Source organism: Arachis hypogaea, chromosome 14, assembly GCF_003086295.3.
Source record: "Arachis hypogaea cultivar Tifrunner chromosome 14, arahy.Tifrunner.gnm2.J5K5, whole genome shotgun sequence".
NCBI classification, from domain to species: Eukaryota; Viridiplantae; Streptophyta; class Magnoliopsida; order Fabales; family Fabaceae; genus Arachis; species Arachis hypogaea.
In genome coordinates this window covers 34,489,103-34,561,191 of record NC_092049.1, presented here as the reverse complement: position 1 = coordinate 34,561,191, position 72,089 = coordinate 34,489,103, and the positions used below count along the sequence as shown (strand labels likewise).

The 72,089-nt window shown below is 38.3% G+C and overlaps 2 protein-coding genes and 2 non-coding genes across 4 annotated transcripts; 2 read left to right on the top strand and 2 right to left on the bottom strand.

Moving 5' to 3' along the window:
* Positions 1–21,968: 21,968 nt before the first annotated feature.
* On the bottom strand, positions 21,969–22,076 carry LOC112745521 (small nucleolar RNA R71). The gene has a single exon (XR_003173445.1). It is a non-coding gene; the product is annotated as a small nucleolar RNA R71 (small nucleolar RNA).
* Positions 22,077–37,894: 15,818 nt separating this feature from the next.
* On the bottom strand, positions 37,895–38,461 carry LOC140178568 (uncharacterized). The gene has a single exon (XM_072215758.1). It carries the CDS (start codon positions 38,459–38,461, stop codon positions 37,895–37,897), a length of 567 nt encoding a protein of 188 aa, XP_072071859.1.
* A 5,206-nt stretch (positions 38,462–43,667) lies between these two features.
* Positions 43,668–44,923, top strand: LOC112742504 (uncharacterized). Its single transcript, XM_025791745.1, has 3 exons — positions 43,668–43,974; positions 44,026–44,607; positions 44,907–44,923. The coding sequence occupies exons 1-3, from the start codon at positions 43,668–43,670 to the stop codon at positions 44,921–44,923; spliced, it is 906 nt and encodes a 301-aa protein (XP_025647530.1).
* A 13,027-nt stretch (positions 44,924–57,950) lies between these two features.
* Positions 57,951–58,054, top strand: LOC112745231 (small nucleolar RNA R71). Its single transcript, XR_003173169.1, has one exon. It is a non-coding gene; the product is annotated as a small nucleolar RNA R71 (small nucleolar RNA).
* The last annotated feature ends 14,035 nt before the right edge of the window (positions 58,055–72,089 follow it).

Here is a 72,089-nt window from a genome sequence, read left to right as displayed (position 1 = left end):
GTCGGGGGCCTCTCGTGCACCCACACACCCCAGGGAATAGTAACTTCCTTGTCATCGTCATCTGGAGGTGGTGGTGTCACGTCATTGTCCTCCCACGGGACATCAGCTAGCTCATCTAAGCTAGTAACCAGTGTCGGGAACGGTAACAAGCCGCGAATATGAGCTCTCCACATGCTATGCCTAATCAGTCGGGGAAAATATACTTCCTTCCCCTCCATGACACACCCAATCAAGACTAGCATATCCATCGGAATCTCTGAAAAGTGAGTGGTAGGGAAGACATAGTGGGCAAATATTTGTTGCCAAGTCCTAGCCTCCCTAGTCAGATGTGCAAATAGCATGCCCTTGGGCTTTGTGTTGCTCGAATCCAGTACCCAAGAAGCATCTGGTGTAGCAATCACGCGCCGAAGTGCCTCATAGTTGAAAGTCATCGAGAGGATAGCTACCTCTGCCTGCTGGTAGGCACACGTCTCAGGAGTACCAACTCTGCAGAGCAGTGCATCCCTCAAGGCATCCTCAGTGATCATAATCTCTCTACCCCTCAAGAATACTGAATCCAAGCCCGGTCGAAAGAAATTGCAGTAAAATTCCTTGACCCACGAGATGTTAATCCGTCCCAAGTCTCTATCGACGAAATCCAAGCCCAGCTCAGAAATACGGGCGTTTATGGCACGCCTCACATCATTGGGAAGATTCAGCTTCTTCTCAATATTCAGATTCTTCTTTGTATAACGGGAAAGGCGTAGCTCGCAGTAGAGATTTGGAAATTTGGTTGGATCAGTGGACGGGAGTAACTGATTTTCTTTCTCCTCCTCATTCAGTGGATTCCTCGCATAGTTAGCAGATGGTGGGGGTGTAGAGGTTTTGGAGCGCTTCCTTTTCTTGGAAGCAGTGGCTATGGCTTTTCCTTTATCCGACATCCTGAAAAATATGATAGAATATATAAAACATTTAGCATGTAACAAAGAAGGCATGTTCAGGATACAATTATCAAAGAGCAATCATGATGTTGCACTGAATATGTAAAAGTGAACAAGTGAACATAAGTGAATGGACCAAGACTGTAATCTTCATTAAAGGCAACATCTCATATTCAAAAGGCAATAATATCATCATATTTTTGAAAGAATTGTTAAAGAGGGTTAAAGGTGAGTGGAAGTAAAACGGTTAAAGAAATTAGTAAGTTAGAAAAGTGGATTAGTGATATGATGATATATAGGCTCAATTGAACCGGAAGTTGCGGTTCATGTTCACAATGGTTGTGCAAATCCGGGAAGTCAAAAAGGAAACGGAAATTTACCCAAAACTGAAATAAAGATCAAAATGAAACTAATTTCCTTGAAAATCGGGCAGCATTCCGGCTTAAAATTGGACGTTCCCGGATAGCAAAATAACACAATTAGCACAAAAAATAACATCAATCACGCACAACAGCAAACAGATATTATTTGGCAACACATATTGCATGGAATATCAACCCAAAACCAACATACCGTACCCAAGGAAGCAAGCAGCAGATATGTACATACGGAGCAATTATCAGGCCTAGAATCCTCTATCCAGCCCTAGCTACCTAACAGCAATTATATCTATCTAACCTAACATACAAAATTTGAATTTAGCTAACTAACATGCAATTCCAGTAACTAACATAAATGAACAAATAAAAAGGAAAATAGAAAAAGAAATAACAGAAATGGAGCAGGAACCTGGGAGCCGGGAAAAACTGAGAATGGAAAGGGGGACTACGATAGGGCAGGGGCAGCAGAGACAGAAACTGGCACCGCCGTGAACGGTGGCGGTGAAGACGGCTGGCGCGGTGGTTGGAGAAACTGAGGGGAGGAGGGACGATGATGGTGAAAGAGGAGAATGATAGGAGAATGTGCAGGAAGAACAGAGAGGGGGCGAGCAGCCGGCAGTGATGATGGGGTGGCAGCGGAGGGGTTGGTCACGGTGAGATGGGTGAGAGGAGTGAGAGGGAGAGAGAGAGGACGGGTGGTGGTGAGAGGGGAAGGGAATTGATGGCCAAGGACGGTGACGGAGGTAGGTCGTGCGGCGGCGGTCGCGGTGAGTGGCGCTCGCCGGAGGTTGCTGGGGGTTGAGTGGTGGGGGAAGAGAAATGGAACGTTAGGGGGGGAAGAAGTGTGGTGCGCGAATGCGCTAGGGTTCGCGTCTCTGGGGTAAGTGAAAATTTGAATCCGCGCGTGCGCGCGCCGTGCGCGTTCGCGTGAGTGGAAGGAATGAAGGAATGGCGCGGGCGCGCAAGGTGCGCAGCAGCGCGGATGTGCTGGGCTGGAGGCTTAAAAGAGGCCCAGAGTTGGCACAACTCTCGGGTCCTTTGGCCCTGGGTGATGCTAATACGCATCGACGCGCACGCGCACTGGGCGCGTTCGCGTGAGTTGCTTGATCTTATTTGATGGGTGCGGAGGCGTGAAGTACGCCAACGCGTGAACAGCGAGGGGTGCGGACGCGTACAGCGTGCGTTCGCGCGAGTTGAGTTGAGCTGAGGGCTTAAAGTTGGCCTAACTCAGGCCTAACTCTCTGGAGACTGGCCTGGGAGTCGCGCACCAGACCTGCGCGCACGCGGCATGTACGTGTCCACGCGCATTGGGGGAAAGGGAGATTCATGCGTGAGCGTGCAGTGCGCGCTAACGTGGGGTGGCATATTAGGCAGGGGCGCGTGCGCGTACGGTGCGCGCACGCGTACATGAGATTGCGCCTGAGGCTTAGAATGGGCTTGAGGCACGCCCGACTCTCGGGTTCGTGGCCTAGATTGGTGGCAACACGCAAGGACGCGCGTGCGGTAAATGCGCGTCCGCGTACATTGACGAATTGTGAAATGGCGCGTCGGCGCGATGCATGCACTCGCGCAGATCGGGTTGGGCCTGGGGCCTAAAGCTAGCCCAGAAATGGCTTAACTCTCTGGGGTTTGGCTCAATCATTTGCAGCAGCAAATCGGCACGGACGTGGCAGGTGCGCGTCCGCGTGGGTCAGGTTGGGGTCAAGGCACAATGTTTGCCCAAGAGAGGCTCAACTCTCGGGAGTGTGGCTCGTGGTGCATGCGCACCGGGACGCGTACGCGTACGTTGTGCGCGCGCGTCCACGCCCTCTTTTTTGTTTTTTTTTTGTTTTTTTTTCTTTTTCGTTTCAGAAAAAAATTGCTGGGTGCTCCCCTTAGTGTTCACAACTCTTATTCACTCAACCATCATACAATTCCCAAAAATGCAATTTTTGATATTATTCATCTACTACTAAACACAACATGCACGTGACGAAGCTAACAATTAAGTTGTACAAACAAATTTGTATGAAGCATCTACCTACAATGGTAACTCAAATCACTTATTAAGTAAATTTAAAAGAGTGGAAAGAGTTTACCATGGTGGGGTGTCTCCCACCTAGCACTTTTAGTTTAAGTCCTTAAGTTGGACATTTTGAGAAGCCTATTGTCATGGTGGCTTGTGTTTGTACTCGTCCTTGAATCTCCAAGGATCTTTGCTTCTCAATTGGTTGACAGAATTTCCAACCATGTTCATCAAGCTTGGGCACAGTTCTACCCAAGATATGAGTCCCCATAGTTGGTTTTCACATAGCGAACCGGGATCCCATATCTTGTCTTCACACCCATCCGTTAGTTGAGTTTCATGGTTTTGTCGGATGAGCGGTTGACATAAAGGTGATTGACTCATAGAATTCTCTTTACTCCACCAATGCTTCCTCCTAGATCCGTATAAAGTAATCCTTGTCCCAGCATCATCCCTATACCTTGAGGCCTTGGCCTTGATAGGCTTAACACCCATTTTCCAACCACTACACAACTCGTTTTTACTTTTAATTCCACAAAGAGTTCTAAGTTGACCATCATTTTCAAGCAAACCATATTCAAGTGAGAGATTAAAGCTCAGGGATAGAGATTTTACCCACTTAAATGTTGTATTGGATGGTAATTTGGGGAGAGAGGCTTCCCCACACTTAGACCATCCAAGGTCCACTTTCTTGTGCTCCTCTTTAGTTGTTTCCACCTCTTCAAAATTCTCTTCACTTTCAACCTCATCCTCTTTGTTACGTGGCTTGGTGTTATCTTCAAGAACTTCTTCTTGTTTAATGAGAGGCGATTCAATTTTGGATAGAAATTCATTGATGAACAAGGTCATCTCTTGATCAACCTCTTCATATTCTTCAATTTCAATATACACCATGCCCTTCTCATCTTCCTTGGGAGGTCGTGCACACTCTTCTATAATTTCAACTCCATGTCCAACGGGTGAAGATTCCATTGTAGAGAGCAATTCATCTATGATTGAATCCATTTCTTGATAAACCTCTTCCAAGTCTCCAACGATGATATGTCTTGGAGATTGCGCACCCTCCTCAACATCAATATCAAGCTTCTTGGAAGAGTTCTCCATGATGCTACATTCCCATGGACTTTCAACATCTCCGAGATCTTCAACCACTTCTCCCCTTTCTTCAATGATCATAGGTTTCTCCAATTGTTCCAACACAAAATTTGACTCCTCCTTTTCCACCGAATTTTCCAATTTCTCCTTCATGCTTTGCTCTTCTTTTGACTTTTCACATGTGGTCACGGAAGTACCTTGAATATTCAAGCATTGGTGGGCTAAAGTGTGCACCACCTTAGTCAAGTTGGTCACGAACTCAAGTGTATCCCGTTTCATGGCCTCTTGTCCTTGAAGTAACAAAGTGAGAGAATCGTCTATTGGGGCTTGTGGTGGGTAGGAAGGTTTGTTGTTTTGGAGAGAGAGTTCATAATAGGAAGGTGGTTCTTTTTGGTAAGGTTGTGGAGATTGTGTGTATTGAGGTGGTTCTTGGGAGTGATCTTGATAGGGTGGTGGTTCTAAGGGCTCTTGCTCATAATGGTCATAAGAATATGGTAGGGGTGGTTGGTTATATGAGGGGTAGGGATCATAGAAGGTGCTTGGTATGGGAAGGCTTGTGAGAATGGTTGAGGTTCATGTCGAGGGTGAGAGTCGTAGGCATATGGTGGCGGTGCTTGGAAGTCACAAGGTGATTCACCATAGCCATTGGATTGGTATGCATCATAGAATGGCTCTTCTTCATAGTGCATTGGTGGAGGTTGTTGCCATGAGGATTGATCATATGCATATGGCTCCTCCCACCTTTGGTCATCCCATTCTTGATACACATCTTCATTATAGTCCTCATTTCCTACAACATGTTGATAGCCAAACTCATAGCCAAGGTGAGAATTCATGATAGCAAGAAGAAAATGAAAACAAAATCAAATAAGAAGCAAGAAAATTAAATCCTAAAACTAACAAGAGCTAACAAAAGCAAACATATTCACACTATTCACATATATACAATAACCAATAACATAACACCATTGCAATTCCCCGGCAACGGCGCCATTTTGATGAATGAATTTTTGATGGTATAGAATTTCACAAATGAATTCTCGTTGTAAAGTATAGTTTCTAAACCAAGCAATAATCCTTTCATAGAAAAAGTTGTTTGTCACTAGTACAAACCCCTAAAATTTATAAACCGAAGTATTGGACCTCGGGTCGTTCTCCCTAGGAATTACAACAAAGTGTCTTGTTATTAGTTACGAGTTATTTTGGGGTTTTGGATAAGAAGCATAAAAAGTAAATGGCAATGAAAATAAACTAACAACTATAAAAAGGCTCTTGGTAAGGTGTGAGAACTAGAAGTCCTATCCTAGTTATCCTTCTCAATTGTGATGAGAATTGTTCATTGCTACCACTTAGTTAACCCTTACTAATTAAAGGAAAGTCAAGTGGATGAATTGACTTGAGCCTCAAGTCCTAATCAACTCCTAAAGGAATGGCTAGCTTTAGTGCACTCCAAACCAATTAGCAATCTCTCCAATTATCAATCAACAAAGGAATTAGATAACTCAAGTGTCACCAATTACTCTACCTAGGCCAAGAGGAACAAAATCTACACTAAAACTAAAAGAGACATTTCAACAAACACATAGAGTGCAATAGAAGTAAACATTATTAATTGCAAGAATTAAAGGAATCTACAACTACAAAGGCAAGAGATCAACAATAGAAAAGCAAAGAAGAACAATTGTTATGAATTACCTCTTATTGAATTGAAAGAAAATAGAAGGAACAATAGTAGATCTACAACAAAATATAAGAACAACATAAAGGAAATTACAACTAAAGAATGGAAGAAGAATGAATGTAACAACAAAGAATTGAGATGTAGAAGTAGAAGAACATGAATCTAAATCTAGGTCTAAGAACTAAACCTAATCCTAATTCTAATTCTAGAGAGAAGTGAGAGCTTCTCTCTCTAAAACTCTAAACTAAAAGTGATTAGTGGTTGGGAATTTTTGATTAGTAAAAATGATGCCTTCCCCTTAATCCTTCATCCTTTTATTCCTTTCCCTTAGCAATTTGGCGCCAAAAATGGGTTCAGAAACCCTCTCAAATCGCCAGGCACGTGTTGCATTAGTGAGGTCATGTGCCCTCATCGACGCGTGCGCGCACGGTACGCGTGCGCGTCCCTGGCTAATTCTGCGATGTGCGCGCGAGCGCCTTGTGCGCGTGCGCGTGCATGGCTGACTTTGCTTCTTTGACTTTTTATGCTTCTCTCCACTTGTATGCTTCCTTCCTTGCTTCCTTTGATCCATGCCTAGCCTACTTCAATCCTGGAATTACTAGCAAACACATCAAGGCATCTTATGGAATCAAAGAAGAACTAGAATTCATTAAAATAAGGCTTAAAAAGCATGTTTTTACACTTAAGCACAAATATGGGAGAGATAACAAAATCATGCTAATTCCTAGGCTAATTGTGACAAAAGGTTATCAAGATGCTCTAAATTCAATACAAAACAAACCGTCAAATTGGGGTTTGTCACACTCACAACGATCTTCCATAAGTTGTAGTCAATGGATTGGATGAAGATCCTTATCCTTTCTTTCCAGTAGGAATAGTTCTTTCCGTTAAAGAAAGGTGGTCGGTTGTTTGACTGGCCTTCAGTGAGGATGTAGGCAACTGTGGTTGTGCCCAGATTGTTCGCCATTGGATCTTTGCTCCAAGCGGTTAAGCTTGATTCTTGAGACCTTAGCTCCTGATACCAATTGAAGGTTGTGGTAGGCTTAGAGAAGGGGGGTTGAATCTATGCCTTCCTTTTAAGTTGCTGTTATTACCCTTTTAAAACAAATTTGCAATTCTGATTCTGTTTGAACTCAGCAGCGGAAATTTATGAGACAATTTATTTTTGTCTCATGAATATCAGAAAACAGAACACAGCAGAGAAGAGAAAAGCTAACACCAGCAAGTATCCTGGTTCAGTTGCCTTGTGCTATGCAACCTACATCTAGTCTCCTCCACAACTATGGAAGAATTTCACTATAGTTAACAGTATTACATACACCAATAACACAGGATTGACCCAATCCTTTCACACTCAAGTTCTAACCTAACTTGACATTGGCTATGCTAATACCTAACTATACCTCTTAGTGCTGACCCAACTAAGAAAGGGATACCTTACAGGTACAAGATACAAGACACAAACATACCTAAAGAAATCTGAAAATAACTCTAGGCTTTTCTCTCAAGTGTATCACTCAGCCTTTTTCCACTCATGGCTTTTACTTGAGCTTTCTCACAATGCCTTTTCTCACAAGAAATTACAGAAAGATAAACATAGAAAAGTACATTACAATCTGTAAAACATGAAGGAGATTGACTTCATCAGCAGCCTCTTTGCTATGTGCAAAACCAGATTCGCAAACCTCAGATACAGTTCTTCAGTATTGGCTGAATGCTTCTTTGAAAGAAAGCATTATCCAAGTAGAGGAACTTCTTAACAGAACACTGTTCTCACACTCTGGTTTTTTCTCCTTACTTTCTGAATGAACAACAAGCTTCATTTATCTCTTTACATGTTGCTTGGTTCTTCTTCCAAGGTCAACACCTTGAGCCTTGAGCTTCACCAACCCACTGTCTCATTTTTTCCCATTAATCCTCATAATGGAAACTTTGCTTCTAACCTTCCTTGGTTGAACGAAAGCCGCTTTAACAGCAGAAAAGATTTCTTCAATCGTAAACCCAGATCTGAACCCATGAGATACTTCTTGCTCCCCAAGAAACAATCTTGACCATTGATGTACAGTAGTGGTGAACAGAGATTACTTTCTTCATTTATCCCAAATTGGTTCCCAAGCTGTCTCCTTTTTGCTTGACCGAAGACATTTGACATCATATACAGATGTTTCCAATGGTAAAACCCTATCTCAGCCATTGAAAACCAACTTGGTCCCCAAGATACACTTGTGACCGTGGATACACAGCAGATTAGAGCAAAAATCAACTTTCCCTTGTAACCCATTTTTGGAATGGCAGAGTGTTGGGAAGAAGAGAAGAAAATGAGATGCATGTAGAAGGAAATGAAAATCACCTTTAACTTCTGACCTCTTCTTGATATAGATTGATGATGGGTGATTAGACTTCTATCATTTACTTAATCTTCTCTTTCTTGCTTCTTTAGTGAATAGCTTAGGGAAGAAGCTCTCTCTTTCTTTTTCTGAGTTCTGACCAAGAGGGGATAGGATAACGTTGCTTTTGGGTGAGAGCAAGGTGGAAGAGTTTGAATGAGAGAGGCAACGAACTGGGCTTGGATCGGATCTTTTTCGTTGAGTCCGTTGCCTTGTATTCTTTGTTTCTTTTGGGCTTCGTTTGCATTTTAGCCCACCAGCCTTATTTATATGTTTCTCTCATTCACTTGGGCTGCTGCTGCATTATATTTATTTTTGGCCTGCAACATATCATCATAAATAATCAGCAGCATATAATTATAAACAATTAATATTTAATTATTTATTTTGCCCAATAAAATAATGTTTGTCATCACTAATTAATTTAGTTAATTTTCTTAACTCAACACAAAGTATCTCCGAAGCCTCAACCGTTCTATCACCATTGATTTCTCATCTATCCAGTAATGTTCTATTTATCTGTTTTATATGCTTTTCGTGAAAAATTATAATTTCTATCTGCCTAATTAAGATCTGCAAGGTATCCACTGCTTACTCAAACCAACAATCTCTGTGGGATTGACCTTCACTCACTTGAGGTATTACTTGGATGACCCGATATACTTGCCGGTCTATCTGTGCGAATTCTGCGGAGCTAGTTTTGTGCACCAAGTTTTGGCACTGTTGCCTGGGATTGTTCGGATTCGACAAACTACCGGATTAGGTACTTTTTAATTTTGTTTGAGTCTTTTATTTTCTTTTTCGAAAAAATAAAAAATTTTTCAAAAATCTTTGTTTTTCCTTTTGATCTTTATCTTTTTGTTTGAGTCTTTGTTCTTGTTCTTGTTAAAGTTTTGAACTTTCTTGCTTTCTTCTCAAAAAATTTTCAAAAAAATGGTGTCTTTTGTTTGAGTCTGGTGCCAATTCTTTAGTTTGGTGTCCTTTGTGTGTTTTTTGTTTCCTTTGAATTTTCGAATTTGTTCTTTGTGTTCTTTCTTGGTGTTCAAGTTCTTATTTTGATCTTAAAATTTTTAAGTTTGGTGTCTTTTGGTGTTTTTCTTTTTGAATTTTCGAAAACTTAGTATTTTAGATCTAAAAATTTTAAGTTTGGTGTCTTTCAGTTGTTTTTCTCTTTCTTCATTAATTAAAAAAATCAAAAAATATCTTTTCTATCTTTATTCAAAATATTTTCAAAAATTTCAAATTATTATCTTATCTTATCTTAGTTTCAAGATTCAAATTTCAAAATCTTTTGTTTTCAAATCCTCTATCTTATCTCTTTATCTTTCTTTTTCAAAAAAAATCTTATCTTATCTTATTTCATATTCAAATTTTAAAACTCAATTTCAAATTTTATCTTTCCAAATCTTTTTCAAATCTTTATCATATCCTATCTTTTTCAACTTATTTTCAAATCTTTATCTTATCTTGTTTCAATTTCAAAATTCAAAAATAAAGATGTAAATCTGAGATCTTATTTCGGTTCGATACGTCCACCTGCGAGACTCACCTTTGGCTTCCGTCTCGGTAGGTGTATTCTTATACATTTTCCCAAAAGAACATTCATTCATTTCTTTCTTCCCCGTCGACCACATCAAATCTTTTTCAAATCTTTTCAATTTCTATCTTATCTTTTCTAATTTTAAATTTCAAAATTAAATCTTTTTCAAATCTCTTAACTTATTTTCAAATCTTTCTTAATTAGTTACTTGTTTTCTCTTTCTTGTTTTTCAAAACTTCATAACTGATTCTTCTCTCTTCTATTTTTGAAAACTTCTTGTTTCTTTCTCTCTCTTCTTTTTCGAAATTCATCATTCAATTTTCAAATCTTTTTAGTTAATTAGTTTTTATTTTCGAATTCATTTAATAAATAAAATAAAAACAAAAATATTTTAATTATAGTTTTTCTTTTCACTTCTTAATTTTTGAAATCTTTACCCCTTTTTATTCGAATTCTTCTCCTCTTCTCTCTATCTTCATTCTTCTTTCTTCTTCACATCTCACAGGGGGTCTTCTATTCTTGGACATAGAGCTCTCATTCTTCTTCTTTCTTGTTTTCTTTTTTTGTTTATGAGCAGGAACAGAGATAAAGAACCTCTCTTTGATCCTGATCCTGAACCTGAGAGGACCCTAAGAAAACGTTTACAGCAAGTTAAAGCATAACATTCCGGAGAAAACCTCACAGAGCTATTCAAACAAGAAGCTGAAAACACAGATATGGCAGCTGAGCCAAATAATGGAGGAGATGCAAGGAAGGTTCTTAGTGATTTCATTGCACCAACTTCTGACCTCTATGACAGAAGTATCTCTATACCTGCAATTAGAGCAAATAATTTTGAGATTAAGCCTCAGTTAGTCTCTCTAATGCAACAGAATTGCAAGTTTCATGGACTTCCACTGGAAGATCCACATCAGTTCTTATCTGAATTCTTGCAAATCTGTGATACTATTAAGACCAATAGAGTTGATCATGAGGTCTACAGACTTATGCTTTTTCCTTTTTCTGTTAGAGATAGGGCTAGGATGTGGTTAGATTCCCAACCTAAGAAAATCCTAGACTCTTGGGAAAAGTTGGTCAATGATTTTTTGGCCAAGTTCTTTCCACCTCAAAAGATGAGCAAGCTCAGGGTGGAAGTTCAAACCTTCAGACAAAAAGAGGGTGAATCCCTCTATGAGGCTTGGAAAAGATACAAGCAACTAATCAGGAGGTGTCCTCTTGACATGCTCTCAAAATGGTCTATCCTAGAAATTTTCTATGATGGCCTATCTGAGATATCCAAGATGTCCTTGGATCATTCTACTGGTGGATCACTCCACTTGAAGAAAATGCTTGAAGAGGCACAGAAACTCGTTGAAATGGTTGCAAATAACCAATTCATGTACACTTCTGAGAGGAACCCTATGAACAATGGGGTAGCTCAGAAGAATGGAGTCCTGGAAGTTGACACTCTGAATGCCATATTGGCTCAGAACAAGATATTGACTCAACAAGTCAATATGATCTCTCAGCACTTGATTGGAGTGCAAGCTGCAACTAGCAGCACGCATGACACCTCCCATGATGGAGATGCCTATGATCCAGATCAACCCATGATGGAAGAGGTGAATTACATGGGAGGACCCTATGGAAATACCTACAACTCCTCATGGAGGAATCATCCTAACCTCTCATGGAAGGATTAATAGAAGCCTCAGCAAGGCTTCAACAATAATCAAGGTGGAAGAACCCAGAATAGGTTCAACAACAGACCACCATTCCCATCTTCTCAGCAGAAGATGGAGACTCCTAAGCAGAGCCTTTCTGACTTAACAACCATAGTCTCTGAGCTCTCTAAGATTACTCACAGTTTCATAACAGAAACTAGGTCCTCCATCAGAAATCTGAAGGTACAAGTTGGTCAACTAAGCAAGAGAATCCCTGAGACCCCTCATAACACTCTTCCTAGTAACACTGAAGTAAACCCAAGAGAAGAGTGCAAGTCCATCACTGTAGAGACTGAGGCCAAATCTAAAGAGGATGCAATGGAGTTGAACGCCAGTAAGGAAGACCTTACTGGGCGTTCAACACCCACAAAAGCACCATTATTGGCGTTGAATGCCAATAAGGAAGACCTTACTGGGCGTTCAACGCCCAACAAGCCACCATCACTGGCGTTGAACGCCGGTAAGGAGCACCTTAATGGGCGTTCAACGCCCAAGGCAGCACAAGTGAAGCTATTCAAGCTGGGCGTTCAACCCCCAAAGAAACACAAGTCCTGGCATTGAATGCCACAATAGGGATAGTTGGCAACCCTATGCTCACTGAGAACTTCTCTATTGAAGAACTGATAGAACCCAAGGTTCATGTGGAGCCCATTGAAGTTCCCTTGAATGCTTGGTTGAAGATCATAGAATCTGCAGAGTACTCTTCCTCTAAAGAGGAAGAGGAAACCAGGGAAGAGCAAGTTGCTCAGTACCTAGGAATTCTGATGAAGCTAAATACCAAGTTGTTTGGCACAGAGCCATTGGAAGAAGAACCTCCAATGCTCACCACGGAACTCAATGCCTTGGTTCAGCAGAAACTATCTCAGAAGCTGCCGGATCCAAGACGCTTCCTGATTCCCTGCACCATAGGCACCATGACCTTTGATAACACTCTGTGTGACCTAGGGTCAAGCATAAACCTTATGCCACTCTTTGTAATGGAGAAGTTAGGAATCTTTGAGGTACAAGCTATAAGAATCTCACTAGAGATGGCAGACAGGTCAATGAAAAAGGCTTATGGTCGTGTAAAGGATGTCTTATTAAAGGTTGAGAACCTTTACATCCCTGCAGATTTCATAATCTTGGATAAGGAGAGGAAGAGGATGAATCCATCATCCTTGGAAGACCTTTCTTAGCCACTGCCAATGCCATCATTGATGCAGCAAAGGGATAGCTAATTCTACAGTTATGGAAGGACCACATTTTATTCAAGATGCCTAACCCTAACTCTCTCTGACAACAGAGAAACAGTTGTGCAATACTTAGTGTTTCGACCCTCTCTCTCAGTGTAAGGTTATGCAGAGTCCCTAGACACCAACTCTAAGTTTGGTGTTGGACAGCCATTATCAAGCACTGAGAACAAAGGTACTAAGAAGAAAGTACCTAAAGGCTGGAGGGATAAGAAAATCCCACTAAAGGCCTCTCACCTGACATGAGAGTTATCTTCACTGATAACCCAGTCATTCCACACACTGTGAACAAGATCCTGTCTCTAGAGCATGTGGAGCTCATCCATGAGAGCATAGGCAAGAAGTTCACTGTAAGGGACGAAATTCTGAGCCCCTATGCATCTCCGCAAGGAGCTAACAGTCAAGCTAGTGACGTTAAAGAAGCACTTGTTGGGAGGCAACCCATCAATAATTAATATCTTCTTATTTTTCTTTAAGTTTATTTAAGATATTTTAGTTTAATTTTCATATTCATTTAAGTTTGTAATCATGTGCAGTAGTTAGAGCAGAAACAAAAACAGTCAGAGCTAAAAACATAACACCATGGATGCAGAGACCTCGCTAGCGTTGAACGGCAGACAGGGAGCCTGAAGCTGGCGTTGAACGTCAGTCAGGAGGCAGAACCTGGTGTTCAATGCCCCAACAGAGGCATAGACCTGGCGTTGAATGCCAGGAAGGAGGTCCCTTAAGGGTGTTCAACGCCCAATGAGAGGCACATAGCTGGCGTTGAACGCCAGCCAGGAGCAAGAGCTGGGCGTTCAACGCCCACAAGGGGGCAGGGAACTTGAATTCCCTAGCCTCTCAGGATCAGTGGGTCTCACAAAATCTCCATCTACCCCACCTTCTTCTCTCTCTTACTTTCACTCTTTCCTACATACTCTTCCCTATAAACCCTAACCCAATCACATCCATATCACTTTCCAATACCATCATAACTCCCACCAACTCCCACCCACTTCAAATTCAAAATTTCCCACCCAATTCCCACCCATTCATTCGAACCCAACCTTTTCCACTCCTATAAATACCCCTTCTTCCTACCCTTCATTCACACTCTATTCTTACACTAAAGCCCTACCTGGCCGAATCCACTATCCCTCTCCTTCTCCTCCAGTCTCTTCTTATTCTACTATTTTCTTCTCTTTTCTTTCTATTTTGCTCGAGGACGAGCAAAGCATTTAAGTTTGGTGTTGGAAAGACCTTGCTTTTTACTTTCCATTTCCATTTATGGCACCTAAAGTTGGAGAATTCTCTAGAAAGAGGAAAGGGAAAGCAGTTGCTTCCACCTCTGAATCTTGGGAGATGGAGAGATTCATCACCAAAGCTCATCAATACCACTTCTATGAAGTAGGGGCAAAAAAAAAAGAGTGATTCCTGAAGTCCCCTTTTGGTTAAAAAAGAATGAGTTCTCGAAGATCCGAAGAGAAATCCAGAGGAGAAGTTGGGAAGTCCTAACCAATCCTATCCCAGAAGTTGGGATCTTGATGGTATAAGAGTTCTATGCCAATGAATAGGTCACGAAAAATCATGACACTAGTGTAAAACCAAGTCCCAAAAATTGGCATACCATGGTCCGAGGGCATCTCTTGGATTTCAGCCCAGAAAGTGTAAGGTTGTCGCTCCATTTTCCACTGATGCAAGGAGACCCACATCCTTACACTAGGAGAGTTAATTTTGTCTAGAGGTTGGACCAAGTCCTTTCAGACACTTGTGTGGAAGGAGCTCAATGGAAGAGGGATGCTCAAGGCAAGCCTATCTAACTGAGAAAGGCTTGACCTCAAGCCCGTAGCTAGAGGATGGTTGAAATTTATCCAACGCTCTATCATTCCTACTAGAAATCGGTCAAAAGTGACCATTGACAGAGCCATCATGATTCATTGCATCATGATTGGAAGTGAGGTGGAGGTACATGAGGTAATACCTCAAGAGTTGTACAAGAAAGTTGAAAAGCCTTTCCCCTTAGCAAGGTTGGCATTCTCCCACCTTATCTGTCATCTATGCAATTCAGCTGGAATTGTCATAGAAAGAGACATTCCTATTAAGGAGGACAAGCCCATCACCAAGAAGGGGATGGAGCAAATTAGAGAGTCAGCACATGGACCACAGCAAGAGCATGTGGAGCTACCTCAACAAGAAATCCCTGAGATGCCTCAAGAGATGCATTTTCCTCCTCAAGACTATTGGAACCAATTACACACTTCTTTAGGAGAATTAAGCTCCAGCATGAATCAACTAAGGATAGGACATCAAGAGCACTCCACCATCCTCCATGACATAAGAGAAGATCAAAGAGCCGTGAGGGAAGAACAACATAGGAAGGGGCGTGACATAGAGAAAATCAAGCACTCCATTGGATCCTCCAGAAGGAGTGGTAGCTGCCATCACTAAGGTGGATTCATTCCCTTTACTCCCCTGTTGTTCATGTTATTTTTCTATTTTCCATGTATTATGTTTCATTGTCTGTTTCTAAGTGCATGATCATCTGTCTTTATGTCTTAAAGCTATGAAATATTCCATGCATCTATCACCTTGCTTAAAAGAAAAATTTTATTTGAAAAAGAAAAGTAAAATGCATGAATTTCAAATTATATATTAAGAATAGTTCAATTATTTGATGTGGTGGCATTGCTTTTGTTTTCTGAATGTATGAATGAACAGTGCATATTTGATGTTGAAGTTAAGAATGTCGGTTCTTGAAAGAATAAAGATAAAAGTGAAGTATTATTGGTGATCTGAAAAAAATCCAAAAATTGATTCTTGAAGCAAGAAAAAGTAGCAAAAAAGCAATAAAAGAAATATATATATATATTATATATATGCAAGAAAAAAAAGAGAGATATAAAAAGCAAAAAAAAGCCAATAGCACTTTAAACAAAAAGGCAAGAGCAGAAAAAGTCAATAACTATTTAAACCAAAAGGCAAGAGCAAGGATCCAAGACTCTGAGCATCAATGGTTAGGAGGGCCTAAAAGAAATATCTTAGCCTAAACAGTTCAATTGAGCTACTTCCCTAACTATATGCTTGTGGTGTGAAGGTGTTAAGTGAAAAGATTGAGACTGAGCAGTTAAAGTCGTAGTCCAAAGCAAAGAGTGTGCTTAAGAACTCTGGACACCACTGGCTGGAAATTCTAGCAAAGCTAAATTACAATCTGAAAGGGTTCACCCAATTAAGTGTTTGTGGCATTTATGTATCCAGTGGTAATACTGGAAACAAAATGCTTAGGGTCACGGCCAAGACTCTAAAGAAACTGTGTTCAAGAATCAAAATGAACTTAACTAAGAGAATCAATAGTATCATCTGGATTCTAAGTTCCTAAATATGCCAACTATTCTGAGCTTCAATGGAAAGTGAGATGCCAAAACTGTTCAGAAGGAAAAAGCTACCAGTCCCACTCATCTAATTGAAAATGAGCATCATTGAGAACTCTTAAATTTAATGCATCCTTCTATTTCTTTTTATCCTACCTTGTTTTTGGTTACTTGGGGAAAAACAACAGTTTAAGTTGGGTGTTCTGATGAGCGGATATTTTATACGCTTTTTGGTATTGTTTTCATATAGTTTTCATTATGTTTTGTTTAAGTTTTATTAAGTTTTCATAGGTTTTAGTGCAAAATTCACATTTTTTGATTCTACTTTGAGTTTGTGTGTTTTATGGTGATTTCAGGTATTTTCTGGCTGAAATTGAAGAGCTTGAGCAAAAGTCTGATTCAGAAGCAGAGAAAGGACTGGAGATGCTGTCAGGATCTGACCTCCGTGCCCTCAAAGGAGCTTTTTTGGAGCTACAGAGATCCAAATGGAGTGCTCTCAATAGTTACGGAAAGATAACACCCAGATTTTCCAGAAATATATAATAGTTTATACTTTGCTTTGGAAATGAAGGCCCAAAACTGGCGTTCAATGCCAGCCACCAGCCCCATTCCTGGCGTCCAGCGCCGACAGGCGAGCAGCTGGCATCCAACGCCCAGGATGGAGTCCCTAGCCAGCGTTCAACGCCCCTAAGGGGTACTATCTCGTGGGAAACACTCAAACTCAGCCCAAACACTCACCAAGTAGGCCCCAGAAGTATATTTTTGCACCACAAGACTAGTTTATCTTATTTTCTGTAATCCTTAGTTACTAGACTAGTATAAATATAATAAAGATCACCATTGTTAAGGACTTTTGACTTTTAGATCTTTTCCCATTCGAATACTATTATGTACAGTATAAGTCACTAACCTCCTAAGGTTAAGGTTAGGAGCTCTGTTGAGTTTCATGGATCAATAATATTACTGTTTTCATTCAATATGTCTGATTCTATTCTCTTATGCAACCTCATTCTTCATCTTATGAATTGAGGGTGACCCGTGATAATCACCCTTGTTCTACATGGGTTGCGTCCGATTCCTGACCCAGATAGCGTTGAACTAAAGCTAGAGATTGCATTGCGGATTCCAATAGAGCATCTAGCAACTTTGGATATGTAATATATAACCCCGTTGATGATGGGTGCGTGAGGTCTCTGTGGCATTAAGGCTAGAGTAAGAGAAGTAGCACTTTTTGATCCGGAAGATCTGCCTGATCTGTGGCACCTTGAGTAGGATCGTGGAGGGGAGTGGATTGCTTAGAGCTTCATCTTCTGATACAGTGAGAAACCTAGAGGTGGCTTGATGAGAAGACATGAGTCATCTCAACATGGTGGATTGCAGCAGTGGAGGAGGTTAACTTGATGAGAGGACATGAGTTAATTACTTACGACTGTGATGAGCGGATAATTTATACGCTTTTTGGCATTGTTTTTAGTATGTTTTTAGTAGGATCTAGTTACTTTTAGGGATGTTTTTATTAGTTTTTATGTTGAATTCACATTTCTGGACTTTACTATGAGTTTGTGTGTTTTTCTGTGATTTCAGGTATTTTCTGGCTGAAATTGAGGGACTTGAGCAAAAATCAGATTCAGAGGTTGAAGAAGGACTGCTGATGCTGTTGGATTCTGACCTCTTTGCACTCAAAGTGGATTTTCTCGAGCTACAAAACTCAAAATGATGCGCTTCCAATTGCGTTGGAAAGTAGACATCCAGGGCTTTCCAGAAATATATAATAGTCCATACTGTGGTCGAGTTTAGACGACGCAAAATGGCGTTGAACGCCAGTTCTACGCTGTAGTCTGGAGTTAAACGCCAGAAACACGTCACGTACCAGAGTTGAACGCCAGAAACACGTTACAACCTGGCGTTCAACTCCAGAAAGAGCCTCTGCACGTGTAACATTCAAGCTCAGCCCAAGAACACACCAAGTGGGCCCCGGAAGTGGATTTATGCATCAATTACTTACTTTTGTAAACCCTAGTAACTAGTTTAGTATAAATAGGACTTTTTACTATTGTATTAGAATCTTCGGATCATCTTATGATTTTTAGTTCATCTTAGGATCATATTGATCACGTTTGGGGGCTGGCCATTCGGCCATGCCTGGACCTTATCACTTATGTATTTTCAACGGTAGAGTTTCTACACACCATAGATTAAGGTGTGGAGCTCTGTTGTTCCTCACGAATTAATGCAAAGTACTACTGTTTCTCAATTCAATTCAACTTATTCCGCTTCTAAGATATTCATTCGCATTTCAATATGAATGTGATGAACGTGACAATCATCATCATTCCCCCACGAACGCGTGCCTGACAACCACTTCCGTTCCACCTTAGATTGGATGATTATCTCTTGGATCTCTTAATCAGAATCTTCGTGGTATAAGCTAGATTGATGGCGGCATTCATGAGAATCCGGAAAGTCTAAACCTTGTCTGTGGTATTCCGAGTAGGATTTAGGGATTGAATGATTGTGACGAACTTCAAACTCGCGAGTGCTGGGCGTAGTGACAGACGCAAAAGGATAGTAAATCCTATTCCAGTATGATCGAGAACCTCCAGATGATTAGCTATGTAGTGACAGCACATCGGACTATTTTCACAGAGAGGATGGGATGTAGCCATTGACAACGGTGATGCCTCCAGATGATTAGCCATGCAGTGACAGCGCATCGGACCATTTTCACAGAGAGGATAAGATGTAGCCATTGACGAGGGTGATGCCCTTACATAAAGTTTGCCATGGAATGGAGTAAGACTGATTCGATGAAGACAGTGGGAAAGCAGAGATTCAGAGAAACGCAAGCATCTCTATACGCTTATCTGAAATTCTCACCAATGAATTACATAAGTATTTCTATCTTTATTTTCTGTTTATTTATTATTATTATTCGAAAACTCTATATCCATTTGATATCCGCCTGACTGAGATTTACAAGGTGACCATAGCTTGCTTCATACCAACAATCTCCGTGGGATCGACCCATACTCACGTAAGGTTTTATTACTTGGACGACCCAGTGCACTTGCTGGTTAGTTGTGCGAAGTTGTGAAGTTATGTTTGGACCATGGTATTGTGCACCAGTTATTGGCGCCATGCCAGGGAGAGAACGAACAACAAATTTTACAACCTCAGAGTAACAATTTCGCATACCAAGTTTTTGGTGTCGTTGCCGGGGATTGTTCGAGTTTGGACAACTGACGGTTCATCTTGTTGCTCAGATTAGGTAATTTTCTTCTTATTTTGTTTTCAAAAAGTTTTCAAAAATTTTTCAAAAATATTTTCTTCTTTTTCGTTTTTCCCAACTAATATTCGAAAAAAAAAAATTTTTTATTTATGTTCTTCAGAATTTTTAAGAATGAATTCTAGTGTTTCATGAAGCATGTTGAAGCCTGGCTGGCTGTAAAGCCATGTCTAAATTTTTTTGGACTGGGGCTTCCAACCCAACATTATCAAGAGCAAGCTAGTTGTTGCTAATCCATCAGCTGCTGTATGCTTGATTTGTCACTTAAAGCTTGGCTGGCCATTGGCCATGTCTAGTGTTTTGGACCGGAGTTTTCATTGAAAACTTGGCTGGCTAGTGAGCCATGTCTAATTCCTGGACTGAAGCTTTAGACTAAGAATGCAAGATTCCTGGAATTCATATTAAAAATTTTGGAATCCTTATTTTTCTTTTTCAAATTAATTTTCAAAAAATACAAGAAAAATCATAAAATCATAAAAATAAAAAATTATTTTGTGTTTCTTGTTTGAGTCTTGAGTCAATTTTAAGTTTGGTGTCAATTGCATGTTTTAAAGTTTGCATAAAATTTTCGAAAAATTCATGCATTCATAGTGTTCTTCATGATCTTCAAGTTGTTCTTGGTAAGTCTTCTTGTTTGATCTTGATGTTTTCTTGTTTTGTGTCTTTTCTTGTTTTTTATGTGCATTTTTGCATTCATAGTGTCTGAACATGAAAGATTTCTAATTTTGGTGTCTTGCATGTTTTCTTTGCATATAAGATTTTCAAAAAATAAGTTCTTGATGTTCATCATGATCTTCAAAGTGTTCTTGGTGTTCATTTTGACATTCATAGCATTCTTGCATGCATTCATTGTTTTGATCCAAAATTTTCATGCATTGCATCATTTTTCATGTTTTTCTCTCTCATCATTAAAAATTCAAAAATAAAAAAAATATCTTTCCTTTTTTTCTCTCATAAATTTCGAAAATTTGGATTGACTTTTTCAAAAGTTTTTAAAATCTAGTTGTTTCTTATGAGTCAAATCAAATTTTCAATTTAAAAATCTTATCTTTTTCAAAATCTTTTTCAAAAATCAAATCTTTTTCATTTTTCTTATTTATTTTAGAAAATCTTAAAAATATTTTTCAAAAATCTTTTTCTTAACTTTATATCATATTTTCGAAAATATCATCAACAATTAATGTTTTGATTCAAACTTTAAATTCTAGAATCATATCTTGTGATTTCTTGTGAGTCAAGTCATTAATTATGATTTTAAAAAAAAATCAAATTTTTTTCAAAACTAATTATAATCATATCTTCCTATCATATCTTTTTTTTTTAAATCTTATCTTTTTCAAAAATTTAATTTTCAAATATCTTTTCTAACTTCTTATCTTCTTATCTTTTCAAAATTGATTTTCAAATCTTTTTCAACTAACTAATTGACTTTTTTTTTGTTTCTTATCTTTTTCAAAACTACCTAACTAACTAACCCTCTCTAATTTTCGAAAATACCTCCCTCTTTTTCAAAAATTCTTTTTAATTAATTAATTGTTTTCAATTTTTAATTTTAATTTTATTTCATTCCTAATTTTCAAAAATTACTAACCTTTTTCAAAAACTATTTTCAAAATTTAACTTTAAATTTTAATTTTTAATTTTCGAAACTCCTTCTCTCTCATCTCCTTCTATTTATTTATTCATCTACTAACACTTCATCTCACCCAAATTCGAACCCCCTCTTCCATCTGTGTTCGAATTTTCTCTTCTTCCCTTCTTTACATTACATTCTTTTCTTCTTCTACTCACACAGGGGAACCTCTATACCTGGGTAAAAAGGATTCCTATTATTATTATTTTTCTGTTCCCTCTTTTTCATATGAGCAGGAGCAAGGACAAGAACATTCTTGTTGAAGTAGACCTTGAACCTGAAAGGACTCTGAAGAGGAAACTAAGAGAAGCTAAAATACAACAATCCAAAGATAACCTTACAGAAATTTTCGAACAGGAAGAGGAGATGGCAGCCGAAAATAATAATAATGCAAGGAGGATGCTTGGTGACTTTACTGCACCTAATTCCAATTTACATGGAAGAAGCATCTCCATCCCTACCATTGGAGCAAATAATTTTGAGCTGAAACCTCAATTAGTTTCTCTGATGCAACAAAACTGCAAGTTTCATGGACTTCCATCTGAATATCCTTTTCAGTTCTTAACTGAATTCTTACAGATCTGTGATAATGTTAAGACTAATGGAGTAGATCCTGAAGTCTACAGGCTCATGCTTTTCCCGTTTGTTGTAAGAGACAGAGCTAGAGTGTGGTTGGACTCTCAACCCAAAGATAGCCTGAACTCTTGGGATAAGCTAGTCACGGCTTTCTTAGCCAAGTTCTTTCCTCCTCAAAAGCTGAGTAAGCTTAGAGTGGATGTTCAAACCTTCAGACAAAAGGAAGGTGAATCCCTCTATGAAGCTTGGGAGAGATACAAGTAACTGACCAAAAAGTGTCCTTCTGACATGCTTTCAGAATGAACCATCCTGGATATATTCTATGATGGTCTGTCTGAATTAGCTAAAATGTCATTGGATACTTCTGCAGGTGGATCCATTCACCTAAAGAAAACGCCTACAGAAGCTCAAGAACTCATTGACATGGTTGCTAATAACCAGTTCATGTACACTTCTGAGAGGAATCCTATGAGTAATGGGACGCCTCAAAAGAAGGGAGTTCTTGAAATTGATACTCTGAATGCCATATTGGCTCAGAACAAAATATTGACTCAGCAAATCAATATGATTTCTCAGAGTCTGAATGGAATGCAAGCTGCATCCAATAGTACTCAAGAGGCATCTTCTGAAGAAGAAGCTTATGATCCTGAAAACCCTGCAATAGCAGAGGTGAATTACATGGGTGAACCATATGGAAACACCTATAATCCCTCATGGAGAAATCACCCAAATCTCTCATGGAAGGATCAACAAAAGCCTCAACAAGGCTTTAATAATGGTGGAAGAAATAGGTTTAGCAACAGCAAGCCTTTTCCATCATCCACTCAGCAACAGACAGAGAACTCTGAACAAAATACCTCTAATTTAGCAAACTTAGTCTCTGATCTATCTAAGGCCACTCTGAGTTTCATGAATGAAACAAGATCCTCCATTAGAAATTTGGAGGCACAAGTGGGCCAGCTGAGTAAGAAGATCACTGAAATTCCTCCCAGTGCTCTCCTAAGCAATACAGAAGAAAATCCAAAAGGAGAGTGCAAGGCCATTGAATTGACCATCATGGCCGAACCCACAAGAGAGGAGGAGGACGTGAATCCCAAGGAGGAAGACCTCCTGGGACGTCCAGTGATCAACAAGGAGTTTCCCTTTGAGGAACCAAAGGACTCTGAGGCTCATCTAGAGACCATAGAGATTCCATGGAACCTCCTTACGCTCTTCATGAGTTCTGATGAGTATTCTTCTTCTGAAGAGAATGAGGATGTTACTGAAGAGCAAGTTGCCAAGTTCCTTGGTGCAATCATGAAGCTGAATGCCAATTTATTTGGTAAAGAGACTTGGGGAGATGAACCTCCCCTGTTCACCAATGAACTAAATGCATTGGATCAACTGAGATTGCCTCAGAAGAAACAGGATCCTGGAAAGTTCCTAATACCTTGTACCATAGGCACCATGACCTTTGAGAAGGCTCTATGTGATCTTGGGTCAGGAATAAACCTCATGCCACTCTCTGTAATGGAGAAACTGGGAATCTTTGAGGTACAAGCTGCTAAAATCTCATTAGAGATGGCAGACAATTCCAGAAAACAGGCTTATGGACAAGTAGAGGACATATTAGTAAAGGTTGAAGGCCTTTACATCCCTGCTGATTTCATAATCCTAGATACTGGAAAGGATGAGGATGAATCCATCATCCTTGGAAGACCCTTTCTAGCCACAGCAAGAGCTGTGATTGATGTTAACAGAGGTAAACTAGTCTTTCAATTGAATGAGGACTCCCTTGAGTTTAAAACTCAAGGACATCCTTCTGTAAACATGGAAAAGAGGCACAGTAAGCTTCTCTCAAAACAGAGTCAACCAGAGCCCCCACAGTCAAACTCTAAGTTTAGTGTTGGGGAGTCTCAACAATACTCTGAACATCTGTGAGGCTCCATGAGAGCCCACTGTCAAGCTATTGACATTAAAGAAGCGCTTGTTGGGAGGCAACCCAATTTTTATTTATCTAATTTTATTTTTATTTTTGTTGTTCTTTCATGTTTTATTAGGTTCATGATCATGTGGAGTCACAAAATAAATAGAAAAATCAAAAACAGAATCAAAAATAGCAGAAGAAAAATCACACCCTGGAGGAAGGACTTACTGGCGTTTAAACGCCAGTAAGGAGCATCTGGCTGGCGTTCAACGCCAGAACAGAGCATGGATCTGGCGTTGAACGCCAGAAACAAGCAGCATTCTGGCGTTCAGACGCCAGAAATGCACACTGAGGAAAGCTGGCGCTGAACGCCAGAAACAAGCATAGAACTGGCGTTCAACGCTAGAAACATGCTGCAGATGGGCACTGAACGCCCAAAACAAGCATCAATTCGGCGTTTAAACGCCAGAATTTCATGCAAAGGCATTTTACATGCCTAATTGGTACATGGATGCAATTCCTTGACACCTCAGGATCTGTGGACCCCACAGGATCCCCACATACCTCCACTCACCTTACCTCATCATAATCCTATATCACTCTTTCCCAAGAACCCTTCACCACTCACATCCATTACTCCTCCAAAACCATCATACACCCACCTACACCCACCCACTCAAATTCAAACCATCAACTCACCTCCATATCTTCTTCTTCTACTACTATTCTTTCTTCTTTTGCTCGAGGGCGAGCAATATTCTAAGTTTGGTGTGGTAAAAGCATAGCTTTTTTGTTTTTCCATAACCATTGATGGCACCTAAGGCCAGAGAAACCTCTAGAAAGAGAAAAGAGAAGACAAAAGCTTCCACCTCCAAGTCATAGGAGATGGAGAGATTCATCTCAAGGGTCTATAGCTCAGTGGTAGAACATTTGACTGCAAATCAAGAGATCCCTGAGATACCTCAGGGGATACATTTTCCTCCACACAATTATAGGGAGCAATTAAGGGTGGAACATCAAGAGCACTCCATCATCCTTCATGAAATTAGAGAAGATCAAAAAGCAATGAGGGAGGAGCAACAAAGACAAGGAAGAGACATAGAAGAGCTCAAGGACATCATTGGTTCCTCAAGAAGAAAACGCTACCATCACTAAGGTGGACTCATTCCTTGTTCTTAAATTCTCTGTTTTTCGTTTTCTTTATGTTAAGTGTTTATCCATGTTTGTGTGTTATTACATGATCATTAGTATTTAGTAACTTTGTCTTAAAGTTATGAATGTCCTATGAATCCATCACCTCTCTTAAATGAAAAATGTTTTAATTCAAAAGAACAAGAAGTACATGAGTTTCGAATTTATCCTTGAACTTAGTTTAATTATATTGATGTGGTGACAATACTTTTTGTTTTCTGAATGAATGCTTGAACAGTGCATATGTCTTTTGAAGTTGTTGTTTAAGAATGTTAAATATGTTGGCTCTTGAAAGAATGATGACAAGGAGACATGTTATTTGATAATCTGAAAAATCATAAAAGTGATTCTTGAAGCAAGAAAAAGCAGTGAATACAAAGCTTGCAGAAAAAAAATTGGCGAAAAAAAAAATAAATAGAAAAAGAAAAAGCAAGCAGAAAAAGCCAAAAGCTCTTAAAACCAAAAGGCAAGAGCAAAAAGCCAATAACCCTTAAAACCAAAAGGCAAGGGTAAATAAAAAGGATCCCAAGACTTTGAGCATCAGTGGATAGGAGGGCCTAAAGGAATAAAATCCCGGCCTAAGCGGCTAAACCAAGCTGTCCCTAACCATGTGCTTGTGGCGTGAAGGTGTCAAGTGAAAACTTGAGACTGAGCGGTTAAAGTCAAGGTCCAAAGCAAAAAAAGAGTGTACTTAAGAACCCTGGACACCTCTAATTGGGGACTTTAGCAAAGCTGAGTCACAATCTGAAAAGGTTCACCCAGTTATGTGTCTGTGGCATTTATGTATCCGGTGGTAATACTGGAAAACAAAGTGCTTAGGGCCACGGCCAAGACTCATAAAGTAGCTGTGTTCAAGAATCAACATACTAAACTAGGAGAATCAATAACACTATCTGAACTCTGAGTTCCTATAGATGCCAATCATTCTGAACCTCAATGGATAAAGTGAGATGCCAAAACTATTCAAGAGGCAAAAAGCTACAAGTCCCGCTCATCTGATTGGAGCTATGTTTCATTGATAGTTTGGAATTTATAGTATATTCTCTTATTTTTATCCTATTTGATTTTCAGTTGCTTGGGGACAAGCAACAATTTAAGTTTGGTGTTATGATGAGCGGATAATTTATACGCTTTTTGGCATTGTTTTTAGTATGTTTTTAGTAGGATCTAGTTACTTTTAGGGATGTTTTTATTAGTTTTTATGTTAAATTCACATTTCTGGACTTTACTATGAGTTTGTGTGTTTTTCTGTGATTTCAGGTATTTTCTGGCTGAAATTGAGGGACTTGAGCAAAAATCAGATTCAGAGGTTGAAGAAGGACTGCTGATGCTGTTGGATTCTAACCTCCCTGCACTCAAAGTAGATTTTCTGGAGCTACAGAACTCAAAATGGCACGCTTCCAATTGCGTTGGAAAGTAGACATCTAGGGCTTTCCAGCAATATATAATAGTTCATACTGTGGCTGAGTTTAGACGATGCAAAAGGGCGTTGAACGCCAGTTCTACGCTGCAGTCTGGAGTTAAACGCCAGAAACACGTCACGAACCAAAGTTGAACGCCAGAAACACGTTACAACCTGGCGTTCAACTCCAGAAAGAGCCTCTGCACGTGTAACATTCAAGCTCAGCCCAAGCACATACCAAGTGGGCCCCGGAAGTGGATTTATGCATTAATTAATTACTTCTGTAAACCCTAGTAACTAGTTTAGTATAAATAGGACTTTTTACTATTGTATTAGAATCTTCGGATCATCTTATGATTTTTAGTTCATCTTAGGATCATATTGATCACGTTTGGGGGCTGGCCATTCGGCCATGCCTGGACCTTATCACTTATGTATTTTCAACGGTAGAGTTTCTACACACCATAGATTAAGGTGTGGAGCTCTGCTGTTCCTCACGAATTAATGCAAAGTACTACTATTTTTCTATTCAATTCAACTTATCCGCTTCTAAGATATTCATTCGCATTTCAATATGAATGTGATGAACATGACAATCATCATCATTCCCCCACGAACGCGTGCCTGACAACCACTTCCGTTCCACCTTAGATTGGATGATTATCTCTTGGATCTCTTAATCAGAATCTTCATGGTATAAGCTAGATTGATGGCGGTATTCATGAGAATCCGGAAAGTCTAAACCTTGTCTGTGGTATTCCGAGTAGGATTTAGGGATTGAATGACTGTGACGAACTTCAAACTCGCGAGTGCTGGGCGTAGTGACAGACGCAAAAGGATAGTAAATCCTATTCCAGTATGATCGAGAACCTCCAGATGATTAGCCATGCAGTGACAGCGCATCGGACCATTTTCACAGAGAGGATGTGATGTAGCCATTGACAACGGTGATGCCTCCAGATGATTAGCCATGCAGTGACAGTGCATCGGACCATTTTCACAGAGAGGATGAGATGTAGCCATTGACGACGATGATGCCCTTACATAAAGTTTGCCATGGAATGGAGTAAGATTGATTGGATGAAGACAGCGGGAAAGCAGAGATTCAGAGGAACGCAAGCATCTCTATACGCTTATCTGAAATTCTCACCAATGAATTACATAAGTATTTCTATCTTTATTTTCTGTTTATTTATTATTATTATTCGAAAACTCCATAACCATTTGATATCCGCCTGACTGAAATTTACAAGGTGACCATAGCTTGCTTCATACCAACAATCTCCATGGGATCGACCTTTACTCACGTAAGGTTTTATTACTTGGACGACCCAGTGCACTTGCTGGTTAGTTGTGCGAAGTTGTGAAGTTATGTTTGAAGAAGACAATAAGAAAAGTTAATCCAAAAAGACAAAGTATCTCCGAAGCCTCAACCGTTCTATCACCATTGATTTCTCATCTATCCGGTAATGTTCTATTTATTTGTTTTGTATGCTTTTCGTGACAAACTATAATTTCTATCCGCCTAACTAAGATCTGCAAGGTAAACATTGCTCGTTCAAACCAATAATCTCTGTGGGATTGACTCTCACTCACCTGAGGTATTAATTGGACAACCCGGTATACTTGCCGGTCTATCTGTGCGAATTCTGCGGAGCTAGTTTCGTGCACCATGGTGCATTGGAAGTTTCTACCATTGCTCTGTAACTTCGCTGGGATCATACAATTTAGTTGGGGATCGGCATGCCTGGCACACCTGTATAGAGCATTGTGTAGGACATCTCGTGTCGACTGTAAGGAGATTGATCGTCCACTAACACTGTTGCTTACCTGGGCTTGGATCTGTCTACCATTTCTTGCGCTGATTCCTGACAATCCTCGACTGTTTTCGATTGCAAATAGGTAAATATAATTATTATCTGCTTTGAAAAAGTGTAGCATGTTGTATTTTAAATTTGATTGAAAAAAGTTAATTAACGGATCGTCTGATGTCAGGTGGCCTAACCGGGAGCGTGCTAATCGGCCTTACAGATTTCATTCTCTTGCTCACTTTAGGAGGACGTTGGATGATCTGCAAGAAGGACAGGTATATTGTAATAAATAAGTATCTGTTTTTATTTATCCGTATTATTATTTAGTGTGTAATCTTCCTTTACTTTCAATGTGTACAGTTTGTTTGGAAGGCTTATGCAATTGGTCACATTGAACCAGACGTGATTTCTTTTGACATCCGTCAGCATTCGGTTATATAGAGTGCCATGGCTCCACTGACATCTTTCGAATGCGTTGAGAGGAATGCATCTGATAGATTGAAAAGACAATTTGGTTTGACACAGGGCGTTTCTCATCAATAGCAGGATCTAGGTGAAGCACACAGCAAAGTTCTGACAGGATCCAAGAATCAAGATTGGTCTGGAATCCACTCTTTTTGGGTGATGCATTGGACAAATTGGTATAGTCATGTTCTTGTTGAGCCCTTGGTGCTTTCACAGCATCCTTTGGAAATTTATGTAAGACCCACGACTTTTGAAAAGTCTTATTATGAACTAATTTCATATTATATATTTATTTACAGTTTTAATTTCAGAAATTATTTATTAAAGATGATTAAAGACAGTTTTAATTAATTGAATTTGAAATAAATTAATATTTTTATCTAAACTCTATAATTATGGATTATTTTTTATTTACAATTTAAAATTTTAAAAATTCAAAAATAATGAGGTTTGGCTATTTAAATTAGGATTTTATCTAATTTTATAATTATTGAGTTATTTTCTATATTTAAATTATAAAGTTAGTAGTTGTCAAATAATAAGAATTTTATATGATTTAATTTAAATACTCTATAATTTTATAATTCAATACTTCAACTTTTAGGAATAAAGAAAATTAATTATATTATCTTATATTTTCAGTTAAAGTATTTGATTGAAAACCAATTAGTATTTTGATACAACAAATAATGTTTTAAAGTAATTTTAAGGATTTAATTAGATTTCAACTTAAATCCCAAAATTTCCAAATTGAAACTCTAATCCTAATTACACTCAAACACACTCCCCCTCACCTAAGTGAAACCCTAGCCGCCACCCCCCATCAGCAACCAAAAACAAAACACAAACAAACACACACACCCAACAAAAGAAAGAAGAAAGAAAAGAAAGGGAAGAAAGGAGAGGGAGCCGCGGGAAGAAGGGAAGGGGGAAGGAGGAATTCGCCGACCAGTCGTGCCTTGCCATCGCGCCAGCTCCTCGCCGCCGTGCTGCATCGCCGTCCAAGGAAGGAGGAAGGCCGCCGCTGCTGTCCAGCCCGCGCCGTCGTCACTGTCGAGGTCTTCATCGTCGCCGTCCATGGAGGTTCGCGAACAGAGGGGAGACGCGCCGTTCTACCTAGAGCCGCCGCGGGAAGGGTCGTCGCCGTCAAGCCCAGCCACCATCGCCGCCGTTCATGCCTCCGTTTCGCACCGCCAGATCTGTCGGTGTCGTTGGGAGAGAAACAGAACGCGCATGGAGAGAGAAGGGGGTTGCAGGGTGGTTTCGTCGCCGTTGAAACTCTGTTGCTGCTGTCATGGCCCCCGCGCCTCTGCCGCCAAGAACCACCATTGTCGGTAAGGGGTTTTAAGTTGGTTTCTATTCTTTTGGGTTCCGAGAAGATTTTTGACACTGCATGGTTATTACAGTCACCGTCACTGGGAGTTTCGCTCGCCGCTGTCGCTCGAGGTTATTGTTGGAGCTACTGTCGGGTCGATTCAGAGTTTCGATCACTTCGTTTTGTCATTACAGTAAGTATTTACCGTTTCAAATTTTTGGAGGACTTAAATCGGACAGTCCGATTAAAATTACGACGCACCAAAAAAATTTGTATGCATAAAATTGGTGAGTCCGATTTCCTTATCCAAAAACATGTTTGTTTTGCAGGCTAGAAATCGGTGGGTCCAAATTCTTTGGCAAAAAAAAAAATTCCTCTTGTATGCATGAAATCGTTGGGTCTGATTTCCTAGCAAAAAAATATTTGCCCAACATAAATTGGACGGTTCCGATTTGTATTTCTCTCTCTCCTCAAAGAAATCAGACTATTCAATTTCTTTTCCATCGGCTAACCGCCTTCACACGCACCAAAGTGTCATATCCAAAAAAATAAGCCAAATTTAACTCCACTTACAACTGAGTTCTTTTTCGTCGTTAATTGGACTTTTTCGAGAAACTAATGCTAATAACTTTTTCTCTAGAAGAGTTTTATTTTGTAGACCAATAAATGGAAGCAGTTTTAGTAATATAGGATGACTAATTGTCAATGCAACCGGAGGCTTCCAAGATTGGCACACAGGCGAATGGTCTGAACTAGCAAGGGCAGTTGTAGTGCAACGACCACCACCAGAACCGTCGAATTTGAACTCGCATAAAGTAGTATTGGATCTAATACCCGACACCGGTGACTCGAGCAATACTGTGGAACTTGTGATGCGTGAACCGCGGCGGCATCATCACAGAGAGGCAGCAAGCAGACGTGCCTGGTTTGTTTTTCCGATCGCGGCTAAGTCACCACTCCTCACAGTGGCGGTATTTTCTTGGGATCGCAAAGAGGAGGCCCAAACCATGAAGGAGCAAGAGGAAGTGGCAGTTTCAAGCGTAGGTATGGCTAAAAGTGGCGGTCGACAGCGGGAATTGAAGGGCGTTCCTCCTATCTCCCTGTTCAGCTGCATGGATGAGCAATGGACGGAGAATGAGCGAACAGCTGCACTTTTCAAAAGGACGACAAATAAAACAGATTCTTAGAAACACCTGTTATCTTTAATGGGTCAATGGCAAACCCAAATCGACCAGCTTGAAGTTAGCAACATTTTTTTTGTTAATGGACCAAAATTTATCGACAATTTTTGCTGAAGGCATATTGAGGTCAATTAAGGGTTATTTATTTGAATTTTGGAGGGGGAGGCAGAACCAACAAGAAGTATAATATACTTTAATTGGATATTATTTCAAACTTTGGAATTATGAAGAGAATTTTGTATTATATGTAGAAGGATATAAAATAATTATTTTAAAAATTAAAATTACTTAATTTTTAATTTTTTTTAGTAATTATAATTAGGAGTAATTTTACTTAGAATTTAAAGAGTGTTTTTTTACCAACCTTAAAGACAATATTACTCCTATCAAAATATCCTTGTTCTCAAAATTGATATAAAAAAAAAAAAAAAAAACTGACATACACTCACTTATTACAAAACATACATGATGACTACTCCACCAAGACGTTGCATGCAAATTCATTTCATTTCATTAATTACTAATAAAGCGTCGTTGTGCGTGGGCCTAGACCCTGTACGGAAATTGGAAAGGGATTAGTGAAACATATAAAATATAGATTTGGATTCTCTATATTTTGAATTTTATTTTAGAGAGTAAAGTATAATTTTTTATTTTTAAATAGTTTTTCTTTCATATTTATTTTTGGTCTTACTTATGAAATAAATAGTGAGAGATCACACTTTACCCTCTAAAATGAGAATTTAAAATTTAGAGAATCCAAATTCATAAAATATATGACTAATATTAGGTAGTTAATTTTTTTAATCAAATATTAACTTTTTTTAAGAAAAAATATTTTGTTTATTTTGATTCTAGATTTTACAATATAAATTCTCATCCTACATTCTAAATTATAAAGCTTAAATTCTAAAGTTAACCAGTATTGATGGAGTAAAAATTGATTCTATATACAGATTTCACCATTACATTTTGTACTTATTAGTGGTTACATCTACAACAAACCAAATGTGATGTCTTCACATTTTTTACATTTCCATTAAAACAAATGGGATGATTTTATAAATTTATTATTCGAGAAATATTTATGGCCGAAGGAGCTGAGGTTTAATTATCCAGTTTGAATATAATTGTTTTTATAGAAAAGAAATAGTTAATCAATATTATTTATCATTATATGGTTAGTAACTGAAGGAACTTGTTAAAATGTTTTAAGTAGTAAATTTTCAATGAATTAAGAAATTAGAAGTTTTAAAGAAAAGTTTTCCTTAAAAATTTGTCACTTTTCAAATGTCAACAAGTGTATTGAATATTTGTTAGCGAAGCTCAAACTAGCAGAAAAAACAAAGGGAGAGAAACAAAAACAAGTCGGCAAAGGCTACTAAGCTAAGGCCTGCATAGACTATATCAATATGTATATATATATATATATATATAGTGTAGGTTACAGGGGAGAAAAGAATCAAAAGATAGAGCTCAGTTAACACTTAACAAGACAACATTCATCAACAGGTTAGTATGTGGTACATGTGCATGTTCTTCTGTTCTTGAAAAGATTTGATGAATTTATTAATTTACTACTTTACTAATTTTCATCGGGACCATATTGGACATATATAATAGGGTAATTTACTAATTTATGACTTTATCTTTTTATTTTTAAGGTTTTATAAAAAAAAATATATAATTTTGTTATTTGTTTTTCGTTTTCCTTTTTTCAATTACAACGCAAACCAAACTACAGAAAGTCTGCTAATTTTTTTGTTTTTCTTGGGCAGGCACAAAACTCAGGAACTCAGGCGCAGAAAAATGAGGCTGCAAAACAAGAATATAAGGCTAATTGTATTGGCAATAATTATAATTTTGATAGTCTTGATCCTTATTATTGTTCTTTCTGTCTGCCATGGATTCAAATGCGGAAAATAAGCACTCCATTCTTCGGACGTTCTATCTTTGTCATTTAAAAAATGTTACAAATCTCTCTTACTTTTAATAATTTTTCGTTTAATTGTCAGCATTAATTATATAACTAACGTTTTTCTTTGTTATTTTGACGACTTTTTGTAATTATATAATGATGTGGAAAGATATCGTGTGATATACTGACATGACTATGGAAAATTAGCCCAAAACTACGCACTGTTTATGTGCTAGGAATTTATCAGATAAATAAAGTTATCATTACTGAAATTTATAAATTTTATTATATAGACTTTACTTATTAGTTCATTTTTAATCAATATAAAACTTCACCGCTCAGTTACACTTAATAGTTAATACGAGGATTTAGATCTTTAAGTAAAAAATTCATCTAATTCGAATATTAATTTTATTTGTAGTACGATTTAAATTAGATATTTTTTTAAAAATATGATCTAATTTTAAGCGGTTTAGATTGGATTGGATTTGTGATTTTATAAATTAAAAAGATTAAATACACAAAACAAATTTTAACGTTAAATTTTAAATAATCAACAATAATATAACAAATCTCAATAATATCTTAAAAAATCAATAATAATATAACAATAGAAATAAAATTATAGGTTAGTTAAAATAAATAATAATTTTTATTTAAATATAAAATATTTATTAAATAATAATACATAAATAATATAAAAATATATAACAAATCGAACATATTATAAGTGAAATTGTAAATATGATAATAAAATAATAAGAATATAGCACATTGTGCAGTTTAGATTGGATTGAATCAAATTTGAGAAGTAGATTTGAAATCCGATCTGACCCATGTGATTTGTAAAAATAAAATCTAATCAAATCCAAATTAGTACAATTTTAAATTTTTAATCGGTTGTCGATTTGGATTGAGTTAGATGAACGGTTTGATTTGGATCGATTTAGATTTGAACATTCTTGTTGAGTTTAGATTTTATTTGAAACTTTATGATGACAAACATAATTGATTATTTTCTATTATAATCTTCATAATGAGCAATGCAAGAATCAATCAAGAATAATCAATCAAACAAGTTAGAATCATGTAAAGCATCTACATTAATAAAAATATCATTAAAGATGATACTGAGTTATGATTGAAAAGATTCTACACTATTAACATAGCAAGAAAAGCTCTCCAAATCAGATCCTAATCACAAGGAGCAGAGCACAATGCAAATTGAATCAGGAAAGTTTTTCCCTTTTTATGGGCAGTTGCTGCATGCTTTATTGAAGAACAAAAATGAAAAATTTCATCTTTGAATGCACAAACGGCTAGTTGATGGAAAGGAGAATTATCCCAACATTAAAAAAGATACCAAGCTTTATAAAAAAAAACATTTATCCAAGAAAAAAAGAATCAATTTGTTATATTTTTAGACCATACAAACAACCTTTATTTTTTTGAGTGTATTCATCTTTTTATATTATTTAAAATTAAATTTATTTTGAGAGATACAAAAGGCAAAGAGAATTGATCACACAAAAGTCATTTTAATCTATTTTTTTAGTGTTTGATTTTGAAATTGTACTGGGATTATAGTACACTTAGTTCCTCTTAATTAGGTCGGGTTAGCACCTAGGTGTTACTAAACTTGGGATAGTTTATGTGAATTATAAGAGTGTGAGTCTCTTGGAATTGATAATTGCAATGTTCTAAAAACTGAACCAGTTATCGAACCGCTCTAGCTACTTGTTCACTGGTTCATAGGTTCAACCGGTTCGACCGTGGTTAAACCGTAAAAAGCGTTTTATAATAAAATAATAAATAAAATATAAATAAACACATTAAAACATAATTATCGTCTAATATAAATTTTAAAATATCATCCAAATTAAAAGTACTACATAAACCAGAATGTTATGATCTAATTCAAATACAAACTCAAAAGTCAAATAACAAAAACAATGAACCAAATATAAAATGCCAACATCCAACTGATCCAAGTTTGTCATCAATCATCAAAATCCGCCATAACTTGCTGCAGATTTGCTTCGTTGATATCATCACCTTCATTTCTACTACTTGGACCAGAAAAATCAAGTGGTGCAGCATAAAATGTACTACTACTACTACCACCACCACCACCATCTTGATCTAAATTAGCATCAATATCATCTAACAAAATATATAACACAATATCAATAAATTAAAGATTAAATTTATTGTAATAAATGATCAAACAATAAACTATAATACTCACGAAGCAAGTCTTCAATATTACTAGGAAGATCAGGCTCTTTTTCAACAACCTCTTCCCTCACCCAAAAATCAACCAAATCAATACTTTCAATATCGATTGGATCATTGATAAACCCCATTTTTAGGGTTTATCTTGTGTTGAATTTAGAGGGTTTTGTCAACTTTTCTCCCATTAATTCACTAAAATAGCATGGGTTTGTAAATTCTCCTTTAATTGTGCTTAAGAGTGAAAACATGCTTTTTAGGTCTTAAAATAGCTAAATTTAATTCACCTTGATTCCATTAGATGTCTTGATATATTTGTTAAGTGGTTTCAGGTTTAGGAGGCAAAGATTGGATTGAGGGAATGAAGAAAAATCATGTAGAAATGGAGAACTCATGAAGAAATGAAGGAATCGCGAAGCTGTCAATCCTGACCTCTTCGCACTTAATCAATCATAACTTGAGCTACAAAGGTCCAAATGAGACGGTTTCAGTTGCGTTGGAAAGCTAACATCCGGAGCTTCAAAATAATATAAAATTTGCCATAGTTTCCTGGCGTTTAGGGATGCGTACATGTGATGTACGCGTACGCATGGTAAGCTGCACGTGACTCACTAAAGGCAACCCGTGGCCAGCAATTTCTGAAGCATTTTGGGCCCAATCCAACTCATTTCTGATACTATTTAACCCAAGGATTGAAGAGAGAATGGGGCAATTAGTTACCAATTAGTTTTAGTTTGAGTTTTGGAGGAAAAGTTAGTTTCTAGAGAGAGAAGCTCTCTCTTCTCTCTAGAATTAGGATTAGGTTAGATCTAGACTAGGATTTCTTAGATCTAGGTTAATTTCATGTTTTGATTTACTTTTCCTTTATCAATTCTTATTCCTCTACTTCTCCTCTCTCTAGTTTTGTATTTCAATTCTTGTAATTCTCTACTTTTATGTTGATGCACTTTTGTTTCCTCTATTTTTCTTTTAATGCAAATTATGATTCATGTTCCTTTATTGTTGAATTGCTTTGTTGTTGTTTAATTCCTTACAATTGAGTAGTGTAGATTTATTTTTCTTATAATTTTACTATGCTTTCCTTTTATGCCTTCCAAGTGTTTGTCAAAATGCTTGGTTAGATTTTAGAGTAGGTTTTTCTCCTCTTGGCCTAGGTAGAGTAATTACTGACTCTTGAGTTATCTAATTCTTTTGTTGATTGATAATTAGAAGTTGCTAATTAACTTGAATGCCACTTGACTTTCCTTCATAGTTAGAGGTTAACTAAGTGGGAGCAATGGACAATTCTCATCACAATTGATAAGGATAACTAAGATAGGACTTCTAATTCTCAGACCTTGCCAAGAGCTTTTCTAGTTGTTAGTTTATTTCCTTTGCCATTTACATTTCTTGTCTATTACCTCAAAAATTCCAAACATACTTCATAACCAATAACAAGAACACTTTATTGCAATTCCTAGGGAGAACGACTCGAGGTTTGAATACTTCGGTTATTAATATTAGGGGTTTGTACTTGTGATAAACAAATTTTTGTATGAAGAGATTATTGTTGGTTTAGAAACTATACTTACAACGAGATTTCATTTGTGAAATTCTAAACCGTCAAAAATTCATTCATCAATCATATTGCACCTTTTGCTTTCTTTTTTGTCTTTCCGTCCTAACTAATTAAATACAATATATGACAAGCCTAGTATATTAACTACACAAAATCTAATGATATGAAATGAAATGAAAGGATGAAATATATATTACCTGGATTTAAGATGCAAATTATATGTAACATACACAATATCATTTAGCCTATCATGCTCCAATTTATTCCTTCTTTTTGTATGAATTTGATAAAAAAAACTCCAATTCCTTTCACATCCCAAAAAAGCAGATGCTTGGCTAAGAATGCGAACTGCCATGTTTTGTAAACATGGAGCAGAACCACCAAACAACCTCTACCATTCATCTACAAGTTACAATCCCATAACTCAACTATTAGTTATCAAATTAAGGAAATGAAAACATAACATAACTACATAAGTTACTATCAAACAAATATTCTTACCAAGTTGAAGTTTTTTTGCAGCTCAAAAAGCTTCAGGCCTATCAAAGCTTTCATTTCGATCTCTATATAAGTATATTTCTTTCATTGTCTCAATTGAATCTAAATTGTTAAACTTGCAATGCAATGTAACAAGATCAAGTAAACCTTGCATGACATCAGGTGCTTCTGTATAATTTTCATCAAAAAAGCAAGCAGGATTCAAGAAATAAGCCGCTGCATGAAGATTTATTTTTCAAATATTTGTCCCATCTTGAGTTGATAATCTCTATGTAAGGTTGATATGCAGTCTTACTATGCTTGAACATTTCTTTGATGCCATTTTTTGACCTTAGCATACCTTCATAAACATATCCCAATGATGGTTTATCATCAGCATCTACCAACCTCATCAATTTAATCAACGGACTCAGAAGTTTTCATACAGTAAAACAATCATCCCAAAATTTGTTGTCTAGGATAATTGCACTCACAGCTCTACCACTAGCACTCCTTCCTAATTCGTGTCCGGTAAAGTGTGTATCAACAACCAATGCTTGTAAATCCGTTTTGCACTCAAAGATACTCTTCAATGTGATGAAGACAATGGCAAAACAAGTTGCACCTGGACGAACAATCTCCTTCCAGGTAGTTCTTTATCTTAGCCAGGACAAGAACACCGTATGATTATACACAAACACTGTAATCTTCGAAGCATATGTTGCAAGGTTAGAAATATGCGGCATGCTGCTTATATCTTTTAGAATAAGATTCAAGCAATGAGCAGCACAAGGTGACCAATGAATATTTTCAAATTTCTGATTAATAAGCCTACCAGCAGCAACATAATTCGCCGCATTATCAGTCACTACATGAATAATATTATTAGATCCAATCCATTCAATCACCTCTGAAAACAAGTGACTCAAACTTGAAGCATTTTTTACCACATTTGAAGTATCTACAGATTTCACAAAGCATAACCCTTTTGAACAAGAAAGCAAAAAATTAATCAACATTCTTTGCCTTTGATATGTCCAACCATCAGCCATGAAGGTACATCCAGTTTCTTTCCAAGCAGACCTATAGCTATCAACAACTATTTGACGCTCCATTTTGAGATCGGCTAATAAGTTAACCCTCAGCTTATCATAAGAAGGACTTTTATAACTAGGCCCAATGCCAGTAACACCATCCAACATATCTTGAAAAAATGGTGACATAACCACATTGAAAGGAATCCTACAATCTAAAAGTCATCTTGCCACTCGCTTATTAACTTCATGAAGCACCTCTTTGTTTTGGAACACACTTTTCAGACTTGGTTGACCTCCCAGAGTTGATCTTGGTGCAAACAAAGGAGGAATAATGGTTTTTGCTTTCTTTTTTGGATCGCCTCCAATCACCTGCTTAGTTGGTAACTGACTCAGATTTTGTTATTTTTCTTGTGCTATTGCTTCGTCAATTGCATCCTCAATCTCATCACTACCATCTTTATTAAAACTTACTTTTCTTTCTCTAGTTTTACTTTTCTGAATCTCTTTTAATAAACCTTCAATTTGTTTTTCTCCGTCATAAGGGACCTTAGAACACTTCTTAATTTTTTCCCCTATCTTCACCAAATATTTTTTAATTCTATTAATTCCCCCACCCTTAAAAGTACTCAGACAAAATAAGCATTGGTAATATGGTTTTCCATTTATATTTTGTAAAGCAACATATCTCCAAGCAGGATCAGTTTTTTCCCGAACATTAGAAGTTTGTGATTTCCTATCATTAGATCCAGGAGGAAGAGAAGGTTCATTCGAAGCCGAATTATTCTGAGCATTATTATTCCTAGGTAATTCTTGGTTGATACTATCATCCATACCTAAAAATTACCAGTAATCCAATAACAATACAATCCAACAATTAATCAGCTAATCAATGCCTCAACAACAAGGTTTAGCACCTACAACTAATCAATTATTAATGCTTCAACAATTAATCATGCTTCAAGCAATCAACAGCAATGTTTAAACTTTAGAACCAACAATTAATCATGCTTCAAGAAATCAGCTTCAATAATTAATCATGCTTCAAGCAATCAACAACTAGGTTTAGAATATAAAACAAAAAATTAATCAATGCTTCAACAATTAATCATGCTTCAAGCAATCAACAGCAAGGTTTAGAACCAACAATAAATCAATACTTCAACAATTATTATTATAAAAAACAAAATTTATACCCAGGGTTAGTGGAAGACAGGGAAGAATATAGAGCTAGTAGCAACAGAGACAGCGGCTGGCAGGACCGCAAGAGGTAAGACAGTGGCCGAAGGGTCGAACAGAGCTAGCGGTGGCTGCAATTTTTGACAGCTGACTTCGCGACGGAGAGTTGCTGCCCGAATAGAGCTGGTTGACGTTCACTCTACGGAAGTCGCGATGGCAGCAGTGGTTGGACAGAGTTGCGCCAAAAGCTCACAGTGGAGACTGGAGACGTGAGAACTGAGAGCATGAGGTGAGAGTGGAGGGCTAGAGGCTCAAAAGGAGAGGGCCAGAGGGGTGAGTGGGTGGGTGACTAATTGACTAGGGTTCCTTTGATCATGCAAAAGCAAAACGCAGTGTTTTGGGACCAAATTTAAAAAACTGGCCGGGTCACAGTTCAGTTCGACTGACCGGTTCCTGGCCGGTTCGGTGGTCTAACTCCAGTTTTAAAATCTGGCGGTTTTGCCTTTTGCCCAAACCGTGTTTGCCAACGGTTCCCGATTCAATCAGTTTGACCGGTCAGTTTGAACCAGTTTTCAGAACATTGGATAATTGTAATCTATCTTGACTATAGTGAAAATTCTACCATTGTTGTGATGGAGACTGTACGTAGGTCACATTGCACTTCGTGGCCGAATAAGGATATATCGAAGTGTTACTCTTCTTCTTTCCTAAAATCTACAACTTCCATTTTTGTTTTATTCTCCTACTGTGGAACGAGATAAAAATAAAATTAATCTCCTATTTATCAGCTTCGCTGCATAATCTAAAAAAGTATTTATCATTTGTGTTTTCTCGATTCAATCTTCTCATCGTACTTGAAAACCAATCCTTACTAATACCTCAACACCATCGTATGCTTTGGTTGTATAAAAATAAGCCATACTTTTTTTTATCTCAAAACTATTATGGTGTTTTACTTAAAAGTTAAATCAACCATTTCATATTATAACGATGGTTTTAAAAATCGGACCGGTCATCGAATTGTTCTAGTAATTGGTTTGCTGGTTTAACTGATTCAATCGTGATTTAATCGAAAAATTCGTTTTATATTAAAATAATAAATAAATACCCTAAAAATACAAACATCAAAATATTATTCAAACAATCAAACTTTAATATCTGAAGAAATGATGTAGTATTTGCCGAAATTCAAATAAATAGTATAACATTTGCCAAAACTCAGTTAAATGAAGTCTCGAAGTATTAAAAGGGATAGCCAAGAACTGATAAACTTTCCAAGAAACAAGAAGCAAACATCTAAGTACCATGATGTATATCATTTGATGACTAAGATTAAATTATTATTGCATAATGGCATGATATTCATACTTTATATGGAAAAATAAAATAAAAATTAGAGATAAAAATTTTTCACTGTATTACCATATTTAAAAACTCATATATCCACCTTAAACTAAGACAAATAAATTATAGGCAATAAAATGAAGCTAGAGGCATAATACCTAATAAAAAAATTGAATGACTTAGAATTAAAAAATAATTAAATATTCTTCATATTAAAATTAGCATCATAGAGAAGTTCATCTAAATCAAATGCAGTGTATTCAAAACCAAAAAGAAAGACTTCAAAAAAGGATAATTTGTACCATAAGGACAAACACAACGAAGAATTAAAACAAGTTAACAATTAACACAAGAATAAATAGCAAATTATAAGATCAACACAATAGGAAAATTACACCAAATTATAGCAAATTATAAGACAACAACAACATTAATTAAAATTTAAAATAAAGCAGCAACACCAACAGAAATAATTGAAAGTTACACAGCAACAACACCAACAATTAAATCACAATAACATAATAAAAAGTTACACAGGAGCAACAAACTTTTCCAGATATTAACAAGGATTATCAAAGTTTCAGGCTTTTAAGACAATTTCAGCACAAAAAAAAAAAATAGTAACAAAAGAGTACAGCACAGCATAGCAGCAATGAGCAGAGCTAATCATTCAAAGCAAGAACATAGAACAATATAAAGAACCAAAACAGAGGACAAAAACAAATCAACTAATCACTAATAATTCAATCCAAAATAGAGCTAATCATTCAATGATTCAAATTTCAATATGAGTAGCACTAGTAGAATCCGCTAGAAAAATCAACGTTCTAATCAAAACTAAGAACAGAGGATGAAAAAATAAAAATAAAAATGAACCCATTGCCTTTGTCATGAGCAATATGAGAAGATGGATAGAAGAACGATGGATATGGAGATCAGAGGATGAGAAGGACGATGGACAGCGGAAGAAGTACGACTGAGCAAACAAAGAGCAGACGGGTTGAACCGTTGGGGAAGGGTTGGACTTGGACTGTTGGAGAATTCGATCGTGATGACTATTGACGAAGACCACCGATGAAGAGCTTGAGGAAAACGAAGACCACTGACGCCAAGCTCGAGGAAGACGTAGTGTCGCATCGATTGTTCAATGACGGAGAAGCGCGGACAAACGGACGGGCAAACAGTGGTCCCTGAAGTCCTGAATGCAATGGACAGCGGCACACTCCTTGCGGTGGTGGGGTAGATCGAAACCTAGGGTTGTGTTTTTGAGATGGGGAATGATGATTGAAACCTTGTTGAGAGTAGAAGAAGAACTAGCTGAACGCTTTCTTTTTTTTTCCTCACATCAAATGATGACATTTTTGTTAAATCGGCCGAGTTCCGAATCGATCCAACCGATCGATTTTTGACCGATTCAATAGTTTGTGAATGGTTTTTAGATCTCCGATTTCTAACTCTAAACCAAAACATGTTGCTATCTGGCTTGCGGTTGAACTGGTCTGACTGGCCGATTTGATCCAGTTTTCAAAACTATAATTATAACTGAGTTTTATTTTTTTTAACAAATAATAATCAAGTTATATATTTTGTCAAGGATATACAAATACCTTTACACACACTATACTAATTAGGAGGCAATGTAATTGGCACCAGTAAAGACAAGCCTCATCCAAAAATGATAATTTAGATATGTAGTATTTATAAATTATTTATCTTAAAATCTTAAATTTATAAAAAAATTATATAAATAAATATATTTTTTATATGTCTTTTATGTAAAAGTCTCAAATAGTTCATATTTTTTTCTTTTTAGTTAGTTTAATTTAATGCTTAATTTTTTAATAACAATAATCAAATTCAATTTTTTTAGTCGTAAAAATTCTATCATATTATATATATTTATCTAAAAATTTTAAGTTGATAAAAAATAATAAAAAAACATATTAGCAATTATCTCTCTCTAACACTCATTTTGTCCCAAACTTCAACATACACCCGTTTTATTCAGGTCAACTAAATTTCAAGTCTTCTACATACACTCAATCACACCAAATAAGAAAAGAGAAAAGCCAGATTCTTTGATTAAGCTTGACTTAACTTGGTTTTAATTAAAAATGTATTATATTTAATTATTTAATTGTTGTGTTGCTGTAATTGTCAATGTAATATGCAGATAAATTAGTTAGTCAGAAATAAGTTAAAGTGAATAACTAGAGAATGACACGTTGGACAATTCAGTTAGGGAACTAGGTTGGTAGCCTCTGTATATAAGCTTCACAAGGTCCACAAAATCTTGAAGAAACTTCTAGTTCTTGTGCTCAATGCATGAATAAAAAAACTCTCCCTCCTCTATTTCATATAAGTTTCTTTCTATGTAGTTTTAATATAGTGCAGTGAGCCATTGCCATTCCAATGCAGCTACACCTTCTTTCTCTTCTTCTCCGATTAATTCTCCTCTCTCTTTCTTACCTAATCTTTCTTCTCTTTTCTTCAACTCACATGATAGAGCTGATGAGAATGTTATCGTTTGTGCATATGCTCAACGCATGAAATGGTAAGTTTCAATCACAAGTTTTAAAGAAGAAGACTACTCAGCATTGATTCATCTTCTACAATGACCTAGTAGATCAAGAATTTGATGGATTTAAATGAGGTAACTCCAAACCCTTCTCTTCATGGCCTAGATCTACAAACATTGGCCAATCTTGTAATCCAGAATGTGATTCAAGCGGCAAGCACTCAAAGCCCCATGAATCCAATTACAGACCCTACCTGTCCCTTCTTTCTACATCTTGGAAAAAATTCTAGTACTTCCATCATTCTTGTGATTTTGAATAACAAGAATTATAGCAATTGGACACACTATATACGAATGGCTTTGTCATTGAAGAACAAGCTAGGTTTTGTGGATGGTTCTTTACCAAAACCAGCTTACGATGATTTTACATTCAATGCATGGGATTATTGTAACAATCTTGTGGTTTCTTGGTTCACTCTCTTATTGAGTCTGGAGATAGCAAACAGTGTCATATGGAATGGAATAGCCTACGATCTTTGGGAAGAATTAAAGAAAAGGTTCTATCAGGGTAATGTGTTCCAAATAGCTGAGTTGGATGAAGAACTTTTCACCTTCAAGCAGGGTGATCTTTCCGTCATATCCTACTTCACGAAGCTGAAAGGTATTTAGGAAGAATTGGAGGTTCTTCGACCAATACCTATTACATGTGCAGGATCCTTTAGCTGTGTTTGTGGGTTGAAAACTATAAGAAATTATAGAGATGATACATTTGTTGTAAGATTCCTTCAAGGATTGAATGATCAATACTCAGTGGTTCGCTCCAATTTGATTATGATGAAGCTCTTACCAACCATTGATGCTGCATTTGCTTCACTCTTACAACAAGAAAGACAGCTTCTTGGAATGGATCAACTCGATCAGAAACCTTTGCTCAATGCCGTTGATAAGCAAGCCAATTTTCCATCAGCTTTCCATGGAAGAGGCTGCAGACGAGACAATAGAAGTGGCAAAGGTAGAGCCTTTGGAGGAAAAAGTCATGGAAAGCAATGCTCTTTTTATGGGAAAATGGGTCACCTTGTTGATACCTACTATAAGAAGCATGGCATGCCCCCTCACCTTAAGCAACGCATGATTCAATTCACAAACAGCATCACTGCCAAGATCAACAAAGTTGATGGCAGTAATACTCTCGGATTGTACAAGGACAGTAATGATTCAAGTGCATCATTTACCATGGAGCAAAAGGAAGCTATATTGGCACTCCTACATCAGCAGACAACAACTAATCCTCAAAGTATGAATCAATTTTTTCTGGCCACAAATAATCACCCTTCTCATGAACGTAACTCAATGGAATGTCTATTTCTTCACCAAAGAGTTTTGACTCTTAAGTCATTGACACAGGAGCTACAGTGCATGTTACTTTTAATATTAATGCATTTCATTCACACAAACATATTGAACCCATTAGAGTCAAGTTACCAAATAAATGCATCCTTATCGCATCCATTTCAGGTATTGTAAAATTTTCAAACTCATGGTATCTCACTAATGTTTTATACCTGCTTGAATTTGCATTAAATCTCATTTCAGTCTCATGTGTCATTTAGTCAATTGATTACCAATTCATTTTTAATAAATTTGGATGTGAGATACAAGACTACCATACAATGAGGAGGATTGGAGCAGCTGATCTCAATGGAGGTTTATACCAATTAGCACAATCATATTCTTCACATGTTACAGCAAAGGTACTAAATGTTTCAATACAATCACTTTCATTTTCACACACTAATCCTAATGTGCTTTGGCACTTAAGATTAGGCCATTTACCTTTCAATAAATTATTGCATATATCTCAATTGTATAATTCAATTCAGAACTTTAGTTTCAATAAACAAGTTACTAGTCATCCTTATGACCTTTGCCATTATGCCAAGCATAAACGTAAACCATTTCCTTCAAATTCATCAAAATATATTGCATGCTTTGAACTAGTCCATGCAGACATTTGAGGTCCTATAAACATTACATCTGTAAGTGGCCATAAATATTTTCTTACTTTAGTTGATGATTACAGTAGGTTCACATGAGTTTTTTCCATGCAACTAAAATAAGAAACTGCTGTCATTATTCAACTATTTTTTAGTTTTGTAAAAACTCATCAATTTGGAAGTGACATTAAATGCATTAGGTCTGATGATGGAAAGGAGTTTCAATTGCAGCAATTTTATAAATCAAAAGGAGTTTTACACCAAAAATTCTAAGTTGAAACTCCTCAATAAAATGGTATTGTGAAAAGAAAATATCAGCATCTTTTACAAGTGACAAGAGCAATTTTATTCCATTCTTCAATACCAAATTGCTTTTGGAATTTAGTGTAAGAACCACAGCTAATCAACTGGTTAATTAAGTAATTAATATTGCCCAAATTAAATTCTGAAAAGTTAGAGTGAGAATTTGAAGATTTAAAGGTGATTTTTGGACTTAGTAGATTTTTCTAAGTCAAAAAATATGTTTTCTGTAAAAAATCGCGAACCGGTAGTTGAACCGGTTGAACCGGTTCAAGTCTGTCCGGTACCGCACGAGAAAAAGTGAAAACCGTCAAAAATCTTAGAAAAACATTAGAAATGAAAAACCGGGCGTTAATTTTAAAGGTTTGGCCCGAAGTTAGGCCAAACGGGCTAAAAACACTAACGGGTTGGACTGGGCCCAAGTTGGACTCAAGCCCAACATATAAAAGGCTCATTTAATGAACCATTCAGCCAAACACCCTAACAAACACAACACACCCAGCTGAGAAGAGAAGGAGAAGAGAGACTCCATTAACACTATTCACCATCTCCTTCCGAAGCTCATATCTTGAGCTAGAGAGCTCCGATCGCCGCACTATTTGCGGCTACACATTCCTTGTGAAGAGCTCTACAAAACCCATACAAGAAACTGGAGAGGTAACCACGAAATCTTTTCTATTCTTCTCTCCAAAAATTCGGTTCTTAGAGTTTGTGGTTAAGTGAGTTTTTGAGATTTTGGATGTTTAGGTTTGCTCTAATCCTTGCTTAGCCTTGGATTTTTGCTATCAAATTTGTTGGAAAAGGTAAGAGCCATTAAACTCTTGTGAAATTTCAAGTTTAATAAACCCTAGGTTGAATTATGGTGAATTATGTGTGTTATAGCTTGAAGTGGTGAGTAATTGAACTTGTTGGAGCTTATTGGTGATTGTTGGTGGCTTGGATTGTGTTGGAAAAGCCTAGCTTGTGTTCAACTTTGGTTTAAGGGCATATTGGGAATCGGCCAAGGTATGGTTTCGGTTTCCTCTATGTAGTATATAATATTCATGGACACATAGGCTAGTGACCCATAGGATAAGTTTGAATTATAATGGTTGATGAGTTGTTTGAATGTTGATGTATGATGATTTATGGTAGGGTGATGATTATTGAGACTAATTATGACGATTGATAATGTTAATATATATGTGAAATTGATGTTAATGATATGGTTATGTGGTTTGAAAAGTTGAATGGGGATTTATTGTAGTATTGCATGATTGGTATTGATGGTTGGAGAATGGTGGAATGTGATGGAAAGATTTGGTAAATGGTGAATTTTGACCCAAGAGGGTAGTTGGTGTTGTAAATGGGAGGTTGGTGTTGTTTTGATTGGAGGTAGATTGAGGATTTTGGAATAGCTGGTAAATTGTGACTTTTGGTAAAAGTTGGTTTATGATGAACTTTGTTCAATCATAACTTATGTCTCAGTTTTCAAAAATTGATGAGATTTATTTAAAATTAAAGATCTTTGAAAACCATTTAAATTGATATAAACTTTGAAAAATTTGGAATTTTGTAGAGGAAGTTATGATCATTCAAAGTTGGTGTTGAAAATATGAAATTCTACTAAGTTGCAGAATTTTATGATTTCTGATGTGTGCATACAGACAGCCTTGTGCGCGCGCACAACCCTGCGAAAATTTTGATCTGTGCAGACGCACACACCTGTGCGCACGCACAGGCAGGGAAGTGTCTACTAGTCGCAGTGCTAGCACAGCTGGTGCGCGCACACATCAATGGAGAACTGCGACCTGTGCGGACGCACACACCCCTGTGCGCACGCTCAAGTCGGGAAGGGGAGTCTGTTGGGGGCGCTAACACACCCTATACGAGTGAACAAACCTTATAAATTTCAGTACCTGTGCGTATGCACACACCCCTGTGCGCACGCACACTTTTAAAATCTCCTGGGCGTGCGCATGCACACACCCCTGTGCGGCCGCACACGCCTTCTTTCTCAAAATTTTATTTGTTTTCAACTATTCTACCTTTCCAACAAGGTTGTAAGTTTTCCTAACATGATTTTGAGACTTTTGGGCTTGGTTTTGAGTAGTAAAACATGGGATATAACCTAAGAGTTTTAGTAGATGAATTTAAGACAAATTAGAAAACAGAGGCCTAGGTTTCTGGCGTGCTAAGGATGGTTTGACGTTATGTGATGAATGGTTGAGGTATGAGATAAGAGTTAAGGAACTATTGAGTTCGGAAACTGATATGTGATTGAACACTGGTTAAAAAGAGTCGACGACTCTAGATGAAGGGATGGATCCATCTTATATTGAAAATGTTTTTGAAAACCACTACACTACTTTTTCATTGAGATTATGAGACGCTATGCGCCCGGCAGGGACAGTGGTTAGATCCCGCTTGTCGAGCTAGCGGCGTAAGGGCGGTGGTTCGTCCCGCTTGTGTTGAGATGTGAGGTCTGTGGCAAGAGTATCCCGCTCGCATCCCTTCGGATCTATAGAGCGTGCAGGCGCCGGTACCTGGACAACGATCCGAGCACTATATCTCGGGAGTTCCCATATGAGAATTCCGACGGGCGACGTCTCCATGGAGATGTGTCGGGTTGGCAGTTGAACTGACAATGTGATATCACAGCCAGTAGGGCAGGCATTCATCAAATGCATTTTCTATCTGTTTGTATGCTTTGATTACTTGTAATGGCTTGCCTAATTGAATAACATGCCTAATTACTATCTGAATTATTTGCCTTACATGCTTCTACTTGTGTTTTACTTGTATTGTATATTATCTGTGCTTTCTGCTGGGATTGAGGAGGTTCGGAAGGCGGTGGCGATGGGATCGCATAGAGGAACGGTTGGTGAAGGCTGTGGGACAGCGGTGTTTTGGTTAGAGTAGAAATCCCTAAGATAGATTACCCGGTTTATTTATGTTAAGGATTATATATTATGCTTATTTGTTTTAGAATACTTTAAGTTTGAATCTTGTGATGGATATGGAGCTTAGGATTGCCTTTGGCGTCCCGGGGTCTTATATCCTACATCACGGGCACTGTTACCATACTGAGAACTTCCGATTCTCATACCATATTTCTGTTGTGTTTTTCAGATGCAGGTCGCAACCCACCTCATTGAGTTGCTTTGGATGGTGACAGAAGTGGAGGATCTTGGATTCTTTTGGAGTCTTTTTGGTTTAATTTGTTTATACATCTCTCCTTTTGTATTTTGTTTTGCCTAGAAGCTTACATTTGAGAGAACAAAACTTGTATAAGCTGTTTTCACTGTCTGGTTCTTTTGGTCTATATATGGCTAGCCGGCTTAAACTCCGTGAGCCGTGGCTAGATTCTTATGATATTATACTATTATATTTTGATATATCATGTTGGTATCTTGTGCTCTAAGTTAGAAGCTTCGTTAGTACGTTTGCGCTTTTCAAATCCTGTTTTTGAACTATATCCTTTATCGTGCTTCTAGATTATAACTGTCGTAATCTCTGGTTAACCTTTGCTTTACAACGCGAGGTAAAGCTTAGGCTAATTAGGGTGTTACATTTAGTGGTATCAGAGCGGTTCGTCCTCATGAGCTTGAGGGATGGACCGATTGTGCTTCATTGCATACTCTGTGTGTCTTTTCTTTGATGCTATTCGGTTATCTGCTTGATATTGCATAGCATGCTTGTTTGTGAGTGCCTGTTTGGGATCATTGACGCACTAGGCTTTTGATATTGAGACTGATCACCTTGGCATCGATTGTTTGGTGTAGACAGGAACCCTACATGGCCACTCGCGGACGAGGTCAAACGCGTACATGAGAAAGTAGGAATGAGCAACCAGCTGACAACCATGCCGAGTTCATGGCAGCTATGGCAAACCTTGCAAACACTATGGAAGCTAATGCTGCTGCGACTCTGCAAGCTGTGCAGAGATTAAGCCAACCACCCAGGAATGGAAATGGCAATGGGAACGGTGGAGGGAACACTAATGACAATGCTGAGGGAAACGGCGATAACACGGGTGGTATTCCGATGACCTTGGCGACGTTCTTCAAGGTTCATCCGCCAACTTTCCGAAGATCCACTAATCCTACTGAAGCGGACCACTGGTTTTAGGCTATGGAGCGTGCTTTACAGGCGCAGCATGTTCCCATCAATCAATATGTCGAGTTTGCCGCTTATCAGCTAGCGAGAGAGGCCCATCCCTGGTGGCAAGCAGAGTATCGCTTGCTACAGCTTCAGAACGCCGACATTCCGTGGGAGGTACCAAATGGCCTTTTATAAGAAATATTTCCCTAAGTCTGCAAAGGAAGCAAAGGAGATGAAACTAATGCAGCTGAAACAAGGTTCCCTATCTGTGGCGGACTACACCAACAAGTTTGAGGAGCTCTGTAGGTTTTCTAGGGTATGTCAAGGTGCCCCGGAGACTTACGAAAGCTGGAAGTGCATTAAGTACTAGAGGGGTTTAAAGGATAGCATTATGTCTGTTGTGGTGCCTATGGAGATCCGTGTCTTCTCCGACTTGGTGAACAAGGCGAGAGTGGTGGAAGAGTATGCCAAGACGGTAGCTTCGTCCAAGGAAACTCATGGAGGGAGCTCTAGTCGGGGGCGTAGCAAGTATTTTCATCCTAGAGGGCAAAGCTTCAAGAGAGGAGGATATGCGCCTCAAGGCCAAGGAGGCTTTAGAAAGAACACCCATGATCAGATTCTGTGTGGCAAAGGGAGAGGAAATCAGAGTAAGAGTTCTTCGGATTTAGCTTGTGATTGTTGTGGACGTTTTCATCCATATGAGTCTTGCAAGATTGGTATAGGTGGGTGCTTCAATTGTGGCTTGCCTAGTCATTTTGCGAGGGATTGCACACGTGGGAAGAACCAAAGTGCAGGTCAACGTCAGCACCAGAGGCGAGTCTTTGCTGTGAATGCCAAGGATGCTTCCAAGGCGGATCCGTTGATGAGAGGTATATGTCTAATTGGTGATAAAACATTAATTGCATTATATGATACTGGAGCTTCGCATTCGTTTATTTCATTTGCTAAAGTTGAGGAATTAGGCTTGAAAGTGTCAGAGTTACCATTTGATCTGCAGGTACATACTCCGCATCAGACAGTTATAACTAGGTCAGGTTGTAGACAAGTAGGTTTCAAGCTGGAGGGTAGAGACTTTGTGCATGATTTGATCTGTTTACCAATGGTGGGGCTAGAGATGATTTGGGGTTTGATTGGTTGTCGAAGAATCGGGTTTTGTTGGATTGCTTTGAACGGACAATTCGGTTTATGCCGGAGGGAGAGAATGGAGCAGTGGTAGCTACGGGGTATTACCTGAACTCTGTAATGGTGCATTGTAGTGGGAAAGAGTGTCAGGGTTATATCCTGTTAGCTGCTAATGCATTGGGTGATGCCCAGAACTTGGATCAAATACCGGTGGTTAGAGATTTTCCTGAGGTATTCCGGGAAGATATCCCTGAGTTTCCACCTCAAAGGGAAATTGAATTTGCGATTGAATTGGTACCAGGAGCCGGATCAGTGTCGATTATACCGTATAGAATGGCTCTGATAGAGCTGGCAGAATCAAAGACTCAGCTGGAAGAGCTTCTGAACAAGAGGTTCATTCGATCGAGTGTATCACCGTGGGGAGCACCAGTTTTATTAGTAAAGAAGAAAGATGGAGGAATGCGATTGTGCGTGGATTATCGACAGTTGAACAAAGTGACTGTGAAGAATAAGTACCCGCTGCCAAGGATAGATGACTTGATGGATCAGTTGCAAGGAGTTGGTGTGTTTTCTAAGATTGACTTTAGATTCGGTTACCATCAAATAAGGGTGAAAGAGGATGATATCTCTAAGACTGCGTTTAGGACGCGCTATGGACACTACGAGTTTGCGGTAATGTCCTTTGGGTTAACAAATACACCTGCTGTTTTCATGGATTACATGAACAGAGTCTTTCGTCCCTTTTTGGACAAATTCGTGGTGGTTTTCATAGACGACATTTTGGCTTATTCTAAGACGGCGAAGGAGCATGAGGAACATTTAAGGATTGTGTTGCAAATCTTAAAGGAGCAGAAGTTGTATGCTAAGTTGTCAAAGTTCGAGTTTTGGAAGGAGGAAGTAAAGTTCTTAGGCCACGTGGTGAGCAAAGGAGGAATAGCTGTAGATCCTTCTAAGGTAGAAGCGGTGATGGAATGGGAAAGACCAATGACAGTGACAGAAGTCAGAAGCATCTTGGGTTTAGCCGGATATTACCGGAGATTTATCGAAGGATTCACCCGGATTGCGCTACCGATGACGAAATTGACAAGGAAAGAAGTGCCTTTTGTGTGGACGTCGGAGTGTGAAGAGATTTTTAGACTTTGAAGCAGAAGTTAACTTCAGCACTTGTTCTAATCTTGTCGGAACCGCATGAACCATTTGAAGTATATTGTGATGCTTCCTTGAAGGGTTTGGGTTGCGTGTTGATGCAACATCGGAATATGGTGGCTTACGCATCGCGTCAGCTGAGACCGCATGAGGTGAATTACCCCACTCATGACTTGGAATTAGCGATGATTGTGTTTGCATTGAATGATTTGGAGACACCACTTGTACGGAGTGAAATTTAGCGTCTTTTCTGATCATAAGAGTCTAAAGTACATCTTTGATCAGAAAGAGCTTAACATGCGTCAGAGAAGGTGGATGGATTTGCTTAAAGATTATGATTTCGAGTTGAGCTATCACCTTGGAAAGGCAAATGTGGTAGCAGACGCTTTGAGTCGGAAATCTTTAACAATTGCTTGGATGAGAATTGGTATGCGAAATTGCTACTCGGGTTGTGAATTATTGTTCGAAATTGATTCCCTGGCAATGGCACCAAAAACGGGTGCACAGGACCATGGTCTAAACATATCTTCATAACTTCGCATAACTAACCAGCAAGTGCACTGGGTCGTCCAAGTAATACCTTACGTGAGTAAGGGTCGAATTCCACGGAGATTGTCGGTATGAAGCAAGCTATGGTCACCTTGTAAATCTCAGTCAGGTGGATATCAAATGGTTATGGAGTTTTCAAAAATTAAATAATAGAATAGGGATAGAGGTACTTATGTAATTCATCGGTAGGAATTTCAGATAAGCGAATGGAGATGCTTTTCGTTCCTCTGAACCTCTGCTTTCCTGCTATCTTCATCCAATCAGTCTTGCTCCTTTCCATGGCTGGCTTTATGTGATACATCACCATTGTCAACGGCTACTTTCGGTCATCTCTCGGGAAAATGATCCAATGCCCTGTCACGGCACGGCTAATCGTCTGGAGGCATCACCCTTGTCAATGGCTTCATCTTATCCTCTCAGTGAAAATGGTCAACGCACCCTGTCACGGCACGGCTATTCATCTGTCGGTTCTCGATCATGCTGGAATAGGATTTACTATCCTTTTGCATCTGTCACTAACGCCCCGCAATCGCGAGTTTGGAGCTCGTCACAGTCATTCATTCATTGAATCCTACTCGGAATACCACAGACAAGGTTTAGACCTTCCGGATTCTCTTGAATGCCGCCATCATTCTAGCTTACACCACGAAGATTCTGGTTAGGAGATCTAAGAGATACTCATTCAGTCTAAGGTAGAACGGAAGTGGTTGTCAGGCATGCGTTCATAGGGAATGATGATGATTGTCACGTTCATCACATTCAGATTGAAGTACGAATGAATATCTTAGAAGCGAAACAAGATGAATTGAATAGAAAACAGTAGTACTTTGCATTAATCTTTGAGGAACGGCAGAGCTCCACACCTTAATCTATGGAGTGTAGAAACTCTACCGTTAAAAATACATAAGTGAAAGTCCAGGCATGGCCGAGAGGCCAGCCCTCAAACGTGATCTAAGATAGCATACAACTGATCAAAGATGCCTAATACAATAGTAAAAGGTCCTATTTATAATAAACTAGCTACTAGGGTTTACAGAAGTAAGTAATTGATGCATAAATCCACTTTCGGGGCCCACTTGGTGTGTGCTTGGGCTGAGCTTGAGTGTTGTACGTGTAGAGGTCCTTCTTGGAGTTGAACGCCAGTTTTTGTGCCAGTTTGGGCGTTCAACTCTGGTTTTGGATCCTTTTCTGGCGCTGGACGCCAGATTTGGGCAGAAAGCTGGCGTTGAACGCCAGTTTACATCATCTATTCTTGGCCAAAGTATGGACTATAATATATTGCTGGAAAGCCCTGGATGTATACTTTCCAACGCAATTGGAAGCGCGCCATTTCGAGTTCTGTAGCTCCAAAAAATCCACTTTGAGTGCAGGGAGGTCAGAATCCAACAGCATCAGCAGTCCTTCTTCAACCTCTGAATCTGATTTCTGCTCAAGTTCCTCAATTTCAGTCAGAAAATACCTAAAATCACAGAAAAACACACAAACTCATAGTAAAGTCCAGAAATGTGAATTTAACATAAAAACTAATGAAAACATCCCTAAAAGTAACTAGATCCTACTAAAAACATACTAAAAACAATGCCAAAAAGCGTATAAATTATCCGCTCATCACAACACCAAACTTAAATTGTTGCTTGTCCCCAAGCACCTGAAAATCAAATAGGATAAAAAGAAGAGAATATACTATAAATTCTAAACTATCAATGAAACATAGCTCCAATCAAATGAGCGGGACTTATAGCTTTTTGCCTCTTGAATAGTTTTGGCATCTCACTCTATCCATTGAGGTTCAAAATGATTGGCATCTATAGGAACTCAGAGTTCAGATAGTGTTATTGATTCTCCTAGTTCAGTATGATGATTCTTGAACACGGCTTCTTTATGAGTCTTGGCCGTGGCCCTAAGCACTTTGTTTTCCAGTATTACCACCGGATACATAAATGCCACAGACACATAATTTGGGTGAACCTTTTCAGATTGTGACTCAGCTTTGCTAAAGTCCCCAATTAGAGGTGTCCAGGGTTCTTAAGTACACTCTTTTTTTTTGCTTTGGACCTTGACTTTAACCGCTCAGTCTCAAGTTTTCACTTAACACCTACACGCCACAAGCACATGGTTAGGGACAGCTTGGTTTAGCCGCTTACACCAGGATTTTATTCCTTTAGGCCCTCCTATCCACTGATGCTCAAAGCCTTGGGATCCTTTTTATTACCCTTGCCTTTTGGTTTTAAGGGTTATTGGCTTTTTCTGCTTGCTTTTTCTTTTTCTTTTTCTTTTTTTTTTCTTTCTATTTTTTTTTTGCCGATTTTTATTTTATTTTATTTTTCTGCAAGCTTTGTTCTTTGTTGCTTTTTCTTGCTTCAAGAATCATTTTTATGATTTTTTAGATTATCAAATAACATGTCTCCTAGTCATCATTCTTTCAAGAGCCAACATATTTAACATTCTTAAACAACAACTTCAAAAGATATATGCACTGTTCAAGCATTCATTCAGAAAACAAGAAGCATTGTCACCACATCAATATAATTAAACTAAGTTCAAGGATAAATTCAAAACTCATGTACTTCTTGTTCTTTTGAATTAAAACAGTTTTTATTTAAGAGAGGTGATGGATTCATAGGACATTTATAACTTTAAGACACAGTTACTAACTACTAATGATCATGTAATGAAGACACAAACATAGATAAGCACACAACATAGAAAACGAAAAACAGAAGAAATAAGAACAAGGAATGAATCCACCTTAGTGATGGTGGCGTTTCCTTCTTGAGGAACCAATGATGTCCTTGAGCTCTTCTATGTCTCTTCCTTGTCTTTGTTGCTCCTCCCTCATTGCTTTTTGATCTTCTCTTATTTCATGGAGCATGATGGAGTGCTCTTGATGTTCCACCCTTAGTTGCTTCCAATAATTGTGTGAGAGAAAATGTATCCCCTGAGGTATCTCAGGGATCTCTTGATTTGCAGTCAAATGTTCTACCACTGAGCTATAGACCCATGATGGAAGCTTTTATCTTCCCTTTCCTCTTTCTAGAGGTTTCTCTGGCTTTAGGTGCCATCAACGGTTATGGAAAAAATAAAAAAGTTATGCTTTTACCACACCAAACTTAGAATGTTGCTCGCCCTCGAGCAAAAGAAGAAAGAATAGAAGAAGAAGAAGAAGATATGGAGGAGATGGATGGATGTGTGTATTCGGCCATATGGGTGGGATTGGGTGGGAGAGAGATGTTGAATTTTGAAGGTAGTGAGTGTATGGATGTGAGTGGTAAATGGAAAACAGAAGGGATGATCATGAATGGAAAGAGAGATGATGAGGTAGGTGGGGATCCTGTGGGGTCCACAGATCCTGAGATGATCCTGTGGGGTCCACAGATCCTGAGGTGTCAAGGATTTACATCCCTGCACCCATTAGGCATGTAAAATGCCTTTGCACACAACTCTGGGCGTTCAGCGCCAGGTTGGTGCCCATTTTGGGCGTTCAACGCCCATTTGTTGCCATTTCTGGCGTTGAACGCCAGAACCATGCTTGTTCTGGGCATTCAGCACCAGGATGCTGCCCATTTTGGGCGTTCAGCGCCAGAACCATGCTCTGTTCTGGCGTTGAACGCCAGGCAGATGCTCCTCCAGGGTGTGATTTTTCTTCTGCTGTTTTTGATTCCGTTTTCAATTTTTATATTCATTTTGTGACTCCACATAATCATGAACCTATAAAGACATATAACTAAGAAAAATATTGTTAGATAAATAAAAATTGGGTTGCCTCCCAATAAGCGCTTCTTTAATGTCAATAGCTTGACAGTGGGCTCTCATGGAGCCTCACAGATGTTCAGAGCATTGTTGAAACTCTCCAACACCAAACTTAGAGTTTGACTGTGGGGGCTTGGGTTGACTCTGCTTTGAGAGAAGCTTTTCATGCTTCCTCTCCATGGTTGCAGAGGGAGATCCTTGAGTTTTAAACACAAGGGAGTCCTCATTCCATTGAAGGACTAGTTCACCTCTGTCAACATCAATCACAGCTCTTGCTGTGGCCAGGAAAGGTCTTCCTAGGATGATGGATTCATCCTCTTCCTTTCCAGTATCCAGGACTATGAAATCAGCAGGGATGTAAAGGCCTTCAACCTTTACTAACACGTCCTCTACTTGTCCATATGCCTATTTTCTTGAATTGTCTGCCATCTCTAATGAGATTTTAGCAGCTTGCACCCCATAGATTCCCAGTTTCTCTATTACAGAGAGGGGCATGAGGTTTATTCCTGAACCAAGGTCACACAGGGCCTTAAAGATCATGGTGCCTATGGTACAAGGTATTATGAACTTTCCAGGATCCTGTCTCTTCTGAGGCAATGTCAGTTGATCCAGATCACTTAGTTCATTGATGAACAAGGGAGGTTCAACTTCCCAAGTATCAATGCCAAATAATTTGGCATTCATCTTCATGATTGCACCAGGAAACTTGGCTGTTTGCTCTTCAGTAACATCCTCATTCTCTTCAAAAGAGGAACACTCATCAGAGCTCATGAATGGCATAAGGAGGTTCAATGGAATCTCTATGGTCTCTAGATGAGTCTCAGATTCCTTTGGTTCCTCAGAGGGAAGCTCCTTATTGATCACTGGACGTCCCAGGAGGTCTTCCTCCTTGGGATTCACGTCCTCTCCTTCCCTTACAGGTTCGGCCATGGTGCTTATGTCAATGGCCTTGCACTCTCCTTTTGGATTCTCTTCTGTATTGCTTGGGAGAGTACTAGGAGGGATTTCAGTGATTCTTTTACTCAGCTGGCCCACTTGTGCTTCCAAATTTCTAATGGAAGACCTTGTTTCATTCATGAAACTCACAGTGGCCTTAGACAGATCAGAGACTAAGTTTGCTAATTTAGAAGTATTTTGTTCAGAGTTCTCTGTCTGTTGCTGAGTGGATGATGGAAAAGGTTTATTATTGTTAAACATGTTTCTTCCACCATTGTTAAAGCCTTGTTGAGGCTTTTGATCCTTCCATGAGAAATTTGGGTGATTTCTCCATGATGAGTTATAGGTGTTTCCATAAGGTTCACCTAAATAATTCACCTCTGCTATTGCAGGGTTTTCAGGATCATAAGCTTCTTCTGCATAAGAAGCCTCTTGAGTACTGTTGGATGCAGCTTGCATTCCATTCAGACTCTGAGAAATCATATTGACTTGCTGAGTCAATATTTTGTTCTGAGCCAATATGGCATTCAGAATGTCAATCTCAAGAACTCCCTTCTTCATAGGCGTCCCATTATTCACAGGATTCCTTTCAGAAGTGTACATGAATTGGTTATTTGCAACCATGTCAATGAATTCTTGAGCTTCTGCAGGCGTTTTCTTTAGGTGAATGGATCCACCTGCAGAAGTATCCAATGACATCTTTGATAACTCAGATAAACCATCATAGAATATATCCAGGATGGTCCATTCTGAAAGCATGTCAGAAGGACACTTTTTGGTCAGTCCTTTGTATCTCTCCCAAGCTTCATAGAGGGATTCACCTTCTTTCTGTCTGAAGGTTTGAACATCCACTCTGAGCTTGCTCAACTTTTGAGGAGGAAAGAACTTGGCTAAGAAAGCCTTGACCAGCTTATCCCAAGAGTTTAGGCTATCCTTGGGTTGAGAATCTAACCACACTCTAGCTCTGTCTCTTACAGCAAAAGGGAAAAGCATGAGCCTGTAGACTTCAGGATCTACTCTATTAGTCTTAACAGTATCACATATCTGCAAGAATTCAGTTAAGAACTAAAAAGGATCTTCAGATGGAAGTCCATGAAACTTGCAGTTCTGCTGCATCAGAGAAACTAATTGAGGTTTCAGCTCAAAGTTGTTTGCTCCAATGGCAGGAATGGAGATGCTTCTTCCATGTAAATTGGAATTAGGTGCAGTAAAGTCACCAAGCATTCTCCTTGCATTATTATTATTTTCGGTTGCCATCTCCTCTTCCTGTTCGAAAATTTCTGACAGGTGCTTGCTGGTTTGTTGTAATTTAGCTTCTCTTAATTTTCTCTTCAGAGTCCTTTCAGATTCTGGATCTGCTTCAACAAGAATGTTCATGTCCTTGCTCCTGCTCATATGACAAAGAAGAGGGCACAGAAAAACAATAATAATAGAGATCTTTTATACCACAGTATAGGGATCCCTTTGTGAGTGGAAGAAAAGAGGGAGACAAAGAATGTGATGTAAAGAAAGAAACACAACTGTGAGGAGGGCAGAGATGTGAGATGAGATGTTAGTAAATAAATAAATAAATAGAATAAGATGGGAGAGGGAGAATTTTCGAAAATAATTTTTGAAAAAGAGTTAGTGATTTTCGAAAATAGTTTTTGAAGAAGGTTAGTATTTTTTTTTCGAAAAATTTTAAAATCAAAAATAAAAATAATTAGTTAATAAAAAAAGAAATTTTTGAAAAAGAGGGAAGATATTTTCGAAAATTAGAGAGAGAGATTTAGTTAGGTAGTTTTGAAAAAGTTAAGGAACAAACAAAAAGTTAGTTAGTTAGTTGAAACAAATTTTGAAAAGATAAGAAGTTAGGAAGTTAGAAAAGATATTTTGAAATCAAATTTTTGAAAAAGATAAGATAAGAAGATATTTTTGAAAATATATGATTGAAATTAGTTTTTGAAAAAGATTTGATTTTTAAAATCATAATTAATGACTTGATTCACAAGAAATCACAAGATATGATTCTAGAACTTAAAGTTTGAATCTTTCTTAACAAGTAAGTAACAAACTTGAAATTTTTGAATCAAAACATTAATTGATTATGTTATTTTCGAAAATTTGATATAAAAATAAGAAAAAGATTTTTGAAAAATATTTTTGGAATTTTCGAAAATAACTAAGAAAAATGAAAAAGATTTAATTTTTGAAAAAGATTTTGAAAAAGATAAGATTTTCAAATTGAAAATTTGATTTGACTCATAAGAAACAACTTGATTTTAAAAATTTTTTTGAAAAAGTCAACTCAAATTTTCGAATTTGATGAGAGAGAAAAAGGGAAAGATATTTTTTTTATTTTTGAATTTTTAATGAAGAGAGAGAAAAACAAGAAAAATGATGCAATGCATGAAAGTTATGGTTCAAAACAATGAATGCATGCAAGAATGCTATGAATGTCAAGATGAACACCAAGAACACTATGAATGTCAAGATGAACATCAAGAACATATTTTTGAAAAAAATTTTAATGCAAAGAAAACATGCAAGACACCAAACTTAGAATTCTTTAATGCTTAGACACTAAGAATTCAAGAATGCATATGAAAAACAAGAAAAGACACAAAACATGCAAATGCAAAGATCAAACAAGAAGACTTACCAAGAACAACTTGAAGATCATGAAGAACACCATGAATGCATGAAATTTTCGAAAAATGCAAGATGCATATGCAAATGACACAAAACTTATGATATGACTCATGACTCAAACAAGAAATAAAAAAATAATTTTTGATTTTTATGATTTTCTAATTTTTTTAGATTTTTTTTCGAAAATTATATGAAAAAGAAAAATAAGGATTCCAAAATTTTTTTAATATGAATTCCAGGAATCTTGCCATGTTAGTCTAAAGTTTCAGTCCAGGAATTAGACATGGCTCACTAGCCAGCCAAGCTTTCAATGAAAGCTCCAGTCCAAAACACTAGACATGGCCAATGGCCAGCCAAGCTTCAGCAGATATGGATACTTTTCATGTATAGAGCAACTAAGTGTGTGAGAATCTCTTCATTTGTGATGGTAAGTTGAAACCCCAGTCCAAAAATTAGACATGGCTTACAGTCAGCCAGGCTTCAACAAATCATCATGAAACACTAGAATTCATTCTTAAAAAATTTTAAATAAATTTATATTTTTGAAAACATTTTTTTTTTCGAAAACAGATGAGAAAGTTTTGAAAGATTTTTGAAAAATTTTTGAAAAGAAAACGAAAAGAAAGTTACCTAATCTGAGCAACAAGATGAACCGTCAGTTGTCCAAACTCGAACAATCCCCAGCAACGGCGCCAAAAACTTGGTGCTGTTGCCGGATCCAAACTTGGCACTGATGTTACCGGACCAAAAGCTTGCCGAAAACTCAAACAATCCCCGGCAACGGCGCCAAAAACTTGGTATGTGAAATTGCTACTCGGGTTCTGAATTGTTGTTCGAAATTGATTCCCCGGCAACGGCGCCAAAAACTTGGTATGCGAAATTGCTACTCAGGTTGTGAATTGTTGTTCGAAATTGATTCCCTGGCAATGGCACCAGAAACGGATGCACAGGACCATGGTCTAAACATATCTTCACAACTTCGCATAACTAACCAGCAAGTGCACTGGGTTGTCCAAGTAATACCTTACGTGAGTAAGGGTCGAATCCCACGGAGATTGTCGGTATGAAGCAAGCTATGGTCACCTTGTAAATCTCAGTCAGGCGGATATCAAATGGTTATGGAGTTTTCGAAATTAAATAATAGAATAGGGATAGAGGTACTTATGTAATTCATCGGTAGGAATTTCAGATAAGCGAATGGAGATGCTTTTCGTTCCTCTGAACCTCTGCTTTTCTGCTATCTTCATCCAGTCAGTCTTGCTCCTTTCCATGGCTAGCTTTATGTGATACATCACCATTGTCAATGGCTACTTTCAGTCTTCTCTCGAGAAAATGATCCAAATGCCCTGTCACGGCACGGCTAATTGTCTGGAGGCATCACCCTTGTCAATGGCTTCATCTTATCCTCTCAGTGAAAATGGTCAACGCACCCTGTCACGGCACGGCTATTCATCTGTCGGTTCTCGATCATGTTGGAATAGGATTTACTATCCTTTTGCGTCTGTCACTAATGCCCCGCAATCGCGAGTTTGGAGCTCGTCACATTCATTCATTCATTGAATCCTACTCGGAATACCACAGACAAGGTTTAGACCTTCCGGATTCTCTTGAATGCCGCCATCATTCTAGCTTACACCACGAAGATTCTAGTTAGGAGATCTAAGAGATACTCATTCAGTCTAAGGTAGAACGGAAGTGGTTGTCAGGCACGCGTTCATAGGGAATGATGATGATTGTCACGTTCATCACATTCAGATTGAAGTATGAATGAATATCTTAGAAGCGAAATAAGATGAATTGAATAGAAAACAGTAGTACTTTGCATTAATCTTTGAGGAATAGCAGAGCTCCACACCTTAATCTATGGAGTGTAGAAACTCTACCGTTAAAAATACATAAGTAGGCCAGGCCTCAAACGTGATCTAAGATAGCATACAACTGATCAAAGATGCCTAATACAATAGTAAAAGTTCCTATTTATAATAAACTAGCTACTAGGGTTTACAGAAGTAAGTAATTGATGCATAAATCCACTTTCGGGGCCCACTTGGTGTGTGCTTGGGCTGAGCTTGAGTGTTGCACATGTAGAGGTCCTTCTTGGAGTTGAACGCCAGCTTTTGTGCCAGTTTGGGCGTTCAACTGTGGTTTTGGATCCTTTTCTGGCGCTGGACGCCAGATTTGGGCAGAAAGCTGGCGTTGAACGCCAGTTTACGTCATCTATTCTTGGCCAAAGTATGAACTATTATATATTGCTGGAAAGTCCTGGATGTCTACTTTCCAACGCAATTGGAAGCGCTCCATTTCGAGTTCTGTAGCTCTAGAAAATCCACTTTGAGTGCAGGGAGGTCAGAATCCAACAGCATCAGCAGTCCTTCTTCAACCTCTGAATCTGATTTCTGCTCAAGTCCCTCAATTTCAGTCAGAAAATACCTGAAATCACAGAAAAACACACAAACTCATAGTAAAGTCCAGAAATGTGAATTTAACATAAAAACTAATGAAAACATCCCTAAAAGTAACTAGATCCTACTAAAAACATACTAAAAACAATGCCAAAAAGCGTATAAATTATCCGCTCATCAAGAATCAAGGAAGAAGAGCTAGTGGATAAGTTTGTGGATCTTAAGCTGGATATTGGTGAAGTTTCCGGAAGAGCTTGTTTGAACTAGTTACAGATCTCAAGCACGTTTACATCAGAAATACAAAGGGCTCAGCAAGATGAGCAGAAGCTTCAGCAATTGTTTCAACCAGTTGGTGAGAAGAGGCTTGGAGAATTCACTAAGGATGAGGAAGGGTTGTGGAGATATAAGAGGAGGATTTGTATACCAGATATTGGGAGTTTAAGGCAGGACTTATTGTTAGAAGCTCAAAACAGTAGGTTTTCTATTCATCCCAGAAGCACGAAGATGTATTATGACTTAAAGAAGATGTTCTGGTGGCCTTGGATGAAAGGTGATGTAGCAACAGTGGTAGCCAAGTGACTGACATGCCAGAAAGTGAATGTTACAGCCACTTGAGATTCCTCAGTGGAAGTGGGAAGGAATTGCAATGGACTTTGTGACCGGTTTACCGAGGACTAGGTTGGAATTTGATGCGATTTGGGTGATCGTGGATTGCTTAACCAAATCCGCTCATTTTCTGCCTATTCGAGTGAACTGTTCTATGGAGGAGTTAGCAAGGTTGTATATAAGGGACATAGTAAGGTTGCAAGGTGTGCCGTCGAGCATAGTATCGGACCGTGATTCCCAATTCACTTCAAGGTTTTGGGGAGCTTTTCAAAGAGCTTTCGGTACGAAGCTATGTCTCAGTACCGCATATTATCCGTAAACTGATGGACAGTCGGAAAGGACTATTCAGACATTAGAAGATATGCTGAGAGCATGTGTGTTGGATCAACCCAGAAGTTGGGATCGTTACATGCCATTGGTGGAGTTTGCGTATAAAAACAGCTTTCATGCGAGCATAGGGATGGCTCCATATGAGGCCTTCTATGGACGGAAGTGCCAGTCTCCACTTTGTTGGTATGAATCTGGTGAAGTAAGTGTTTTGGGTCCTGATTTAATAGCAGAGACTACTGAGATCATTAGGAAGATTCGTACATGGATTCTAATTGCCCAGAGTCAACAAAAGAGTTATGCAGATCAGAGAAGGAAACCGTTAGAGTTTGAAGTGGGAGAGCACGTATTCTTTAGGGTTACACAGACAACGGGGATTGGAAGAGCAATCAAAAGCAAGAAGTTGAACCCAAGATATATAGGACCGTTTGAGATTTTGAAGAGATTCGGGCCTGTGGCGTATCAAGTTGCTTTGCCACCTCATCTGTCTAATCTGTATGACGTATTCCACGTGTCATAGCTCCGCAAGTACACGTCAGATGCGGCTTATGTGTTAGAGCCTGAGTTGGTTGAGTTGAGGGAAAACTTAACTTTCCAAGTAACGCCAATGAGGATCGATGACACTCGTGTGAAGAAGCTGCGAGGAAAGGAAGTCTCATTGGTTAAGGTTACTTGGGAGCGAGCAGGAGTTGAAGAGCATACTTGGGAGTTGGAGTCCGGGATGCGAAAGGATTATCCCGAGCAATTTGATAAGGGAAAATCGATTCCACACAAACTAACCAGAAAGTATACCGGGTCGCATCAAGTAGTAAAACTCACAAAAGTGAGGTCGATCCCACAGGGATTGATGGATCAAGCAACTTTAGTGAGGTGATATGTCTAGTTAAGCGAATATTGATGAATTGAGTAAAATTTGATCAAACAGAATGTAAATTGCAAGAATCGTAAATTGCTGAAAGTAAATTGGCAGAAACTTAAATGGCAAGAAACTTAAACTGGATGAAAAATATATTGCAGGAAATGTAAAGGGCTTTGGGTGCAGGGAAATTAAGGAGGCAGTAAACCAAAGTACTTAAAGTGAACTCAAGGACAATTAACAAAAAGAAAATTTCATTAGGGATTGGAGATATCATAATTCACAATGAATCAAATGGGTCTCAACTCCTTTCTTAATCATATGAGTAGATCTTTGGCGGATTGTAATTGATTAGATCCCAATTCCTTGGCAATCCAATCTCTCTAATCACAATTAATCTTGCCAATTCCTTGACCTAATTGTCTTGAGAAGAGGTTAAGCATTTTATCTCATCCATAAGCCATACTAACTCTCAAGATCTCAATTCCTCCTGAATAGTGTTGATCAAGAGAGTTGTGAAGGATAGACCCCCAATTCTAATGCCCATGATTCTCCTTCCGAGGCTCACACAAGCATTCAATAGATTCAAACCCCCTTTCGGAGTGAATGAATTGCAATCAAAACAGAGGATATCCTATAGATACCCAAGCGGATTGAGAAGAAGAAGAAGTTCACTCAATCATGTGAATTATAATAGAGCTCCTCCCCTAATGAAGTGGGGTTCAATTGATCATTGCTCTAAGAACACTTGCAGGAAATTTAAATTGCATGAAAGTAAATCAATCTCAGTGTGAACGAAAATGAAAAATTTCAGAAAAGACAATTATAGAAGAGAAGTGTAGAAATTGAAATTGCATAAAGCTGAACTAAATTCAATACAACTCAAATGTAAAAAGTGCAGAAAAGAAAAAGAAATTCTAAGCTAAGCTTTCTACCAAAGCCTTCTATCCTACTCCTACTCCTACGCCTACTCCTACTACCACTCAAGCCTGACTCTCTAAAACTAGCCTCCTGACCCCTTTTATCTTCAAACATTCTTCTATGTATAGTCTTCTTCTCTTCTTCAATTGGGTCTTCAGTGTACTTGGATGTGGGCCTTGGCCTTGATTGAAGCAGGGAGGAATCACTCTAGCTAACGTTGACCTTGGCTGTTAGTTCATTCAACATTTATGAGCTTACATGGTGCCATTTGGAATTGAGTTGGGCCTTAACGTTGGTGGCAACGTTTGTGTGAAAACTTTGAGCTCAAACGTTCCATAAAAAATGAATTCTGGTTGCTGCTAGCAACGTTTGACTCAACGTTGGTGCACTAACGTTCGCTCATCCACGCGTGCGCGTACACTACGTTTACGCGTGCATTGCCATTTTTCGATTCCATGCGTACGCATCATAGACGCGTGCACGTCGATTCAAGTTTCTCAATTCCAAATTCTGGGCTTCTCATCGAGCACGTTGGAGTCAGCGTTTGATCACCAACGTTCCCTCCAACGTTAGCTTGGTCACGCGTACGCGTGACCCACACGTACACGTGAATGGTCAATTTCGCCAATTCACGCGTACGCGTGACTCATGCTTATGCGTGGATTAAGAAATTTTTCACTTTAGCTCCAGAAATGAACATTTTCAAGGAAGTTGGAGGTAACGTTGGTTCACCAATGTTTCCTCCAACATTGGCTGTAACACCCTAATATGCAAATCCTTTTGCTCGAGTCATAAGTCAATGATATTACGGTGGTACGACTCTCAGGAGGATTTTTAATAAATAAATATAGGTACTTTCGAAAGGAGTATTAATCGAGAAGCCTGAAAAGAGTAGAAATAAAATCGCGAAGACGTATCACTCACGTTTCGACAACAAAAGATAAACCGCGAAGCCGAAAACGTTATACGGACAAGGCGTAGAGGAGATTAAGAGATAGATAACAGATAGATATATATAACATAAGTAAATAGCCACTAGTCGCGACCCGCGAAGTTTAGGCCAGCTAGGGTACAGTATGAAAGTAGTTGACAACAGTATATCCTAATCTCTTCCGAAGGAAACATGAGAGTCTCTATAGGCAAATTCAAAGAGTTCAATACATAATATAGTCTTTCCAAAACAAAGGTGGAGAGATTCTAATCAAAGCACAAAGTAGAGGAAATAAAGATCTTCGCCGTCTCTCAGACGACCCACAACTCACTTCTGAGCACCTGGACCTGTATCTGAAAAACAAGAGATATATACGGAATGAGAACCCCGGGCCATGGGTTCCCAGTACGGTAAAAGTGCCAAATAAATACAATGCACTGTAATAAAAACTCACTAAGCATCCTAAGCTTCTTCACCAATTATTCATCTTAGATTCTCGCTAATCCATGAATAGGCAACTGTCATAAGGGAGTGCTAAATCTAATTCATGTTTCACATGTTTCCCAACTCGCTGACTCTTCCACGAATCAGACTCAAAATTATAAACAAAACCATCACCAGTTGTTCTGCCTCAACAATTCTATATCAATACATCATACACTCACCTGGAGCTAGTGAAACCATATCACTGCGTCTACCCAGGGAGCTCCAGTTATCTCATTCAATAATCATCATCATCATGCAATCACATCATCAATTCATATCATCAAGAACAGCCCTCAACACCCACCGACACCAGCATGAGGGGCCTCTCAGTTGTACAAACACAAGCAATACAGGCAAGTAATACACAAATATGGTACAAGTAGAACAAGTAACATATAGTCAGGTAACATGGCATATATGAAGTAGAAATCCAAAACAAATGGCAAACCCAAACAATTCAAACATATGCAAATGATGAATGCCTGCCCTATGGCTGATGATATCATCTGTCGGTTATATAGCCAACCCGACATGTCCTGGTAGCTAACCATTGGACAGAAACACCCATTGCGGAGCAAGTAGGCTTGAGCTACAACCCTCTTGCTACTACCCGCTCAACCCAGAGCCAGTGGAATAACCACTACTGTGGCTACTACCCAGGCGGGTGTTTACAAGCTCAACCTGAAGCGAGTGGATTCACCACTACTGCCGCTACTACCCAGGCGTCACAATCTCTGACCTGGAGCAAGTGGGACGAACCACAACCCTTGCTACTACCCAGGGTCTCAATCTCTCTCCTGGAGCAAGTGGGACGAACCACAACCCTTGCTACTACCCAGGATCTCAACACATACATTCGTTCAGTTTAGAAGCAATCATCACTGTTATCAAATCTCAAACATTAACCTGGAGCAAGCGGGACAAACCACAACCCTTGCTACTACCCAGGATCTCAAAACATACATGTATTCAAAACTCCATAATTAAACTCATTTATCATAAACATCCTTTCCCGTCTCATACCCGGAGCAAGTGGACAACACCACTGCCTACTACCCGGGGTCACACATCACATTTCAACCTTTTTCATTGTTATCCGTGTAACACATTCATTCATTAATCATATATGCATTTATACTCAGCCATAAACAATAATGGCTTTGCCATAACCCGGCAATAACTCAGCCATCTGGCCCATGGTTCAATCAAGAACCAGCCATTTATCAACAAATATAGCCCTTCGGCTCATGGCATACACGGTACTCCCACCGTCACCCTCCATATCTCATATAATCATCTTTGATCATCATTGATCATAACTTTTCCCCTTGCTTCACTCGCAAGTTACCACATCCCCTAGCTCCTATCTCATTGCTAGGCATATCATAATGATTTAATACATAAGGGATGAGATCGGAGGCTTAGAAGTATGAGATTTGGCTTTAAAAACTCAAAAACCATCTTTGGCATGAAAACAGGGCCACGCGTACGCGCACTCCACGCGCACGCGCGGATGGCCAAAAACTCATCGACGCGCAAGCGTCATACGCGCGAACGCGCGGGTTGAAAAATATCCAAACGGCGCACAAGCGTCAACCACGCGTACGCGTGGGTGCTCTTGCGCCCAGGCACAAAACTGGTACAACTCTGGCACAACTCTCTGGAAAATAGCTGGGCATATGGTGCAGCGCATCGACGCGCCCGCGCACGCGTGGATGGTGCTTTCTGGAAGAACGGCGCGCACGTGCCAAGTGCGCCTACGCGCGTAGGGTCGTTCTGCTAAAAATTTTCTAAGTTAAAAGCTGCAAAATTTACAGATTCAACCCCCAATCTTCCGACGGTCATAACTTCCTCATTTTAAATCATTTTTCACCCGTTCTTTGAACGGCATGGACATCCCGGATCCAATTTCATTTCTAAACAGATTTGGCAGAAAACGGAGGTCCGTAGTCCAAGTTATGTCCCGTCAAAATATGCCCAAAAACCATGTTTTCATACAAAACCACAAGGTGCCATTTTCAAAACAAGCCATTTTCAACTCTTTTCAAAATCAACCAAAACATGCCAATTTCATCCCTTTCTTTGAAATCAATCAAAATATACTAAAATCAACATCAAGCCTCCTCAACTCACACATTGACACTTTTTCAAACTCAAACACATTTACATATCACACACTCTTCCTCATGCCAAATTTCAACAACACTATTTCCAATCAACCATCATTATACATAATCAATATCATACTCACTATCACGTGGTTTCACCCACAAATAAACCTTAATCATTCCTCAAGCATATATCACAACATACACATCTCTAATGCATCATCATACCATCAAGGCATCAATAGTCATAATCACATATATGACCACATAATATGTCTCAACCAAAACCAAACATACCTCATCTATATAATTTCACCCAAATTTATCAAATTCCACACTTCAACTCCTCAAACCTTATTATTCAATAACCAACCCAATCATTCATATATTCATTACCGGAAATTCATCCAATGCACACATCACTTACCTTTCTTACCTTCTTCTGGCCTCCGGCCCAAAATTCACGGCCTCCGGCCCAATTTCCCAATTTAAATGCATAAACCACAAATCAATACTCATTACCCAGTACATCAAATTCTCAATACACCAAGCATACAAGGCTACACAATTCTCAACCCAATCATTAATTCACATTACATACCAACTATGCATATTAGCACCAACCATTTACACAATCCAAACTTAATCCTAGGGGTATCTAGCCTAGGAATTCTCATCACAACACACGGTACTTAAATGAAACTTAAACCGTACCTCTTGTAGCCAAACCAATTGAGCCTCTTCTTTGGGAGTCTTCACCAACCTTAGCTCCAAGCCTCACCAAAGCTCCTCAAGCAATACCAATCTCCCAATTGTGCACCAACATCACCAAATACACTAACATAACCAATATCGCATACATACATCAACCTAGGGCTCATAAAAATAACAAATCACAAGGGTTTGAGCACATCTTACCTCAGCCCATATGAAGTAGAGATAGAACCCACTTAGAATCCATGTTGGAGTATCCCTAAACACCCAAAATCACAAGATTTCAACACTAACTACCCAAAAATATGTAACAGTGGAGAATTTCGAAAACTGGGCAGAGATGAATAGAATACTCACCACAAAACTTAGATATAATTGTAGAGGTTGAGAAGAGTAACGCGTGACCGCAAACGGCTCGTCAATCGGAGCTCCGTAGCTCAAGTTATGGTGGTTTGAAGACCAAAGAGAGTTAGGTTTTCTCTCTTCTCTTCTCTCTTCTCAATTTCAGCGTCCCAACCCTTCTTTGTAGGGTAAAATAAGCTGAAATACTCATAACTAATGTTTATATATGTTGGGTCTTGGGCCCACTTAGGCTCGGTTCACTTATTTTTGTCCGTTGGCCCAATTTTGGGCCAAAACCTTTAAGATTAGCGCTCTAAATTGCACTTTAAATATTTATACCTTCCCTAATTATAATTCCTCATTTCTTAATCTCATTTACTCATAATCAATTTTCTCAGCTATAGTACCAGACAAATCTCAGCCGGTACTGCCGGTCAAAATTATACTGCGCGCTTTTACGCAGAAAACTATGTTTTCCGACTCGGAAAAATTCACTGAATCCAAATATCATATTTAAATTATCAAATTCCAATTGCCAAATCTTCCAACCATATTCGCTCCTATTTAACTTATTATTTAATTAATTTCGGTTAGACTGGGTATTACATTGGCACCCATGTTTTCTTCTTCCAGGACATTGCCTTCAACGTTGATGGGACAACGTTGGATCCAACATTGGCCTCTCCTTCTTTTCTTCTTTGCTCTTCCTCTGCTTCTTTTTACCTATCATCAACCAAACAAACTCATCAAATCCTTGACATAATCACAAGATTTTGCATCTTTCAAAACATCAACTAAATCTTGCAGAAAATGTCATAAAAATGTATAAAATTAACAATGTTTGATTGAATCAAGACAAGCATGAATTTCTCATCCAAACACTTACTTATTACCTAAGAAATGCATGAAAACTAAGTAAAACTAATGAAAAAGGCTTGTGAAACTAGCCTAAGATGACTTGTCATCACAACACCAAACTTAAATCTTGCTTGTCCCCAAGCAAGCAACAAAACATGAGAAAAAGGAATGAAAACAGATAAGCATATATGTCCTTATCAACAGATAATTGAATTTGAATCATGGGATTTTATGCAGACAAGAATGCAGCTAAATTCTTATAAGGTTCCAGGTGTGAAATGTCCCTCTATGTGCTAACAGAGTTGCTGATATGAAACCTTATGCTTTATTGATCCTTATTTTTCTTTCTTTCTTTTGCTTCAGAAACTTGTTTCTCAATTGTAGCTCAGTGACATGTGTTGCTGCAGTTTTTTAGCTCAATTTTCAATCAACACATATTCACCACAGACACTTGGCTCACAATTCTTCTTAAGAACATTGGTGCCCAACACCTCTTTGGGTCACTAAATGCCTTGTACCTAAGTTGCTCTTGATAGTGGACTTTTGGTTGATAATCCCGAGTTAGTTAACCCAAGTTACCAAGTGTTGAAACACACCTTAGAACCTAATCATCCAAGCAGATCCTAGTACAAAGACACCACAGGCATGTGTTCTTAAGGTCCAAGCTATTGGTGTCTAGCTTTATTCTTTGTTTCTTTCATTTTTGTTGCCAACTTTTGGCTTTTCTTCCTTCTTTCTTACTCTTTCTTTTCTTCCAAGGATATTTATTCAATAAAAGTCCACAAATAGAAGCTAAGTTCATACTAAAAGAGACATTCTACCCCTTCAGCTTTATTATTGAGCTTGCTAACTGATCAAACATATACCACCACCGATTCTTATTCCAGTTCCTACCACAGTGGACACTTTCACTTTTTTTGTTTCAACATTTTCTCTTATTCAATAGAAAGTAAAGAAGACAAAGCATACATTTAAGCAGATGAAAAAGAAGTAGACACTTAGGCTAAAACACTTATTTGACACTAAAAAGACAGTAGACAACCAGAAAGCAAACAACGTAAACTAATCAGTAGGGGTACAATTAGACTTCTAATTTAGAGCATTTCGAAGCAGATGGAATTAAGTAAAAATACAACCTCTTGGTGGTGCCTTCTAGCTCTCTCTTTGTCATCATCATCCATAGCTTTTGTATCCTTCTTTGTGTCCTTTGATGATAATGCATAGTTCTTCCAAGAGATTGATTGAATTTCTGCAAAATTATTGGAAGTTGCTTGTCCCCCAAGCACTTGAGAGATGGTTAGCATGCATGTATGCTTGTGATTTTCTAAACTTAAGTTGGTGTGGGAACACCAAACTTAGTTCCTTGCCTAATGCAGCAGATTAAATATATGCAGGAAACCTCATGTGCTTTTATTAACAAAACAAACTATAAACTAGAAAGCAAACAATTCAATAAAATAAACTATGAACTAGAAACTAAACAATTGTTAAGCAGCTTCTTTGATTGTTTGGAGTGAGTGATTAATCATGATGAGGGTTGGAATGTGTTCTTAATGAAATCTGTGGTGGAACACCAAACTTAGAATTACACATTCTCCCTCAAATTATTTTGGTGTGCAACACCAAACTTAGCTCCTTGCAATACAGAGAACTCTACTTCATTCCTTTATTGAAATAACTAAGAAAGGAAAACTACCTCTAGTTGGGTTGCCTC

Bases quoted from the DNA above. Each gene is read 5' to 3' on its own strand.
- LOC140178568 (XM_072215758.1), bottom strand. From the start codon at position 38,461: ATGTCACCATTTTTTCAAGATATGTTGGATGGTGTTACTGGCATTGGG.
- LOC112742504 (XM_025791745.1), top strand. From the start codon at position 43,668: ATGGCTTTGTCATTGAAGAACAAGCTAGGTTTTGTGGATGGTTCTTTA. The intron at 43,975-44,025 runs GTATTTAGGAAG...TTACATGTGCAG, and splicing joins CTACTTCACGAAGCTGAAAG to GATCCTTTAGCTGTGTTTGT.